Source organism: Magnolia sinica, chromosome 15 (genome assembly GCF_029962835.1).
Source record: "Magnolia sinica isolate HGM2019 chromosome 15, MsV1, whole genome shotgun sequence".
In the NCBI taxonomy this organism is placed as follows: Eukaryota; Viridiplantae; Streptophyta; class Magnoliopsida; order Magnoliales; family Magnoliaceae; genus Magnolia; species Magnolia sinica.
In genome coordinates, this window is record NC_080587.1 from 29,110,313 (window position 1) to 29,182,401 (window position 72,089).

Here is a 72,089-nt window from a genome sequence, read left to right on the forward strand (position 1 = left end):
AGCAAGTTGTGTAGGTCCCACCATGATGTGTGGGCTATATCCACACCGTCCACCCATTTTTCGAGATTATTTTAGAGCATGGGCCAAAAAATCAAGTAAATATAAAGCTCAAGTGGACCCCACCATAGAAAGCAACAGGGATTAAATACTTGCCTTTGAAAACTTCCTTGGGGCCACATAAGTTTTGTATCTACCTCATTTTTAGGCCCATGCCATAAAATGAGGTTGTAAAACAAATGAACGGTTTAGATATACCACATGTGTGTTATTCTCATTAATTTCAAATGATGGTGGGTATACCCATTCAATGTACAACCATATTACCAACAAAGCATGGAATTAATCTTATCCCATGACAACAAGGGACAATCCCTGCCATGGGTAATAATTATGTTTTTTGAATCCCATCCCACCTAATCCCTTCTAATCCCATCGCCCAAACACGCCTTAAGGGCCCATGGGTTGAGGCCCATTGAGATGTATAAGGGCCCATGGATTAAGGCCGATTGTGATGTATTAGGGCCCATGGGTTAAGGCCCATTGTGATGTATTAGGGCCCATGGGTTGAGGCCCATTATGATGTATTTGGGGCCCATGGGTTAAGGCCCATTATGATGTATTAGGGCCCATGGGTTGAGACCCATTGTGATGTATTTGGGGCCCATGGGTTGAGGCCCATTGTGATGTATTCAAGGCCCGTTATTAAGGCCCACCTTGATGTGTATGAGGCCCACCGTGATGTGTATGAGGCCCATTGTTGAAGCCCACCTTGACTTATATGAGGACCTTATAGTGAGGCCCATTTGATGTATCTAAGGCCCATGGGTCGAGGCCCAATGGGATGTACATAAGGTCCATTGTACGTTTGATTCCACCATGGTTTGTGTAATGATGTTTATGGCGGGCGGTGCCTTGGGAGCAATGTTGGATTGACGTCCACATTGTAAGAATAAGGTTGGTTAAATGTCCACATTATGACTCTCTCTAGGGCCCATTGATAGGCCCTTACTTATTGCGCATAGGCCTTTAGGCCTATCTTCATTGTGAGATAGTTCATCACCATATAACATGCTTAGTATAACTCCATGATTCATGCTCATACGCATCATATGTATGCCTGATATGAGGAATGTTTGATCATAGCATACGCCATTGGGCAAACCATTTATGGGACTCCTTATGAGACGGAGTGCCCCACATTATCGCGTAGTACGCGCAAGATTGCTTCATGATTGGATAGTGGGACTCATGCATCTCGCATATGTGTAACTTGATCATTGTACGCCCTAGCGACATCAGGGCCGTGGCCTCCACAGACACATTGTGGATGGCTAGATGGGACACCGAAAATATTTGGTTCTAGCACTGTGGACACTTAGGATGTCCTTGGGTGAAAATTTCAGAACCTCCGAGGCCAGGGGAAGCCCCAACGTCTAGACCGAGTGGAACATGAGCACCCGAATACCAAATACCAGTAGGCCGCATCTCACATTGTGCCGTGGTCGGTTGGGAGGGGTGTGGCCTTATCTGCTTGAGTGAGGGGGCTATAAGCTAGGCTGAGTATGACCAGCTCGTAAATGGGTCTGCTATCGATGAGCCGAGTAGGTATTGGCAGACTGCTGGCTAGGCGGATAGTGAGGTCTCTTCCACTCGCAGGGCTGTTCAGCTAAGGAGGAGGCAGTCGATGTGGAGTGTAATAGACCCCGATGATTTCCCCAGAGAGCAACCGTGTTGATATGTGGACTTATTGAGCAGGGATTACATATCCATTTATTCATTTATTCACTATCCACTCGGGCTAGTGGTGCGTAACTATTTGTTATGTGTACCCTCGCATGACCAGGATTTCGATTGGGCGCACGACTAACCTGAGATCAGGAGTTTACCACATTAAGTCTGACTATCCAAATTTAGGTATGAGACTGGTTTGGATAGAAGTCCCTTGTGATGGACCCCATAACCTGCGACACTACGTACTATCATCCCGACTTCACATTCCAGCATGGTCATTTCATTCGCACCGCATATTACATTGCATCTGCAGTACTTAGCATTTTGGGTTATTATGTTTTTGCACTTATATGGCTTAGATGAGGTTAATGGTAATCGTGGCTCGTCAGGATTTGCATATTGCATTGCATCCTCAGCATCTGTTATTGTCTTATTATGTTTTGTATCGCATAGCCTTGGTACGGATGATAACACTCATGGACTTACCAGTATATTTCTAGTTACTCTGATGATTAATGATCTTGTCAGTATTTTCGCTTATTCCGATGATGTATGATTTATGGGCTTTATTGTATACTTGGCACTTACCTTACACACACTTTCACCGCCCTCTAAGCTTTCTATAAGCTTATGCATGATAGATGCGTGCAGGTGGCATTAGGTTGCAGCAGCGTTGAGCTTGGAGCGTGCAGCTGTCTTCTGGAGCTTTGATTTTGATATATGTATTCTCCTTTCAGCATTGTATTCAAATTATTAAATTAGTGGATATGTGATGATGATGTTGCCTTTATGATTTGGTTATGCTTATGGTTATGCTCCATTACAAAAAAAAAAAAAAATCATACTGAAAATCCTCCTTATAGGATCCCAAAATCGGAATCTGGCAAATGGGTGCCGGAAGCCGAGAATGGGGCATTACGGAGGCTGTCGGTGCTGAATTCAGCGATCGAAAATTTTGTGAGCCCGGTTTTCGAGTTTGGGGCGTAACAAGTAATACGAATAATGAGGAAGATTATAGTTTATACATGTTGAAAGAACATGAAAATAAGGGTATCCCTTTACTTCAAACTCGCGACATGTACATGAAAGCTCATTGATCTTGATAGTATCATTGTAGTCTCCCACAATATAGTATTTATCCCGAGAAATTACATGGCAACAAGCATCTCGTGCCTTTGGTATGAGATCCTTTAATTGTTTCTCGGCCCACAATGTCAACGATCCAATGAATAATGATGTTGATTCTCTTCTCTAATAGAACATCTCTTTAATTTTCATTCTAACCGTCTCTATCAGCATAGTAACAGAATATTCTCATGTTTCTTTAAATAGAGCATTAACACACTCAGTTATGTTTGTAGTGACCAAATTGAATCTTTTTCCTGTGAAGTGTGAAGATGCCCACTTTTCTTACCCTATTTCCCTTAACCATGCATGTACCAGGGGGTTGGCAAGTTCGATATCATGCATTAACTTTTCGAACTCAGCCCTCCTACAAGTCTTTACAGCCTACTAGTAGTAGATTTCTAATGACTTGTCTTTGAACGTGTCCACCAAGTTTTGGTATATATGGTAAACGCAGTAGCCATGGATTACTACTTGGAAGACGTGGGGAACTTCTTTCATTAGACATTTATGCCGGTCTGATATGATCACAAGACCAGGTAGATCCCCTAACGAATCGCTGAGGTAGGTAAGGAACCAATTTCAACTACTGTTGTTTTCTGATTCTTCGATACCAAAAGCGACTGGAAAGATATGATTGTCGTCATCCAAAGCCGTAGCAACGAATAGAAGACCCTTGTACTTACCCTTTAGATGTGTCCTGTCAATGGCCAGGACCCTTCGCAGAGATATTTGAAAACTTCTGATGCATTGTCCGAGCGCAACAAAACATCTCTTGAACATCATCATCTATTGATTCACAAGTAGACCAGTCACTGTCCCCGGGTTTGTCATCCTCAAATCATGTAAGTACATCAAGCATTCTTTGTAAGAGTCTTCATAAGACCCCATTACGCGATCGATTGCAATCTCTTTAGTGTGTCATGCCTTCTTATAGTTAATAAGAATATTATACTTCTCTTGCATTGCGAATATAATGTCCTTCGGTCTTAATCCCAGGCGTTGCTCAATGCGATTGACAACCAGTTCACTGGCCAACATACTACTTGCTTGTCGATGATCGCTTTTCATCCATGACATTCCACATGTATGTATGAACCTGTAAGTCTTAATCTTGAATATCCTTGCATCATTCACCCTAGATGCGTGTACCCTCCATTCACACATATCTTCCATACACGCCATGGTAAATTTCTTGGATGTGGAATACAGGACCTTGTATTGAAAGTTGTTGCGAATTACAAATTGGCTCAAAACATACTTACACCGAATCTTGTCCTTAAACGTTTGGCCAACGGCTATATCAATCAGGTCATCAAGTGGATATGAATACAGTGATAGGTCTGCATTGGTGAAACCAGCATCCTCAAATGGCACAATGCGAAGGCTAGTGGTGAAGTCCGATGTTCGAACATGCTCGAGCAATGGAATGTCACTTCCACTTACGTTTCTAGCGTTGGATGTTGAGGGCAAATCTACTCTTGTAAATGAAGGTGATGCCGTATATTCCCTTCTAAGCTTGAAGTCAGCCGACGCGCTCACTTGACTTGTCATGAAGTTTGATGGCTAAGCCGACTCAAGTACTGGAGTGTTGCTTAGAGGAACCTGTGAAGGTGATGTCATATATTCATATTTCAATTCATGTTCCTCACCCAAACTTCCAATAGTTGCGGCGTCATGTTCGAACACACTGCAAGCCACCAGGTCTTCGAGTACTGCCTCATTAATGCGGTGCGTTGTCTCGATGAATAAAGGAATGTAGTGATCCGAATGCTTCAGCTGTGCTGCCAGGAACATTCTCACATCTTCATCGTCTTCAATTACAGCTAGAGGGACTGATTCGTTTGTGCAAGGATACAATACTTTCAACCTTATATCGTAATCCTCAGGTCTACTCTTCGCAACTCTGTGCATTTTCGATACAAGCTATTCATATGTAGTGTCAACTCCCATGGTGGTAGGTTTTGAGTCTCCACCCTTGTACATGTATCGATTATTTTCGCTAATTAACTCCCCACCATATGAGCATATGATGATTACCAAAGCCATTTTCTGAAAACAAACAGAATAATATATCTCGTTTAGTATTCACACATATAAGGTAGATTTGACCAAGTAGTAGGAAATCCATCATTGTACTATCTCAAATATGATCGACTTAGCGATCAGATTTTCAAAGTTCTAAATTGTAGGGATGTATGTCACTTAGTTCGTGATGATTTTCACTCACTTCGCAGTCAATTTCACTCACTTCTAGTGTAGGTTCACTCACTTCGCAATGAATTTCACTCACTTCTCGGTCCTGAAGTGATTGAAAATTACTGCAAAGTGAGTGAACTTAGGGAATTTAATTGACCATGAAGTGAAGGGGAAATGGCGGAATTGACCGTGAGGTGAAGAAAATTGACCATGAAATGCATGGAATTGACCGTGAAGTGAAGGGGGAGTTGACCGTGAAATGCATGGAATTGACCATGAAGTGAAGGGAATTGACCATGAAATGCATGGAATTGACCATGAAGTGAAGGGAATTGACCGTGAAATGCATGGAATTGACCGTGAAGTGAAGGGAATTGACCGTCAAATGGATGGAAATGATCGTGAAGGGAAGGAAATTGACCGTGAAATGAATTGAATTGACCGTGAAGTGAAGGGAAATGACCGTGAAATGCACGGAATTGACCGTGAAGTGAAGGAAATTGACCGTGAAATGCATGGAAATGACCGTGAAGGAAATTGACCATGAAATGCATGGAAATTACTTTGAAGTGAAGGAAATTGACCATGAAGTGAAGGGGATTGACCGTGAAATGCATTGAAATGAGCGTGAAGTGAAGGGAAATGACAGTGGAATAAATGGAATTGACCGTGAAGTGAAGGGAATTGACCGCGAAATGAATTGAATTAACCGTGAAGTGAGGGGGATTCGCATGGAATTAACCGTAAAATGCATGGAATTGACCGTGAAATGAAGTGAATTGACAGTGAAATGCATGAAATTGACCATGAAATGCATGGAATTGACCGTGAAATGATGTCTTATTGAAAATTTGAATTGTAGTGGTAAGAAATTTGCAATTTCAAAGAAAGCAACAAATGTATCCAATATATAACATTCACAGTCGTATCACAGAAAAATGCACTACAAATTCACAGTCATATTACAAAAATACACCACAATTTGACGGTAAATTGCTGAATTTGACAAACTAGTGCATGACGTTGACCGATCAATTCAGTATATTGACTGGGAACTAAGTGAAAGCGACCGCAAAACTTTGTCAAATTGACCACGAATTTCTTGAAGTATATTGGATAGCCACGTAAAATTGACCTAGCAATACATGAAATTGACCACGTGAAACTGACCACAAATTTTTAGGTAAACACTTAAGAATTAACCTAGAATTTAAAATTCAAGGTAATTGACCACGAACTCCAATCACTCCCTAACACTCAATGAAATCCCTGTTCAAGAAAAAGAATAAGAGTGCGTTGATGTGAAACACGTTCTTCGGAGAAAGGTCTTCAAGATTTCACGTTTATCAATGCATCCACGTCCTCTTAGAAAAAGAATGCACTTAGGGTTGAGTAGAATGCAACATGGAAGATGTAATGTGATAGTGTGATGGAGATTATACGGAGATTTAATGAAGAAAATTGGTGAAAATAAGAAATAGGGATAATAGAAATGAGTTCAGACATGTTTTTGGGCGTGAGGGACAAAATGGAGTGAAATTGATAAAGCAGGGGCATTTTAGACCTATGAAAAGTCATCCGTTCTGCTGGGGCTTATTCTAGGGAGGTAAAAATAAGTGGGCTTAAATAGCTTAGTGGGCCATAAATGGGTCGTACTGTAGGAAATTTCTCCTGGCCCAATCACTAACATTTTTATATAAAAGGCATGCACATACGACAGGACAAAATGTATAGATGTCAGGGGAATTAGCAAAACCTAACGAAATAGTGAGAAATCTGTAATTTCTTTGCCCAAAAAAAAATTTGAGGAGATTTTCAAGTTTTGAGGATTTTCTCAGGATCAACGGCATGAGCTACATGGCGCACGGCTTACACCACGCGTTACTTATAAATTTTTAATTAAATTTACACTCAGTTGCACCAGATATCATGAAAGTTCATCATATTTTGCAGAAATTGACTGATTAATAAAGAAATTTAACAAATTTTCATTATATTTAATGCAACTAAACACAACCTGAAATAATAGAAGAAATAAGGCAAAAATTAAGATGTGAAGCAACAAAATTGAGTTAATATTGTTATTTATATTATTTTCCTAAAATCAATAAAAAGATAAACTATTTTTTATTGAAAATAGAAAATGTAAAAAATCACTAAAGATATTAATTAATTTTAAGGTTTCGATGAAAAATAACTTTTAGTATAAACTACATAGTATATTGCTCATGCAAATTAATGAGTAACATAGGCTACATGCTACTTAAAACTATTTTCATGAGCTATGTAGCGCTATAACTAAGCTACATGCTACATAACATAAGTTGATGAAAACACTGTAAGGGATTTTGTCAGAAAAATCCGAGGTAAGTAAAACAATTTTAATAGATGAGGCATCCAAACTCTTGGGTTGAAAGCCTCAAAAACCCAAATTGAAACTATTTGGAACCTCCCTTGGGTGAGCACATTGAAGTGCAATAGACCACCTACGGAGGCCAGGTGGAGTAGTTGTCTGACCATCTAACATACAAACCAGACCTCTATTGATCAAGGCTGGTTAGATGAACAGAGTGGAGTGGCAACAAACCACCTACGTGGGCCAGGTGGGATATTTGGAAGAGTGTTGGCTAACTGGTATAAACTAGCCCTAGCATTCAAGAGAAATAATTGTGCTGATTACTATAGTTATCATCTCTACATTGCATCGTCCATTGATTAAATGTTTTGGACCTTACATACATATTTCTAGTGTTCATTATTTTATATGAATTTCTCAAGCTTCACATGTTTTTCTTTGGAAAACTTGCATAGAGTTTTACTCGTTGGGTTTCGCAGCTCACCCTGTTGAGTTTTAAATTTCAAAAAAAAAAATCTCATTAAAACAACCCCAAGATGGAACTGTGATTTTTTTAAATTAATTTACTGCAAATTTTAATATTATTGTAATGAATTTGAATTTAAAAGGTGTAATTGAATTTTTATTAAACACATTTTAATTTGTCCAATAAATGTTACAAGTGGTTCCTTTATTTAAACTTTTATTGGATGCCAGGTTCTACGCGGGACGAGTTGGTGTGGTGCGTGTAAGGTTGACCTCGTGAGAAGCTTCTCATGAAGTCAAGCCCTGTAGGCCCCACCGATGTGTGATGGAAATCCATCCAATCAATCAAATGCACCCTTCCATGGTGATCCATGGGCCAAAAAATCAGGCTAATCCATAACTTAGGTGGGCCACACCACAACAACAGTTGAGAGTGGATGCCCACTCATCAGTGCATGTCCATCACGCATCAGTGGGCCCAACAGAGCTCTGACCTCATGGTACCATTTACACGCACGCACGCACAAGTACACACGTGATAATATTGTTTAGTGTAATATCGTGAGATATTCAAAATCCCAGCGACATCTAGAGATATACACGGGCCTCGGTCAGCAGATTGGAACAGCTCGAGCTTTCGAGCCGAGTTCCCGTTTAGGTTTTAAGACTTGTAATATATATACAAAATATTTATATTAAGTAAACCCAATCTGAGTTGAATCGATTTGAACCAAGTCAAGTTCGAGTCAAGTTCCAAGCCAAGTCGAATCGAGCTCGGTACAGCTCGGACTCTGCACTCAAAAAATCAACTGGACTCAGCTTGAACCCAGTTTCTAGCCAAGTTGAGTCTAGCTTTTACAAAACGAGTCGAGCGAATTAACCGAGCTAACTTAGTTCGTGTGCAGCTCTAGCAACATCCGTCTCACTGCTTCCAGGTGTTACTTCTTAATGCCCAAAACTAAAAAGAAATCAGATACCAAAACGTACCCAATCTTCAAAATTCTTGCCAACACCTATTCATATTGTTTAATTTAGCTATTGGTAGAAGGAAATCAAACATCAGGAAAAGCCTACCTACCTTAGGTAGAAGAGTATCTACCAAAACCAACTTCATGATTCCCTTTTTTTAACCCTCTAGTTGCTAGAACAGACAGTAAAGATCAACAGCAGCAACAAACATTCAAGTTATTCATTATCTCCAACATCTTCCGGTATAGCTGGCTGCCACAATTTGTACTATTAAAACCGAATCAAAAGATTTTAAAAAAATTAATTAAAATTAAAAAATAAAAGAGCCGCTAGTTCTATCAAACATTTTTATAACTTAAACTTGCAGCAATTCCACAAGTAAATTTCGAACATTCAAAAAGAAAAGAGTTGGAACTACCAACCTAAAACCTAAGATACGCACCCACCTACCACGATGCATTATTTTCACAAAGTTCATGCAAGGAGAAATCATATATGATGAAACCCGACATGAACACTTACACAGCTTCGCCTGTGGAAGGGGGGGGGGGGGGGGGGGGAGACATGATCACTTGCGGCCCAACCTTTGCAAGTGTTGCTGGTGCTTGGCAGCAGCTGCCTTATCTGCAGCTTCACGCTTCATGGCCCGCTTAGCACGCCGCCCCGTCACATCTTTTGATGCCTCCCTATTCCTCTGACTGTGTGAGGAGCCAGCGGTTGGGTCCTGGATATGTTCTCGACTGATGGGCCTTGCCTCCTTCCGCCCTGCCCTAACGTAACCATTATCACCCCACCTCCTGTTACCAATACGGATAGTTGATGAACTGCTAAAGTAAGTTTCATCCAGATCATCGCCATCATCATCATCCTCATACTGAAGATACACATCTTCCTGTTCTTCATATGCTTCTTCCTGAATCTCCAATGTCAATGGCACAAACCAAGCAGCTCTAAGAAGCAGGCAAACGCTCTCCTCCAACATGTAATCATGAATACTGTACAAACAGGAAAGCAATATTTCAGCAGACAGCAGAGGGGAGAGATTATAGTTCACCATGATTTTGATTGCAATGCATACATGCATTTCAATCAGGCTGTCCAAATCATAGGATCCATGGTGAATCTAACCTGCAACACACTAGATAAAAGATCCTAACCCTGTGGTTGGTGAATATCAAATGGACGGTTGGAAGTAAATGATGATCCATCCAAATTAAGCGAGTGAAATCAGATGATTACGATTATTTGGCATTGTGAATTTCAGGCTATGCTGCATTCACAATGGGGCCCACAATTTGGACAGTTAGGATTGGCACACATGCATGTGTACATTGGATGATACACCACAAATTGAAAGAAGTGGGCAAACTATCACCATAGCCTAGCCCAATAGCAGAGGGAACTTTGTGGCTGTAATTTAGTTTCTTAATTAAAAATCAAGGGCAAGAAGTTAATACCAGCCATCTAGAGAGCGATGAACATTCAGAGACTGAAACGGATGCTTACACTGAGGGCAGGAAGGATTTTTACTATATGTGGCCCATATCAGGATGCATGTCACACTACACAGAAACCAATGAATGAAGCAACATTTAGTGTTCCAATGAAATTTCTAGACGTTCTAAAAGCCATCAAAAAATTACAGGCATGTGATTTCATAGATCCTACTTGCATTATTTTAGGTCCGTTCGCAATTATTTATTGTCAAGGTAAAAGTAGGTTCAGCTAATAGTAACCCTTTCAAGAGCATTGGCAATTTGGTTTGTATTGTCAATGCGGATGACATTATATAAATACAAGAATATGACTCAACAAGCAATCCATGAATAGTATGTGAGGAACATAGAGAAACGGCTCTGCACTCTTGATTAAAGATGCATATGAATAATACCCATAAGCATGAATACAAATTAGTAGTGCATACAATATGGACTGGATCCAGTGCCTCTGTAGGCATTGGAGATAGCATGCTTCCAAATCATTGCTGCATACATGGCATGATATGGATTAAAATGAAACCATTCATTTGATAGGTCGAATAAGGACAATAAACCAAAAATCATGCTGTTTGGACAATCCTAACCCTAATTGTTGGCATGTAAATGGACACTGAAAGTCAGCAGTAGCTCAAATTCAGTAAGAAAAGGTTAATTTAATAGATGGTTAGGATAGTTCAGTCAAAAGAAAAATTTTATTAGTGGCCAATCGTGTCAGAGCCCACAGGATGCCCTGTTCTAATCATACACGTTCCAGGGGAATGTTAAAATTACAGTACACTAAAGATCTGCATGCCCCAAACACACATTTACATGTGCGAGACATCTGACAGTTTTGTGTGGGGCCCACCGTGGTGTATGTACGCTGGAAGGCCCCACACCCCAGCAAGTTGCATTTAGAACTAGCTGCGGGTGAGACCTTCCCCGTGTGTTGAGGGTGCCAACTTGGGGTGCCCTGCTTTTATCATCACCTTTTTCAGGCATACTCTGGGTACTCACAAAATTAGTCCTGTTTGAAAGCCGATTGATTTACGTGTGTGTGTGTGTGTCTCACATGTACTCTTCTAAGCGGATGCATAAAATCCACTGGTTCATCACTCAACTATTAACCAATTCATGTCACAAAAGCGAGGTAAAAGAGAAATAACTCCCAAAGAAACAGTACTAAGTGCATTCTATTATCAATCCTAGCTATTTCACAAAGGTAAATTACATAGAGATGTTTAGACAAACCAGTAAGCATGCTCGCAACCTTTTACAAGCGCAGTCTCCTCAAGGGGTATCCTTTCTAAACAGATCGCACAGAACCCATGAGCATCAGCCACTTCACACAAGGTGGTGCCCTCAGACTCCTTCCCATCATCAAAGATCTAAAAGTACACAAAATAACCAAAGATATAAACCAATGCAAAAAGAACTCAACAGATATAAAGCAATGCAAAAAGAACCCAACAGACAATGCACTATATATGCACTTCTATTCAAGCAACCTTCTGTCAATAAAAGAAAATTAAAAAATCCCCATCATTCTCTAAGGGCCAATTTGGATTCATGGTGAAATTTTGTGGAAATGGTGTTTCTAGGAAACAATAAGATAGGAAAAGTCATTTTCATTGATTGTTTTCCAAAAAAAAAAAAAAAATCTTGACAATTTTATCTTTATTACCAAATCTGTTGTTTGGAAAAGAATGAAATTTTTCTTGAAAATTTTACTTGAAGATGAAAGGTGACGTGTGCATTGCCACTTCCAGCACCTCAACATGTGTGCATTGCCACTTCCAACACAATCTGTACTCGCGACTACCACTTCCACAGGCCAAACCCACCACAGTCGTCCCCACCATTATTGCCACTTCCAGCACCTCAACCTGCAACTGTCGTCCCCACCATTACCGCTGGTTCCATCCCCCAAACCATCATCCCATTTGCTGCAATTTCCAGTCGAACCCATCTTTGTTTACAACCAAACCATCGCCTTTGCTGACCTCCACTGCTTACATCTTCTTTGACGTCCTTCTGCTTTGACCAGTATCAATGTGTCCAACAGCAACATCTGCTCCACTACATTCTGCTCAAACAGTCCCTATCATTGAATTGATTTGAACCCAATCTGTACCCGACCCTACCACTTCTAAAGCCCATACTCGCAGCTTCCAACGCCTCAACCCGCGACTATCATTGATGAGGACATCGTGCACACGCACGCCCGCACACCACCACCCCTACGCACGTACATACGCAGAAGGAGGACCCCACCATCGATTTGGCTCGAGGATGACGTCCAGAGAGGGCCTTCTAGCTAGAAGACAAGTTTTGGTTCAGAAAAGTGGCCCGATAGTCAAGAAAAGCCCATCATGGGATCTCATGATCGTGGCCCACTCGTCGGATTGGTTTTATATTTTAGGTTTTGCTTATTGTTATTATTTAGAACATCGTGAACGCTTTAGATTTCCTTGTTTGGTTTTTATTTTAGTTTACTTCATCACCAAGTAATAGGTGTCGCACATGGTGCGAGTTTTTGGGTATAGGGTTCTCCCTATAAATAGGCACCCTTTGTAGTTCTTTTGATTCATTGAAGTTAATAAAAAATTCCTGTTTTATTTTTCTGCTCTCTTCGTGAGTTGTGGAAGAATTCAAAAGTGGGTGCGAAGCCCTCCCTTTTCGAAGGGCTAACTACCGTGGTGTGAAGCCACATCGATCCCAATTCACCCCCATCTTCCATCATCTTTTTTTTTCATCTTCCCCCACCATCCGTACTTCGAATTTGTCATTTTTGTTGCATCAGATTTCTTCATTGAAGCAGGTTTCCAGATTTCGGCCCGCAGGCGAGCTGAAACTTCAGCGGAGCACCACGCACAAACCGTACATCGGATCACGCTGAAATTTGGAGGTTTTGGAATCCATCCCTAGCCGACCAGGGCCAAGGTGGCCTTTTTCTGAATAGTGGGCCCCACACACGTGCGGCAGGGATCACACGCACGTCCGTCTGGGCCATTGTTGTTGTCCACACGTGGGATCATCTTTTGGCTCAGGTTTTTATCTTCTTTTATCCTCTCATAGCCATTTTTTTATGAATCCTAACCCTATATTACATGATCCCTAATTGATTTGCCCCTTTTTATCACCTTAAGGGTTCCTTGAATTGAAATTAGGGAATCCCTTGGATTAGGGACTGATTTTTATGCATGAGTAGTTGATTTTATTTCCCTTTGACATTGTTTGGCTTATAATTTTATTGGTCCAGTCCTAGCCTGTGTCGGCTTGGACCCGCATAAATTCCCCTTTAATTGAATGTTTGGATTTTCATGTGGGATGTGGAATTTGTGTGATTGTTTCTGAATTGGTGTGATCTAAGCCTATAATCTTGCATATCATATTTAAATTCACGTCCTGCGTCAATCATCCCCACCATTATCGCTGAATCCAGCCCCCAACAATGTTTTCCATATCAATGGATGTATCGCATCCTTGGGATACAGAGACATATTGATTATTGCATGCGAAATATCAGATGTATTGCTGTTTTGGGAAAACATGGGGAAACATTGGGAAAATGGTCGAATTTTTCAATGAAACTTTGGGGTTGTTAAAAAAGACATCAGTATACACTTAGAAATCAAAAGAATACAAAAAAAAAAAAAAAAAGTGCTCATAATAAGTTTCCTTTGTATAGGGATTAGGGTCCTAAACAATGCAATGTCTAACAAATGATGCAACTATATTAAAAATCAACTAAAATAATTTATAAATCATATAAGACATGTAAGAAAACAATATCACTTAATTATTTTTAAAAATGCCCGTGGCATACAAGCAATTGAAATTAAATTGTCCATATTGTCTTGTAACCCAAAAATTAGGTTTATTTCCTCATCTAATGATGAGATTGGTGGACATTTCTTAGATAGTTAGAATGCAAAATATCCAATGGTCCTGTTTCAATTTTTATTTTTTTATTTTTTAAAAACGTGTTCACAATCAAAGGTCAAGATCATTCAAGTAATCCGATTTGGGACAGTGACTTGCAATAGTGGTTCCACAATTTAATTGTTTAATTTGAGTTAATAGATGATACATATACCATTTCTAAGTTCCTGTAAGTGTTGTACGTGCATCGTGTGCATCGTATAGGTGTACAATTTGTGCATGCCTTTAAATAGAGAATAGAGAATAGAGATCTCAACAACTCAGGTGGTACCCACCGTGATGTTTATGTGAAATTTGTCTTGACTGCTAGCAGTGTCACCCCATGTTAGGCCTAGGGATAAAAAATCAGCTCCATCTGTGATTTAGGTGGACCACACGAGTGGAAATAGTGTACAGGCAATGCTCACCCTCCAAATGATTTTCCTTAATGTAGCTCATGTGAATCACAGATGGGCTTATTTTTTGGCCCCATTTCTAAATTTAGTTGTGGCATCTAGTGGTTGGAGTGGATTTTATATAATCATAATGGTGGGCCCCGTAAAAATCAAAGGTGGACATCTCTTTACCAACTATTTCCTTTGGTGTGGCCCACCCGAATCGCAGGTCAGCCTAATTTTTTGGCCCTAGACCTAACGTGGAATTACACATAATGGTCAAAGTTTCTCACATACATATCAAGTTGGGGCCCATAAAAAATCAACGGGTTGATAAGATTTTATTTTTTTAATATATTACCCCAAATCAAGATGCTCACCCTTCATATTTTTAGGGCCCACCATGATGTGGTATGTGAAATCCACTCCACCCATTAGATGTGCAATCTCACTTTAGGCCTACGGCAAAAAAAAAAAAAAAAAGGTTGGCCCGCAATTCAGGTGGGCCACACCAAAGGAAACAGAAACAGTTGGTAAAGAAACATCCACTCTTGATTTTTATAGGGCCCATCGTGATGATTATATAAATGAGCAAGAAGAGTAACACGGGTAATTTTTTGTATTCTCCTCTCCCCATTTTTTTCATTCTCTTCTCTCTCAAAAATAGATCTTCTTTTTTCAATAAATCTCGTCCACGCATATGGAGTAACACGGGTAATCATAATGGAGAACTATCTTGAATGATGTGGTTTAGTTGACCATCAAGGGCTGCCAAGTTAGATTGGGCCCATATGTAAAACTACAAGTCTGGATTTGAAGTTTTTGGGCCATCACCTCCGTGGTGGACCCCATGTACGAGATATGAGTAGGCCACTACCTAGAACTTTTAACCTACACCAATGACCGGAGATATATTATTTTATCTAGGCCAAAGTGGACCCCATACAATTGTGGAGTGGAACTAAAAATGGGCCCTGGCATAGGTGTGCAGATATTTCTGCGCAGAAATTTGAAATGGTCATGTTGGGCCTCATGCCAAAAATCATGTGTGTGTCCAGCGGACCGCACCCTTTGAGTTTTGAAGGCCACACATAGGGCTACCAAGGGAACCTAATGGCATGCCAAAAGGTGGCCCCATCTAATCGTGGGACGCGCCCAAAAATGACCCAAGGTCAATCCTGCACAGTTTTTCTGCACGTCTCTCCCAAGCACCCATGTTTGGGCTTTCACAAATACTTGCGTGTGCATGATAAATGAGAACTGAATTTTGGGTTTTGAAGCCTATATATAGAACTATCATATGAATATTTTTCTCCTTCGGAAGTAGGCCTCACATAGTCTTAAATCTGGCTCGAAGATGGCTAAAGAACCAACCTTGCACAAAAAAAAATAAAAAATAATAATAATAATAATAATAATAATAAATAAATAATAAAAATAAATCTGTTTGATAGAAGTTTCACGTGGGGCCACATCCATGGGGTCCCCCACCTTTCCAAATAATCCAATAGAGTATCTAAACCATAAAAACGAATTGTCTAAACCTTGGACATGAACCCTTAGGTGGTGTTGGACCCAAAATCTTAAGTGGGCCTTTTGCTTGCGGGTTGTATCTTTGTATGGTAAGGCCCACCTAGTATATTGTGTAAACTTGTTCTTTTACCTTGTGGAGCCTGTGGTGGAAGACCTTGCTACCCAATTGTTTCTCCTAGGTCATATGCGGCCTTGGGCCAATTCAAATGAAGCAAATCTAAGGCCCAATTGGGCCCAATACCAAGAGAGACATTTGGGACTAGGAAGCCCATCACGGTGAACCCCCTTAGGCTCGTTGGGCATTCCAATTGCCTTGTGGGCAGCATGCCTTGCACACTACTGCTAGTCAGTTGGGCCATACTTAATGGGCCCATTTGGATTGTATAAGTTGTAGTAGGTGAGCCTTCATATCTTACTTGTGAATGAGGTTTGTTGGCCCGACATGACATCGGATCTATGCATTGTTGGCATTTGGGTCTTATGTTTGGGATTGTAATTTTATCTCTTAGTTGATGTTGGAGTTGTGGGGCCCAGTTGTTATTAGATCCACCTTAGAGGTATGTATCCATGTATACTTCCCTTGGTGTGGGACTGTTGTCCACTACTAAACCAAACCTAAACCTAAGTGGGTCATACCATGAGAATGTTGAATCAATGAAAAGCCCATTAACTATACTTGTTATAAAATGTGGGGCACAATCATGTGTTGAACTTACACCTTTAGCTAGTGGGGCCACTTAGTTGTGGAATTAGATTCACACCATTGAAAGCCTATTGGTTGGACGTTTATGCCGTTGAGTTGGCCAATTGGTACACCAAGTGGGACTCACACTTGACCTATACGACCCCATGCCTTGTGTGTAGTCCAAGGTCAATGTAGAACTCACACTAGTTGGGACACACCTAGTGATGGTTGAGATGATGATACATGTGCAATAACATGATAATGATAATGGTGAATTGTTGGTTGAAATGATAGATATGAATTAATGGATGGTGAATTATGGCATATGCGTTGATGATGGATGAGTAATTATTTGTGTTACTTATGACATTTCTTATGTTAATCATGAAGTGAAAATGATCCTCATGGTAATGATGATGATATAATGTGTGTGTGTGTGTGTGTGTGTACACATGATGACAAAACATGCTAGTTGACCACCATGCTTGATATCCAAGTGATAATAATTCAAGTATTGATTGTCGTGATGATAATGTGGATAAGATAACCATGTTTTACTTGATGCATGGATGATGATAAATAAATGATGTTGGAGAACGTAAGGATAACCTCATGCATGACAGACAACTAATGCATAGGGCAGGTATGATGGTGATGGATGATGGCCGTGATATTGATGATGCATGTAAATCCTTATATGTTGTGTACTCCTTGCACATGCTTGCATGATGTAGGTTGTGACGATGAATTTGATGTTGAATGATGCTTATGATAATGATGATGCAAGCGAGAACTTGTGTACCACCATAACCTATGTACCTTATGTATGTGAATGCTATATGTGAGCCATGGTGGCCATTTGTTAAGTATTCACAAGTGGTATAGGGCCTTAGTGTGCTATCGAGCACCCTTAAATGTATGGGCATTTGCGTAACATTGGCTATTCTTGTATTGGGACTAGTGCCTTGGGCTTGTGAAAGCCTACTTGCCCATGGAACTTGGGATGTAAGCTGGTTACAAGTAACCGTTGGATGAGAGGCCAAGTGAGCCCACTTCCATGGTCAATGGAAGGATGCTTTAATTATTGCTAGCTTGGTGGTCTATTTGGCCAATTGGCACTATTGTTAAGTGAAGCCCAAGAGGGCATGAGATGATTATGGCATGTGATGTAACGTATGGTGAATGCATGTGATGTGTTGTGATATGTGGATAATGTGTGATGTGTAGCTCACACACGATGATTATTGCATGTGTCGTACAACCAATATGCGATGGATATGGTATGAAATGTGTAACTTAAACATAACGTGGGTCTTATAAGACTAGATTATGAATTGATGATTGAATCTTAGTTGGGCCCGAGTTAAGGCCCATTGCTTACGGGTACTAAGGCCGTGATCCGGCCCGTATCAAGAAAGGATTTGGGTGTAGATGAACATTCCCATGGACAATGGGCTATGACTTGAAGGTCTATTGTCGAGTATCTATGTGTCGTGCCTTGGCAATTTGATTTATCATACCATTGTTATGTTGGTATCAACATGATAGTTTGATACACATGGTTGATTTGTGAGCATTCATTTTATATGCATGCATGAACACATCATGAAATTGGAGCCCTTATGTTATTCCATATGCCTGGACGAGATCCTGCGGAGTTGAGGGATTTTGGATATTGTTTTGATTTGGGCCCTTGTGCTGGTCCATATGAAGATGAGATGTATCGATGTACTATATTTAGGCCCTCGTGTTGGTCTGTATAGTTATTTGGGGCCCTTGTGTTGGTCCATGTGGTGGTATTTGGGCCCTCGTGTTGGTTTGCGTGGTAGTATTTGGGCCCTCGTGTTGGTTTGCGTGGTAGTATTTGGGCCCTCGTGTTGGTCCATATGGTTATTTGGGGCCCTCTTGTTGGTCCGTGTGGTAGTATTTGGGCCCTCGTGTTGGTCCTTGTGCCTAGATGAAAGTCCAAAGGAGTTAGGGTATGTATATGGCTTTGTGATCATGCACTTGGTTGTATGGGCTTTCATGGTGACATATTTAATGAGCAAATGTTTGTGTGTGAGGCCTTATGATGGCCCAAGTATTAATATTATTGAGAAGGTTTGAGAAGGATGCGCTATGGCCACCTCGAGCTTAGATCCCGATATTGGAGACACCTATCCTCTAATGAACCCATTAAGATAGGCCAATCGGGTCCTCTTCCGTCGTGTGTCGAGTGGGGGTGAGCACCGTAGGATGGGTGCAAGAGTCTTTTCCACTACCAGGACCAGGAAGGGAAGAGGTGTGACGAGCTTACCTACTGTCGTGTGCCGGGTTTGAGGTGAGTGGTATTCTGACTGTTGAGGTCGGGTAGGGCGAAACAAATCAGGGTCCCCCATTGTTAAGCCAATGGCTAGATGGGTAGGGGTTGACATGCCTAATACTTTGCTTTTTGGAAATATTGTCCCACTCTTATGTGAGGATGGTGGATTACCCATGTGGTACGTTGGTGATTTCTGAGAGAGATGTATTATTCGTTGTGGAGATATACTAGCAGATGATGAGGGGATGTTGTCCCACTCTTACGTGAGGATGGTGGATTACCCATGTGTGGTACGTTGGTGATTTCTGAGGGAGATGTATTATGTGTTGTGGAGATATACTAGCAGAAGATGAGAGATATTGTCCCACTCTTATGTGAGCATGGTGGATTACCTATGTGTGGTACGTTGGTAATTTCTGGTGGAGATATATTATGTGTTGTGGAGATGTACTCGCAGAAATGAGGGATGTTCAGCATTTGACTCATTTATTCATTCATCTACTATTCACTCGCGCTAGTGGTGCTTAAATAAATCATTATGTGCACCTTCGCAATGGCTACGGTTTCGGTTAGGTATGGGACTAACTTGAGATTAGGAGTTTACCGCATTGAGTCTAGCTATCTAAATCAGGTATGAGACTGATTTGGATAGAAGTCTTATGTGATAAACCCCACGGCTCATGACACCGCGTACTATCATCCCGACTCCACATGCCAGCTTTGCTATTGCCTTTCCATCGTATGCCCTATAGTAGAATATGGAATTTGATTATATTGCACATGATGATTGGCTATTCTCATGATTCATGGTCGTTTGTTGAGTGGCGTGTCTAACATTGATGTCATGTTCATGATAACCTATGTAGTTATATGACATGCTTAATTGATAACCTACTCGCTTATGATAACATGCTCGGTTGATAACATGCCTATGGTTGTTTTGGATGTCTTTACAGGAGCGCCGTAATAAGCTGTGTTTTACTCCCAGCACGTAATAGACTCACGAGCTGTGGTTTGCTCATACAAATGACTTACACTTTTTTCAGGATGCACGCAAGAGATGTTGGAGTTTGCTATTGTTTCCTTCATTGTTGTTGAGCAGGTGCACCATATTATGTGTGATATGTTGAACAGGTTCGTCTCTTCGATATGCGTTGATACCATGAAAAAAAAAAAAAAATGTGTAACCGCCTAATTAGATTAACCATTCAAAGAAAAAAAAATCTTCGCCATGAGTTGGGTTTGGTGTCGGGAAGTTCGTTAACCATTCATCAAGTCCAATAAGTGGCGAGGAAGTTGCTCCAACCCGAGTTCGGGACTTGGGAAGTAGTAGTGCCCGGGTTCCGAATTTGGGGCGTGACACTTCAACCCATAAATGGCTTTCTAAAGTTTGCAAACCTTCTCACTCTCTCCCTAGGCAACAAACTCAAGAGGTTGCTCCATGTAGACTTCTTTCGATAATTCACCATATAACCATTCTTGACGACCAACTGGTACAAGGACCGAGACCTATTAGCTACAATAGAGATCAAAACTCGCACGGAGTTTAGTTTGGCATGTGGGAGAAACGATCTCTTTATAATCCAGTCCAACAATTTGAGTATATCTTTTACCACAAGTCTTGCTTTCAAATGTTCAATCCATCCATCCAGTTGGAAATAGTGTATACCCAGCGACAACCAGCCATCAATTTGCTTGGAGGTAGAGGGACCAATGTCTCTGTCCCTATTTTATGCATGACAGATATCTCGTCTTTCATTGCTCTACGCCATCCAGGTGCGCTAGCGCATTATGGTGTGAAGAGGAAACCCCCTCACATTGTAAGACGCATAACCTCGTGAGACTTTCCGTACGCTTCAACTTTGGTGCAGACATGTTCTTAGCGGACCAGATCGACGAGTTTTGATCGCAACCCTATTTCAATACCGCAACACCCCAAGACTTGTACCCCAGCGACCGTGCGGGCACTGCGATTCCAACGCGACACGCCCCATTATAATCTTCGGTGGATCGCACAACGCAGGCGGGCCCCACTTGCACAAATCCCGAGGTTGTCCAACCAATCAATCAATCCATCAATCGCTCCTCTCTCTCTCTCTCTCTCTCTCTCTCTCTCTCTCTCTCTCTCTCTCCCCCCCATTAGTCAAACAAGCTCATGACTCCCATCATGCAACCCATCCCTTCCCCATGCTTATCCATCCTTTCCATCTCTCTCCCCATTCTACCCCTCCTAATTCCCTCCATATCCTAAAAATTCTACCACAAATCCTCTCTCATTTCTACCACATTTTGCTAGCAAAAGTAAAGAGAGATTAAGAGAAAGAAAGATATTGGAGAGAATTGGGGAGATTAAGAGAGAAAAAAAAAAAGAAGATTAGGGAGATGGTTTGAGAGTAAAGAAAAAGATTAAAGAGATTAGGAAGAGATCTAGAGATTAAGAGAGAGGAGAAAATAGACATTAGAGGAGATTAGGGGTGGAGAGGAGCTTGATGGACCGTCCGATCGCCGATCCGAGTCGATCCAACCATTCATCCATCATTGTGAGTGCATGGGAGGATCAAGACCCTCCATTTCTTTGTGATTTTTCCATTTTGGTGGGCCCACAAGGGTGGGACCCACCTTGATCATTTATAGATTGTATGCTGGACCCCATAGTGGCGAGGGGGCCACCCCTATAGCCAGATCTCCTCTGGAGCTTTTCTTTCCTTTCCTTTTATTCCTCCTTTTCTTTTAAGTTATAATGTTGTGGGGCCCATAAGTGGGCCACGCTGTTGGAGAGCGTGCCCCGTACGCTATCACAGCTTGGACCACCTTGTGTGGCCCACCATGATGTTTATTTTCCATCTAACCTATAGTTTAAATCAAACAGATTTGGATGGTGGAAAGGCCTCAAAATCATGTTGACCCAAAGCTCCTTGAGCCCAAAATAAAATCGATCCATATCTCCAGTGGGCCACACCGAGTACAACAGAGGGGATGTAAAGCCCAGCGTCGCCAACGCCCCTTGCATGGGAGGTTTGGAGTGGGTTCCCACTCGTGGGACCCACCGTGATTTATTTCTTAAATCCAAACCATCCATTTGTTTTCCCATCTCATTTTGGCTAATGGGCCCCAAAATATGGTTGATCGAACCATCAGATGGACCACACCACATGTGACGATGGGGTTGGGAGCACCCCCTCATGTGCAAAGTGGAGATGGGTGTCCTCCACTCGTGGACCCCACCTTGATGTTTTGTTGAATCCGCGCCGTCCACCTGTTTCTCCATATCATTTTGGGCCATGGGTCGAAAAATGAGGCAAATCCAAGTCTGGAGTGGGTCGCACTGGGGGAAATGAATTTCTATTTTTGAAACCTTCCAAGGCCCACCATGGGATCCATGTTCGTCCAAACCAATCCAAGTGAGGGCCCATTGGACCCCAATCGAACTAGTCAAGGCCGTGGACAGAGTAGATCATCCTCATGGGGCCCACCTTGATAGTGCATCCAAAAAAATAATAATAATAAGCCCATGGGCAGGCGAACGCCCACAGTGAGGCGTGGAGTGGGGCCCACTCGTGGGACCCTCCATGATGTATGTGCCTTATCCACTTTGCTCATCCGTGTTGCCAGATCATTTTAGGCGAGGGGCCCAAAGATCGGGCTAATCTAAATCTCAGGGGGATCACACTGAAGGGAAAAGTAGGCAGCCAAGGAGTGTTGCCCCTTTTTGGCAACACATGGGGCCCACCTGTGGGTCGCACCATGAGGTGTGTATTTCATCCACGCCGTCCATTAGATTCCCCTTCTCATTTTGGCCAAGGAACTTTGCGTTAACATGATTTTGAGGCCTTTCCACCATCCAAATCTGTTTGATCTAAACTATAGGTTAAATGGAAAATAAACATCACGGTGGGCCACAAAAGGTGGTCCACGTTGTGATAGCATACGATGCATAGTCTCCAACAGCATAGCCCACTTGTGGACCCCACAACATTATAACTTTTAAAAAAAGGAAGAAAGGAAAGAAAAGCAAGATAGGAGATCTGGCCATCGGGGTGGCCCCCTGCCACTATAGGGTCCATCATACAACCTATACATGATCAAGGTGGGTCCCACCCTTGTGGGCCCACCAAAATGAAAAAATCACAAAGAAATGGAGGGTCTTGATCCTCCCAGGCACTCACAACGACGGATGAATGGTCGAATTGGCGATCGAACGATCCACCAAGCTCCTCTCCACCCCTAATCTCATCTAATATCTCTTTCATCTTCTATCTTTCTCTTAACCTCTAGATGTCTTCCTAATATCTCTAATCTCTTTCTTTTCTCTTAAACCATCTCCCTAATCTTCCTTTATTTTCTCTCTTAATCTCTCCCTAATTCACTCTAATCTCTTTCTTTCTCTTAATCTCTCTCTACTCTTGCTAGCAAAATGTAGTAGAAATGAGAAAGTGTTGGGGGATTTGTGGTAGAATTTTTAGGATATGGAGGGAATTAGAAGGAGGGATAGAATGGGGAGAGAGAATAAGAGATGGATAGCTAAGCATAGGCAAGGGATGGGTTGCATGATGAGAGGCATGGGCTTGTTTGACTAATGGGGAGAGAGACATGAGTGATTGATGGGTTGATTGATTGATTGGGCAACCTTGGGATTTATGTAAGTGGGGCCCGCGTGCATTGCGCAGCCCACCAAGGATTGTGACAAAACTGCAACTTCTATCTAGGGGTTGGAATGGGGCGTGCCGCGTGGCATTGGAATCGCAGTGCCCGCGCGGTCTCTAGGGTACACGTCTCGGGGTATTGCGGTACTGAAATAGGGTCGCGATCAAAACCCATCAATCTGGTCTACTAAAAACATGTCGGTGCCGAAGTTGAATCGTACGAAAAATCTCACAAGGTTACGGGTCTTACACACATGACAGGGCCATAGCATAAGAGCAGTAAAGAGGGTGTAAACGATGACAAGACACAAAATTAGAAATAGAATGCAAAGTGCAAGGGCAGATACCTTTCCAAAAAGCAATAGGTAGATCAAGTTCATGGGCTGATTGCGTGTGCTCGGCGACCTCATTTGAGGGTGACAATGGTAGACTTGGGTTAGGTGTCTCGTTACTGGTACAAGGTGTTTAGATGACGTAGGAGGACCCAAAAACTGGTTGAGGACTCGAAGTGGTTCACAAGTATAAGGTCCCCATCAGTAGAGGGGATTGAAAAATAAGGAGTATCCTCGAAGAAGGTTACATCTGCACTAAATGTGAACTCGATGAGTCACTGGATTAAAGCACTTGTAATGTAACCTTTTTGTGTACGTGAGTAACGAAGGAAGACATACTTAACAGCATGTGTGTCCAGTTTATCTTATGGCAGACCCAACTTCTAAACAAAAGCAGTACAGCTGAACACACGAGCTGGCAATGGAAATGGTTGAGCACTCGAAAACAACAAAGAAAAATGAGTTTGGCAATTAAAAATAGTTGATGGTTGTCGGTTCTTAAGATGACAAGCTGTAAGAACCGCACGACACCAGAAACATTTGGGAACATTTATGTGGGTAACAGAAATCGTGTCACCTCTAATAGATGATTGTTTTTACCTTTTTGCCACCCCATTTTGTTGGGGTGTGTCTAGATACAATGTCTGATGAGTGACCCCAGTAGAAGAAAGATATTCTTGGAGAGTGTTGGACATATTTTAGAGCATTGTCATATCTAAAAGCATTGAATTTCCTATTGAAATTGTGTCCTAATCTTAACATAGAAAATTTTAAACATATTGGATACCTTTTGATCTATCATGCATCATGTGTACCTATGTCACATAAGAAAAATCATCAATAGAAGTAACAAAGTATCTAAAATTATTCAAACTAGGGATCCGAATGGGACCCCACACATAAATGTACTAATCCAAAAAAGGTTGAATAACAATTATCAGGTCTAGGTAAGTAAACGGATCTAGTGTGTTTAACCAACTGACAGGCCTCACAATTTATTGAAGACTCAAACAACATTGTAATGGAGTGGTGGTGCCTTTATCATTAAGAGCAGCTTCAATTCTACCAGGTTCAAAGTAGTACAGGCCACATAACTCGTGCCCCCCACAAATCATCACCTTTGTCTTATGGTCCTGAAAAACACACTAAGATGGATAAAAGGTTGTGGAGCAATTCAGATTCTTTGTAATTTGACTGACAGAGAGGAGTAAAAGGAAATTTTGGAATGGTAGAGCAATGTTCGCATTAGGTGAAGCAGTCCATTTGTCAAGAAGAGCTGTGAATATAGGTAAACAATGAACTGATGTATCTATTGATGAAAGAAGAGAGATGTTACCTGTCATGTGATCAGTGGCAGTAGAGTCAATCACTCAGGGTGATGATCCAGAAGATGCGACCAGTGCATTACCTGAATTGGTAAGAGAGGTTGAGGTGGTGGAATGAGATTCTACAACTATGCCTCTGTTAAGCCATTTTTTCCAAGTACACACGAAAGATCACCACTGATTCACTTGCGCTGGAAGGATTGCCACAAGTAGGAGGAAGATCACCAGCATAGATCTCAGGTCAGCTTGATAGGCTTGTGGGATTCCATTTTTCTGAAGCAAATCCCAACACTTGTCTGTATGATTAGTCTTTTTGCAGTAAACACAAAAATGTTGTTGTCAATTTGATTATCTGGTAGTTTGGAATAAGCACGTCCACGACCTTTTCCTCCTATGAGACATCCACACCAAGGTGGGTGTCCACCTCACATACTACTGCCCACATCTGAAAAAAGTGTAGCATTCTCATTCGAATGAGACAGAGTGGATGAGGACAATGGGGCTGACAAATGTAGTACTCTGGCAAACACATTTGACAATGACAAGACCCGTTCACTTCCAAGGAGTTGGGCTTTGACTGGTTCCAAGTATGGTCACACTGTGACAAGGAACACAGCAACCCAAATCTCCTCTCTAGCACTGTTATTGGGTAATATCCCGAGTAAATGGATGGAGAAGCTTCCATTCGTCAAACACGCCACAAAAGCTAGCACAATGCTCATGAAGATTCTTGCCTTGCCTCATCATTTGAAATTCCTTAACGACATCATACAGTCGTTGAATATTTTCTCATTAAAATATAGTTACTAGAGGGTGTCCCATATCTCTTTGGCACATTTACCATACATCACGTTATGATATATGTTCCCTTCCATAATATGAAAGAGCCAACTCATAACTTGACAATCATCTTCTTTCCACTAATAGTATGTATCAGATTCTTCCCTTGCCCCACAATCAGCCAAGTGCCTCAATTTTCTTTTTGATTGCACGAGAACTTTGATAGATCAGGCCCAGGGCAATTAATTTTAAACCCCTCTTAATCTTATTGATGCAATTTGTTGATTGCCAGTTTTAATTTCTGGTTTCGATTCCATCACAAAGAAAGAAAATTCAACATACAGTAGGGAGAAGATCAAACCGAAGTAGGGCCGTAGAGCAAAGAAGGCTGACCAACGAAAGGGACGGGCTAGCAGCATGCAGCGTCATTGAATGGCGGACGTGAGCTGGCCAGTCCTGACTCCTGTGTGCAGCACGCACTGGCCAAACCTGCGTGCGGGCATGCGTACGTGGACACAGCAAGAGGAGAAGAAGCAGCAAGCAACAACGATTTGAACATAATCTGGTTTCTACTGCCAGATTTCAGCACATCATGATGGACCCCGCTGATCCAATTGGTCACAATCTGGTTTCGACAGCCAGATTTCAACTTAACTCATCAAAGAAACAATGAAAAAAACACGAAGGGTTTACAACTTCATGTGTCAACCATGGAGAACCCAACTGGTTCTTTAATTCTTCAGAAACAACATGTGTTTACCCAATCAAAACAGTGCAGTGGATCCTTCTTCAAATAAATGTACAGGGTCCGAATGTTCTAGCGCTGAAGCTGCCCTAGGCAGAACAGTCCTTCAACGATTAGGATTGCCACTCTGATACCATGTCAAATAACCTAGAGAGGATTCCACGTGGGATGTTATGCGTCCAGAGATGGGAAGAAGAAGAACAGAATGTGAGAAATGAGAAAGAAAGATGGAGAGAATGTGAGAGAAGAGGCGTGATTAGGGTTTCACACCTCTTCCTTAACCCTTTAATTGATCATTAATCAACCGATTATAGCAAGTCCAATACAATCAGCCCACTGGACCCATATAATGTGTAGCCCAACTATAATAGCCCATACATGGGATTTTACAATAACTGAACTCAAAGCTCATCTTTAGACGAAAGAGTAGAGTGAACATCAGCATAGGGAAAGCGAGTCTCTTCAAACACAATGTGACATTAGATGAACACTCATATAATTTGTGGATGGAACAACAATGATGATGCAAACCCGAAAGGAAAAGAAAATAAATCAATAAGAAAAGAAAGAGATTGTAGGAAAAGACTCAAAAATCCTCTAGCCGAATGCTAGAGATCACAAATGCAAGACTGTAAGCAAGCTCAGCAGTCCTCTAGTCTAGAACTAGAGACCACTCTCCTCCCTTCAAAAGCCACGATAGAAAAAATAAGTAAATTTTAATCAGCTTGTCTTATTCCATGGGCCATAAGCCCCATTTATAATCAAACCTTACAATCTATAATAAAAGCTATAGGATCTAAAAATCTATGAAAATAAGAAAGCACCTAAATAATAAAGCATTCTAATTAAGAAAATGCCTAAAATAAGAAGATACTTAGATAAGAAATATCTAAAATTATTTCTTTGCCTAATATAAAGATATGGAGAGAGAGAGAGAGAGAGAGAGAGAGAGAGAGAGAGAGAGAGAACTTCCTACTCTAGAGATTTGAAAGAAAAGGAAAGTAGAGAAGAGCTAAAAAAGGAAAGTGGCCATTTTCTTGTGCACACATGCAGAGCATGCTTGAGTGAGATGCGGACCTTTTCTTCAAATCTTGATCAATCGGCACGTGTGGCCATTTGGTTGCATCAATTCCACCTGGCTTCGAAAACAACTCGTACTCAAGGTTGAATTGGTAGTCATAATCTCCTGTGAAGATCCTCATTTGTAGCGCGTCTTCTTCGGCTTCGTTGGTAGTTGATGGTGGAGACATACACGCCTAACGGGTAGCTAGTGCATTATATGGTGTTGAAACACGAACCATATTTTCTTTTGTTTCTTGTTGGTCCTCCATGTTCTAGACGTCGATTGTGACCCGTCCGTCATAGTCTGCTTTCGATTTGCATACCTTGATTGATGTTGAGATGATACTATTGTGTTGACCTCTATGGATTTTGTCACTATGATTGTAGCACTATCTATGTCTTTGACCATCAGATCGTCCATATATGCCAAACCTTCAATCTCCTCAATTGGATCATCTATCAGCTGATATTTTGGTTTTACTTGAATTTCCTCCGATCTGACCATTGATCCGTCAACCAATCCAAAGGAGGATTCCTTTTGGGTTGTCACACTATCTATAACCACGTTATTCCTTGGAAGACTAGATAAAACATGTTGAAGCCCATAAATCCTTTCCTATTCAATCAAGGGCTCAAAGCAAACTCTCACGAACTCCTTGAGTTCCTTGAATTCACTTGCAATATCTTCCTTGGATGCTTTAAGCTCCTTCTTGATCTCCTGCAAGTTCTCCTTCCACATCTTTTGAATATTCGTAGGCGTCACTAATATTTTCGTGCGATAGGATGCTTTTGGATAACCAGCATGTGGGGAGGGGTGTTGAAAGGAATCACCATAAGGCACATATGAAAATGGGTATGACTCAAGATGATATGAATGGTGATCTTGATCATCAAAGTAACTTAGATAAGAATAGCGCGATGGATATGGAAAGGCATTGGAGTCCGAATAGGGATAATTGCACAACACATGAGAACATCTTCCTATCCATGACATCTTTTTTTTTTCCAGTTTCCCAATAGTAGAACTTGCTCTGATACCAATTTGATACAAACCCGAAAGGAAAATAAAATAAATCAATAAGAAAAGAAAGAGATTATGGGGAAAAACCCAACAATCCTCTAGCTGAATGCTAGAGATCACAAATGCAAGACTGTGAGCAAGCTCAACAATCCTCTAGTCTAGAACTAGAGACCACTCTCCCTCCCTTCAATAACCACCATAGAGAAAATAAGAAAATTTCATAAAGAGAATATTAATTAGCTTGTCTTATTCCATGGGCCATACACCCCATTTATAATCAAACCTTACAATCTGTAATAAAAGCTATAGAATTTAAACATCTATAAAAATAAGAAAGCACCTAAATAACAAAGCATTCTAATTAAGAAAATGCCTAAAATAAGAAAATACTTAGATAAAAAATATCTAAAATTATTTCCCTACGTAATATAAAGAAATGAAAAGAGAGAGAGAGAGAGAGAGAGAGAGAGTGAGAGAGAGAGAGAGAGAATTTCCTACTCTAGAGATTTGAAAGAAAAGGAAAGTAGAGATGAGCTAAAAAAAAGGAAAGTAGAGATGAGCTAAAAAAAGGAAAGTGGCCATTTTCTTGTGCACACGTGTGGAGCGTGCTCGCATGATATGCAGGCCTTTTCTTCAAATCTTGATCAATCGGCATGTATGGCCATTTGGTTGCATCAGATAACCTTTGTGATAATCACTAAACTTGAAAAAACAAAATGAAGAGAGTTAGGACTTAATTTAGTCCTCAGAAAGAAGTAAATATTAGCTAAGTAGAGGCACTTAAATATCCAAATGGAATAACAAGGAAGTCTAGAAAAGGAACTAAAAGATGATCATTATAATCGTAAGAAGACAACTAACGAGGAAAGTGGAAATAGAGAAGGCTTCAAACCAAGGGAAAGACTAAAGAGAAGACTTTACTGTGAAAAACAATTGTCAACCCTATCTTGATAATATGTCAATGTTTGCGCTCAACACTTCCAAAAATTTTTAATATGAGGTAGTCGGCAATCCTATCTTGAGCATGAGGATAAGAGACAAGAGGAAGAATCCTTTGAGCAACAAAAATGAGGTAAATTGTAAAAGATAAGTCATTAGCACGGTCATATTGAAATATTTTAATGCGATAATTAAGTTGATTTTCAGCTGACCCAATTAGTTGGGATAAGGCTTAGATGATTGATGATGGTGTGTTAAGTTAATTTTCAAAGCTGCGATGGAAGTTTATAAAACAATAAAGAAAGTTTGATTCATGCTTCAAAGGATACCATTAAGGGGGCGTTTGGATCGTAAGTTGCTTAAGATATGCTACTTATTCCACAAGTAGCTTATCTTAGTTTCTGCTTATTAAGAAGATAAGTATGTTTGGTAAACAACATACTTATCAGCTTCTCCTCTCTTTTGTCTCTCTTATGCCTCTCTTCAGCAACTTAAGAAAAGTAGAAACGCTTAAAAAATTAGCTGAAGTGATTAGTACTAAAAAAGTTACTTATAACTAATCATAAACCAAACTTACTTATTTGAAATAAGTTTACTTATCTACTGCTGTAACTAGAAAAAGTAACTTATTTGGTGGTATCCAAACGGGCCCTAAGTATATGCACTAAAACCTAAAAATCAGCCGCACAATAAAAGTTAATAAAAGCAAGGATAACACCAATATATCCACTAAAATCATCGAAGAACATGATATAGAAGCGAAAAACAAAAGTAAAGGAAACAAGCGCAGTACGCCAGGATGACAGCATAGTTTCAAGAAAAGAATATTCTCTTTTATTATTGACTATTTATGACTTTGCCCATGTGACAACTCGTGCAAAGGAAAGAAGATTAGGAATTGGGACAAAGGCTGTTAACATTTTTAGACTATAGAGAATTAAGAGTGCCAGCAACAGGATGACCAAATGATGTATAAGGAGGATGTAGCAGTTAACAAGGAAGACAATGCAGAAAAAGAAGAAGAAGAAGAAGAAGCAAAAGCAGACAAGCAAAACACTTACAGGCTGCCAGGTCTAATTCCCTAAGCGGTTAGTTAACCAGACATCAAATCCTTCATGCTAGAACCATCAGGAGCAAATTCAAAGTAACGATGCAAATCTTTGGTGAGTTGTGAACAGACATGAGATCCTTCAGAAAATGAGAAACATAACAAAGCATTGGGTGTAGTTATCCTAAAACATGAAGGGAATTGGAAATGTATCCAATATGAGACATAGGAAGATGAGTACCACAACCTACAATTATAAAGAGTGAAATGGTGCGAAGGCTAAGCTAAGAAAGCATACCAACAATATCAAGGTACCACTCCGGATTAGACATAGAAGAAAGAAAGATATTCTGGGAAGCAAAAAGATATTCTGGGAAGCAACAAGTGCATGTAAAAGCTTGTTGCACTGAGAAGATAAATCATAGAAGGGATAATGAGCTTATGAAGAATAGTAGGGAGAAGCAAAGATACAAAATTGTAATGGCGAGTGACCAAGATACTAACAAATCTGAGACACAATTTGAAGCTGAGATGTGGGTGCACTAATAGTGTTGTCTAAGCTAGAAATAGGTCAGTTGGTAACTACCAGCTTCGCCATTGCAACCACTAGATGAATCACCATACCATCAATATCATAAAAGAAAGCAGAATCAACACCTTTGCCCTTCTACTGTGCACGGAGATTTGAGAGAATATGAACACCAAAGCAACCATCACTATTACAGCAACCATCGTGGCCATATTGAGCAATAAAAGTTGAAGGTGGAGTGGGCTCCAATGTGGAATGTTGCTAGGTAAGGGTAGGTAATTGTGGACACAAAGAAAGTTGTTCAACGACTCACATTCAAGTTCAAGACCATCAGCCGTTACGGCCTGTATCATAATGGTAACAGCAGTGGCCATTATGGCCACCTTTACCAATGTGGAATACCTTGCTCCTAATTCTTCTTACTTGGGCATCAATTTTCAAAGAACATGACATCCAGGGACTTGATTTCTGCTACAGTCTACAGCTCATGTTGCCCATAATAGAAAACATATTGTAAAGAGTTCCCAAGATAGTGATAATCAATGAACTCAACAATCCCAGAATCAAGTCGACCTTTGTCATCCGAAGCAAAAAGCACATGATCTAGAGATTGGAAGGAAATATAAGTTGGGCTTGAACCTGAGACCTCAATGTCAAAATGCACCCTATCTACCTTTCTTCCACCTTTCTCCAAATATGAGTGCCCATGATGGTGGCTAGAAGTAAACTCAACAATCCCAAAATCAAATTGACCTCTATCATTTGAAGTGAAAAACAAATTATCAAAAGATTGGCAGGAAATATAGATAAGTTGGGCTTGAACCCGAGACCCCAATGTTGCAACACACCCTGTCTACCATTTGCTCCCACTTTTTCTCAAGTAACAAAAATAATAAAAACGTAGAGAAGCTTGTTGCCCCAGAAGGAAGCTAAGCAATTTGCACACGTCATCATGGATCTAATGAAATCAAATACATTCATAGTACTATCAAGTCTCAACCATGCCTCTATTGAAAATCCCTCTTTTCTAATTCACAAAGAGACAACAAGATTTTTAGGACAAACAACATTATCATGAAGAGGAATTATATAGTCTTTGTTCTGGGAAACTGTACAGCATCCTAAAGCCGTGAACCCAGATTGACGGTCCCCATGATTCAGTGACCCAGGCCACTGGCCTAATCGGCCCTGTTGTGGCGCACCATGCATCAATGATCAAACTAATGGAATCATAAAACAATTGCTTAATCTCTCGATTGGAGAACCACAAATAGATGGCTTCGACAAGATACGACAGTGGTCCACATTCAACAGAAAAGAAAGGACAAAGATTGGATATCTATAATATTCCAATCTGGGACAATTCCAAGGAATCGTCCATCCATGGTGAAGCCGATCAGAAAAACGGTTCCGCCATCATATCGTAGTCCCAATCTCTGAACCAATACCCACTTCTATGAACTCAAGATCCTCACACAATTCATCGGCAACACTAAAGATGTCCAATCCACAACCATCAATAGTCAATGCCTTATTCTGGCCATTGCGGTAACCACATTTATAAGCCTTCCAATCTGCAATGCCTTTGCAGTGGAGCCATAAGATCAACGGTCTGGATCACCACACCTCAACCCACACAGACTCTAGCACATCACAAAACCCTATAACTCATATGAAGAAGAAAGGGGATCGAGATAGAAAGGGTACCAGTTGTTTTTCAATGTTCATACAGCAACCGTTCATTGGCCCTTCTTCCGCCATTGATAGAGAAGGACAGGTTTGAGCAGAGCAGGAAAAGGCTGAGAAAGAGAGAAGAAAGAAGAATAAAGGAAGTATTCTTCCGCTCGCGCGGAAGGCGATTTGATGCAGGCAAGAAGGACGAGAGAGTTATTGTCCATGTGTTTGGGGACCCGAATCGTGGACGCCGGACGCGGTTTGGCTGATGACCCAACCCAGCCAACTCGCTGGTGTCAAAGATCTGTGGGGTCCACCATGATGTATGTGTTTTATCCATTCCGTCCATACAATTTTACAAATCATTTTATGGCGTGAGCCCAAAATTTTGACAGATCAAAATCTGATGTGGACCACACCATACGAAAACAGTGTTGATTGAACGTTCACCATTAAAAACTTCCCAAGGCCGGCTGTAATGTTTATTTGCCATCCAACCTGTTGATAAGGTCACGCAGACCTGGATGAAGATAAAACACAAATATCAGCTTGATCCAAAAGTTTCGTGGCGGCAAAGAAGTTTTCAACGGTAAAGTTTCAATAACAACTGTTTCCTGTAGTATGGTCCACCTGAGGTTTGAATATGCCTCATTTTTTGTCTGAGGCCATAAAATGAGCCGAAAAAAACGGATGGACGGTGTGGATAAAACACATACATTATCTTAGGCCCAGAGAGCTTTAAGACCACCTAGCTGATGTCAGAGTCATCAGCCAAACCGCTTTGATCCCACCTGTTCTACGTTTCTCGTGAAATTCCAGATGTTGTTTACGTAAAATCAGGGAGCGGATTGCGACCCCGAGCACAGAGTTATTCATATGTATGTGCCTCGGGGCTGTGTGGGGCCCACAGAGATGTTTGTAACAAATTCATTCCGTTCATCTGTTTGAATCTATTTTAAAAGACCCGAATAGTACTGGAGCCTAACAATCACGCGGATCCAAAACTCAGGTCCATACCGCATGAAACAGTGGGAACAGAAATATCCAGCGTTGAAACCTTCGTGGAGCTGACCATGATGTTTATATGCCATCCAAACCGTTAATAGGGTTATTACCACTAGATAAACTGTAGGCACAAATATCATCTGATACAAAACTTCTGTTGTCCCTAGACATTCAATCCCCACTGTTTCGTGTGGCCCACCTGAGTTTTGGATCTACCTGATTTTTAGAATTCAGTCCTATTGTGACCTTTTAAAACAGATAGACGGAGTGGATTTTTCAGGAACATCTATGTGGGCCCCACACAGTCCTGGGCACAGAGATATCCACCCCTAATTCGCTCCCGTAAAATCCACTCCGTCCATAATCACTCCAATTTTAATAGCATATGCAGATCTGACCGAGAGAGCTGCTACTATGTAGATGTGGGTACTGAACGACTCGATCTTGCTAACTCGACTCCTCTGACCCGAGCCAAATGGGTGAGTCGGTCCGAACCCTGACTGTGGTACTCACAGTGATGTATGTTTCTTAAATCCACTGTCCAACCATTTTGACAGCTCATTTTAGGGCGTGTTACTAAAAATGAAGCTGAATCAAATCTTAGATGGACCACACCATAGGAAACAGTTGTGATTGAATCCCCATTATCAAAAACTTCATGAATTCCACCGGAATGTTTATTTGCCATCCAACCTTTTGATAAGGTCTCAAAGACCTAGAGGAAGAGATCACACAAATATCATCTTGATCCAAAGCTTTTGTGGCCCACAAGAAGTTTTTAATAGCCAATTACCACATTTTCCTGTGCTATGGTCCATGTGAGATTTGGATCTGCTTCATTTTTTGGTTCATGCCCTGAAATGAGCTTTCAATGCAGATGGACCGCATGGATGTAGTCATATACATCAAGGTGGGCCCCACAGTCAGGGGTCCCACCCACCTAGGTGGATACTGGGATCACCGAAGGCGCACCCCCATGGGCTACACTTCATCATGGCGTGTTACACCGGATTAACGTGTTTGGTGAAAGATACACGCCATAGTGGCCCACAGAGAAATCTATTGTTCCCATCTCATCCCCCGGTCACTGCGCTCTGGCCCACCCAACTCGCTGCTTTCCTTATTGACTTGGTGGAAATCAGATATACAACGGATGAAATTATTGGATTAATTGGCGTATTCGACTTCTGGTCCGCATAGATACAGCGAAATTTTGGGTGAAATTCAAAATCCAATACATCTGTGTCCCCACATTGATGCATGTCTTTATCTACGTCGTGCATTCATATGTGCTCTTATACCTGACGCCCCGGATTGCATACGAATACTACTGACCTGCATCAACGTCAAATCTAATCTGTTTACTACACTTCTAACACTGGATAAAGCAGGATTTTGGGTGGAATTAGAAATCCAATACATCTGTCCCTTAATCGATGCATGTGTCTTATTTATGCTGTCCATGTGCCTTTTGCAAGTGACACTCAAGTTGCATATCAGTACAGCTGAACGGGTTCAATGTGAAATCTGGTCTGCAAAACGTCCACCAAACGTTGATGTTGGTTTCATGTAAAGCAATGTTCTTCAGAATTCGATCCCACACGTGGAATCATATGGCTAAAACAGCATGGTATTTCATAATCATTGTGTAATAATAGTGTTAATTTTATTTAATGCAATTTAATACTACCTAATCTTGCGTTCCAATAAGCCCCAAATGTTTTCCGCAGTGTGTAAAATAGGCGTTGTTGATTATTCCAAACGGTGTTGGAGAGGATATTGTACAGAAGCGAACAAACCCAAGTTCGATCCCTCTTTTATATATATAAACCATGGTGTGGGTCCCACGTTCCAATAAGCCCCAAATGTTTTCGGCAATGTGTAAAATAGGTGTTGTTGATTAATCCAAACGGTGTTGAAGAGGATATTGTACAGAAGCAAAGAGGTTTATCTCTGGCTCATGATCAAGCGGGTAGACGACCAAACCCAAGTTCGTGTATACACACACACACACCATGGTGTACGCATGTGAGTAAAAGGTATTTGAATCTCTCCCAACATTGGAAAAATGTCTCGTCCTTTTGAGAGATAGTTATGATGGTGTACCTTAAGGTATTGATTTTATAAATCAGGAAGAACTTTTTAATGAACTCCCGCGTCATCTTATCTCATGTGTCTATTAAGCGCAGTCTTAGCGAATGAAACTATTGAGGTCAAAATCTGGACCACCCTCCACTCAATGCTTGCAAACTCGAAACGGACCCTGGTCCTGCACAGAAAGGTGAGCAAAGGAGACTCTGGCTTAAACAGGGGACCCTCCGATGCCTAAGTCAGGCTAGGGAATCTAGGTCTAAGTTGTGTAATGTAGAGAGAGGGTGCGAGATCTTGCGTACTTGTTGCAATTGAGTCCCCTGGTATTTATACCTGTGGGTCGGGTGGATCGTGTCCGTCAATCTCAACATGATCTACTCAATCAAGCGGATATTGCAATCGTGGAGATACTCCACAATCTTTGTATCGTATAGCGCATCGTGTCTTAATGAAGCGTATCTCCAGGCGAGATCTTCGGCCACGTCCACATTAGGACTAGTTTCCCAGTTCGGACCCCGTCCTATCTGAGTCTGAGGCTAAGTACTTGTGGTCGAAATTCATAGTCGAGTCGTCAGTATCGGAGTATGTTAGGCGTGCTTTTTCAGGGCTTAGCCCTCGGCCTCTAGGTCGAAGATGAGTCGATCGATCCAGGACCATAGCTTTTTGAATGAAGACGAGGACGAGGACGGGAGCTCGGCTTGACCAACCTTCTTTGGATGAGGATGAGGATGAGGACGAGGACGGGGGCTCGACTCATCCAGCATTCTTTGGCTGAAGATGAGGATGAGGACGAGGACGAGCCCTCGGCTTGGCCAACCTTCTTCGGATGAAGATGAGGATGAGGACGAGGACAAGGACGAGAGCTTGTCTTGCCCGACCTAGGGTTGTAGTCCAGAAGTCCGTTCGCGCTCGACATGATGTTCTCCTTCCGAGGCTTTATTAATTGGGTCGGATGGCTCGGGGCCGACCCTGTTTGACCCTGTTCAGATTTTTCCATAACAGAAGCCCCCTACTCTCTTAGTCCGAGCTCGGACTTAGAGAGTAAATGCGTGGGGAAACAGGACGACGCCTCCACGTCTCTGCTCATGATGACAGTTGAGATGATTAGAACATAATCACTGCGATGATTGCACTTCAGGTTACGTGTGCAGTACGACGGGCATAACTCTTCGGATTACGGCCTCTGAATGAAGGACACGTGGCGACAGTTATGATTCGTAATCGGCGGAGTAGAGGAAATGATGCCACGAGGTCATAGGGAGGCGAGAGGCCGCCTGCGCCATAAATAGCTTTTAATGCCGATGAGACTCGGACCTAGGAATGCAAACTTGAGCTTATCAATTCCCTCCACGTGTCCCTTGTTGACAGTGCTGAGCCGCCTCGGCTTTGGGGACAGCTGTCCGCAATGATGACGTTGAGCGATGGGAGGGTTATGTAAACCTCTCTCGCTCCCATTCACATTCTCATTCTCCTGCATTCTAGCTCTCTCGCTTCTTATTCCCTTTCTCTTTTCGAATCCACCGGAAAGTGGTTTTTCCTTGTTGGATAAAAGGTTTTCGATAGCCGGAGAAGAGATTTCGCTCAGAGGAAGCTGTCGGAGTAGAGAGATTTTCCGCCGGAGCGAATCGCCTTCAGCGTAGTGAGTCTTCCACCATTTAGACTTTTTCTTTTATAATGTCAAGCAACTCTAATGAAGTTGAGGAGGTCCGAAGAGCGAATGCCGACTCCGAACCGGGGGCCACCGACTCAGGGCCCGAGAACTCTGAAGGTCCCTTTGAGGCCATACCGCTTAACCTCTCGACCTAGAGAACTGCGGGTCTGAGGACTGAAAGCCGAGGCAAGAGGCCGAATAGGGCACTTAGAGACCCTGTGGGACGGTCGAAGGTAAGCCAATCGGGAGGCATACCAAAGCCACTAGTCCCCGGGGGCTCGGTTCTGGTCGAGTCCGAGATGGCTCAGATTCGCGAAGACTACCAGATCTCGGACTCAGTGCACATCCGAGCTCCTTCTCCCACTGATCAAGCTGGTCTTCCTACTAAGGGGGAGATTTCTATATTCACTGGTGCCCTTCAGTGCAGGCTCCAACTTCCCATCCACCCGGTTGTGCGCGAGCTAATTGCACAACTGAAAGTGGCCTCGGGCCAGCTAGTTCCGAATGTCTGGCGAATCCTAGTCTCCTCATTCCTCATTTGGAACTGCGTGAAGAATCAGAGGCTGACGCCAGACGAGTTCTTGTACTTGTACATGGCTAAGTACGACAGGAACGAGTCATCCTGGTATTACTTCTCTACTAGCCCCCCATGTATCCCAAGTTTGGTAACCTAACTCCCTACTTCCAACAAAGATTGGAAGGGGAAGTGGTTTTGGGCCTCAGGAGAGTGGGAGGCACCGGTCTCTGAGCTAGGAAGATTGTGTGCCCAAGTCCCTACCAAGTTCACCAACCTAGGTTGGGCACCTTTCATTTTGTCGTACTTTGTATATCTAACTTGTCTTTTTGTGTTCTAACTGGTGCTTTGCTTCTGCCTGTAGTCCAACTGAAAGGTGCTCCTGATCCAATTCTCTCCAGCAGAACCAAGTAGCCAAAGCCAGAGTGCTTGCCGAAGAGCAACGCGCTTGGTTCGAACTCATCAATGGGGAGAACTTAGTGTCGTCTGGTTTCTTCAAACTCCAGCCTACTCCCTTTGCTCTGGGTAAGCGGGGTAAGGGTCCTAAGAGACTGTCCACTGTTCTTCTGTAGATTTCGCTTAGGCTGATTTTGTTTCTTTTCAGGTAGGAATGGAAGCAGACGGCTCGAAAAGGAGGATGTCGGTGGTGTCGTGCCCTTCGATGAGCGTGGTCCTTGCTAATGAGCCGAGGACCAAGGTGACGCCGAAGAAGAGGAAGATTTTCGAAGTCGAGCCTGCCCCGGCTAAAGTTGCGCCCGCCTCAGCTGAAGTCGTGCCCGTCCCAGCTCCGACCCCTGCCCCTGAAGCGCAAGCCCCTGAGGCCGTTGTCGGAGTCGAGCCTATCACCATCTCAACTCCAATTCCAGAGGGGCAAGTGTAACACCCCGAACATTTCAATACCCGAGTATTGAAAGTTCTCGAGCGTTACCTAGAAATTAACTTATATGTACATGTGTACAATACTAATCCAACTATCATATCCTTACATCCTTATCCTGATACAAACCTAATCATTAGGAATGATCTTCATTCATAAATCAAGTCATCCAACCATTGATCATGTGGTCTGATATACGCACTTTCCCTTGACTAAATTGGTGAATAACTCTTTATCCATTATGAGTTAGATGTAAGTCCTTTTATAAGAATTGTTTAGAAATGGGCATATGACCATGTAGAACTATTAGATTTTACAAAACTCTTAGATCAACAATAATTACGAAAATATCATTAACCTAGACCCCTGAATTCTAGATCGCATAGTTTCCATGATCCATTTCATGTGAAATTTTATACCAGTCCTAATTATCATAAATTAACCATACACGTCAAATTTCAGCCCTTAGATCGTAGTAAATCAGCTACTTGACCTCTACATTCGTCCGTACACTTATCAGATCAAGATTCTGATCCATTCATCTCGTTCACCCCATATGAATATGCTTAACCCACCATTAGAATTATAATCTGAGGAACTCACACATGTGAACAAGTCAGTCGAATCTAACGGTATACATGTCCTACCCTAATCACTCCAAAAACCTATTTTATGTCATCCGTTTATGAAACTAACCGTACATCAACCCACATACATGGTCAGAGTGCTATCCATCAAGTTCCTTTATTTTTTAAAAGTCACCTGATCATCCATCATGTTTGGATCCACCAAACAGGCCACATGAACATCATGGTAAACCGATCATCATGAAAATCTTAGGGTTTAGGTCCAAACTACCCGGTAACTTTGCAATCAGAGATGTACAAATGTTATTTTGAATTGCGGAGTATATAAGCCACTAAAGGAGCATCTTGGACATTCTGGGGAGATCGGGGCTCAAACTGGATTGATGGAAAGAGCACGAAAAATGATAAATGCCCAACAAATTTTAAGAAATTCAAGTGGTGCACTTCGACGTAATGGACGTCGAAAGCTAGTTGAAGAATGGATGACAAGATTGTAAATATTCAATACTATTACATACCACCATTGATGTTAAATCATACTGTGTGACCCACCCGATCAACGGATCTGTTTTATTTTCAAACCCTTATCCTAACAGAGCGTGTTCGACACAATGAATAAAGCGGATGGTGTCACTACAAATAGTACAATGAACTCAAAAAAAAACAAAAAATAAAAGACAAAAAAATTGATTTACGTGAAATTACAAATCTTTACGGAGATGTGCATTGGTTTTAACAGTGTGAGTAGTTCACACACTTCTTAGAGGTGTGGCCCACCTAGGACTTAGATATACTTCTTACTTTGACCCAAGGGTGAACACATTATGGTAAAGGTGGTGAAGGAAGTAGATTTTTCGGAAGTCAACCATAAATGGACCCCACCTATTTTGAACAACATCATGGAGGAACATTCATTCGCACACTGTTACAACGGACGAAGAAACCGAATTTGATGACAACTTTCTCCTTCCGCGTCCCTACACCATGTGGGCCACCTAGAACTTAGATCAGGCCCATACTTGAGGCCATAACTGATTAAGACCCTTCGAAAACAATGAATGGAATGGATCTCCAAAAGATTATCAGAAAGGGGCCCCACCAGCTCCAGTAGAGAAGTCGGAGTTGGACTCCCTCCACAAAACGGTTTCCAGCGGGGAAACTAGCCTCACCACAAGGTCATCTTTCACGACACGAAGGCCAGACCTGGGGCCAATCTAGGTCGTCCAAACCATTGGATGTGAGGATCCGATCCCCCTCAAGAAGTCCAAAAGAAAAGGAATATGGTCAGTCTCCTTGCTGCGTGATCAGAACTGCAGCTCTAATTCTCGGTTACGTGCAGCTCTATTTCTCGATTACGTAGAATAGTTGTTGTGTAAGGTTGGAGTCCATTTTTTCTTCCTTGCTTCGTAAACAAGGAGTATGCACGAAACCTTCTGGATTCAGATAGGCTATAAAGGGAGCCCTCCACCCCACAAGAAAAGAAAGAAAAGAAGAAAAAAAAAAGGAGAGAGAGAGATAAACGGGAGAGGGAGAGATCAGTTACCTCTCCGTCCGCAAAGGAGAGAGAGACCGGTCGGATCGTCGGCAGCAAGGAAAGAAAAGAAAAGAAAAGAGAAAGAAAAGAAAAGAAAAGAAGAAAGAAAGAAAGAAGGAACAGGAAAGAAAAGAAGAGGGAAGAAAGAAATAAAGGAAGAAGAAGAAGAAGAAAAGGAAGAAGGGAGTTTTTCGGGTCAACTCAGTCCAACAACGAGTTGGGCTTGAGTTGGAGTGATTTTAACAAACCACTTTAGCAGGTATGACTTACACTCCAATTAAATTGAAATTCTTAGTTAGATTGGAAATTAGTTTAAATCTAGCCTAAAATCTACTAAACCATAGCTTAATATTAATCTAACCATCTCGAATTCATGAATTAGGATAAAGGAAAACAGGTTTAACCTTATGATCTCACTAGGCTGATGACCTTACTAACAGATGATTAAAATACTAAAGGTGAGGGTTTTATCCTTTAAGCTTACACTAATTTAAGTTATTATATTTATCCTGCCTTTCTATGCTTTTAAAGATGCGAATTATCCTGCCTTTTCATACCTTTAATGATGTGAATTATCTTGTCTTCCTATACTTTTAATGATGTGAATCCTCCTGCCTCTCATGTTTATTTTTTCTGAGAATTATCCTATCAATTAATTTGGTTAATATCATTACATCTATTGGCCCTTTTGGGATTATGACATGATGTCAAATACAAGTGATTCCTCTAAATTTATGTGAGGCCATGGATACAAGCCTTGCCCCTGCCTCGTCTCTTTATTTGAGTTGGCTTTGCCACTCGTCTCTTTAGTTGAGTTGGTCATTGTCACTCTCCTTATTATAGAGTTGACCATTGTCACTCTTCTCTTATTATGATTGGCTATCGCCACTTGTGTTGAGTTACCCTTGTCGCTCTTCTCTTTATTATTTTGGCCTCGTGTCATTTATCTTTACGGCTTGGGCATTGGTCTTGTTATTCCAGGACCTCCATAATTCAGTTTTTATCCTTCATGATTCAGATTCAGTTATATGTTTTAAGATTCAATTTATCTCTGTAAGCGCAAGTGATGTGTAAGATGTATCACAACTGGTGATTCAAATATTCTATCATGGACATAATGCGCTCTGGGTAGAGACCCTCTTGGGGCACATAAGTCCTTGAGCCATCGGGTAGTGGTACACAAATCGATGTGTATAAGTCGCAACAGCATCACATCACTCCGAGATTGGATGTCGCAAATAGTCGCTCCATGAACAAATCGTGTCACGTAAATCACCTAGCCCATGTGTTGTGTGCTCTGAGGAGTTCTCGTAAATCCACGGTAGCGTTGGCCATGCCATCGAATATTCGTATAGTGAGAGTGTGAGTCGAGCTGGGTATCTATAAATCGTATTCCATATTGTGATGATCACTACGTATGATGAGCCCCACATACTTTTCTAAGCATGCATCTCATGTAGGTTGTTTGTGCATGCTGATACCCTCGTGTTAGTGGAGCACGGGACATATCAGACCCTTACTTTACTTTTATGAGTACTCTTGAATTATTGTTAATCTTAAAGGATAACCATCACTGTGAGTAGGGCATTGACCCTCTCCCAACCGTACAGATGATGCAAGTGACGTACAAATTGAAGACTTAGAGGACTACTTCCCTATAGAAGATTATCTTGAAAGACTAAGAAGAAAGTTTTACTATTTAGTTTTATTCTTCCGCTATGAACTCTGATGTTGTAATAAACCTCCCATTATGAGGCCTTGATTACTCCTTTTACTCGGATGATATATAATCAATACAGTTCATTTTATTATTGTGAATGTTACCTTCATGAATGTATCTGGATGTAAACAAAAGGAAAAAAAAGGGTACGATTTCAGAGCATCCAGTTGTACATTATTAACACTCGATTTCCTTGGGCATGAGTACATACTCTGGCCGTGAAAATTCGGGCTGTTACAGCAAGCCTCTGAGGTTCCACCCTTAATCCCTACTGGTCCCCCTGGGATAGGGGGAGAAGTTATCGGGGAGACTCCTGATGTTGATATTCCCGCCCGTTTCGCAGCCTGCCTCACTGCTGCCGAGGTTGACTTCTTGGTCGACAAAACCGATGCCCTTGTCAGATACACTACCATGCCTGAGGCTGTGACTCAAGCCTCCGAGGCCAGCTGAGTCGGACGAGCTGCCGAGCCCACTCCTCTAAAGATCTTCCCTCCTGGTTACCATATGGCTTTGCTGAACGATTAGGCGGCCAAGCATGTATCAGAGTCGAGCATAGCCAACACCCTCTCCCGCAACTACACCAAGTTCATGAATGACTACGCAGCGGTCTGCTACCAATCGCTGCTGATGATGGTGGAAGTTAAGAAGAGGTTGAAGGAGATGAATCGACTCGAGGTGGAGAAGGCTGAGCTCGAGGCAGAGAAGGCTGAGCTTGGAAGGCTTCTGGAGGCTTCAGCTACCGAATGGGAGGAGCTGAAAAGGACTGCGGGTGAGGGCCGAGTGAGGGAGCTGGTGCTCCAGGGTGAGTTCAATTAACTCCAAGCTCGTTTGGATGTGGCCGACCCCGAAGTCATGCACCCGTGGGAGGTCGTTGAGTGCCTGAAGGCCTCCATTGAACGCATGGAGGGGAGAGCGTGCAACTCGTGGATGACATCAGGAGAGCGAAGCATGAGGCTGCTAAGGTGTTGACCGAGCAGATGGTTGTTCTCGAGGCCTGGGTTGCTGTGAAGCTAGAGAAGCAGTGAAAGGAGCTCGAGGTACTGGCGGCGTCATAGGCTATTGCGACCGTGGTGGAGTACAAGGAGTCGTCGGAGAGAGATGGAGAGATGGACAAGCTATACCTCTACGGCTACAACACTGGCTTCGATGCCTGCCTTGGCGAGGTCCGAGAGCTCCATCCCGGCATTGACCTTGACACCCTTGGTGCGGACGAGGTAGAGGATGCTGAATTAGTTGCGACCAAGGAGCCTAAGAATGCCCCTGCTGTTACCGAAGCCAACCCTGACGCTCAGCCCCCTAGCTCAGCTGCTAGTCCCTCTGCTCGGAGGGAGTGAAATACTTTCCTCTTTTTTTTACATGGGATGTTAATTTTTGGATGGATGATGATTTTTAATTTTTGATCATTTGACCCTTGGTCGAGAGCATAATCTTATGCGTTGAATGCTGCATGATGATTTGTTGATGTTGAGAGCCGACCCCTTGAGGTGTCAACTCTCCTTGAATGGCATGCGATACTTAGTCGTTTTGTAGATTTTTAACATATGATGAGTCGACCCCTTCTTTAAGGGATCGGTTCACCTACGAGTTTCGTCTCTGCATATGAGAGGTGATCCTTTTGTAGTTTTTCGTGGATTAATGAGTTGACTCCTTCTTTAAGGGATCGGTCCGCTGAGTTCACCTTTACTTATGAGAGGTGACTCTTTGGTTGTAGATAGACTGAACAGGCAGACCATGTAGAAGAAAAGATGCTTTTATTCAGAGCCTTAATAGGTTAGTAGCTCCTAGCCATACATTCATTGAGGGCTTTGAATGGCCAGTGGTTTTTCATGGATAATAGATCTTCAAGTGCTCGGCATTTCAGGAGTGAGGGAGCTGACGCCCTTTGAAATCTTCTAGGTGGTAGGAGCCTGGCTTCATTGATCTGACCACGCGATAAGGTCCTTCCCAATTTGGTTCGAGCATCCCAGCCCCCGATTCTGTTGTATTCTGGAAGACGTAGCAGAGAACTAGGTCCCTTGGCCGAAATTGCCTCGTCTTGACCCTGAAATTGTAGAATCGTGCCACTTGCTGATGTCGAGCTACAACTCGGAGTCTAGTGACGTCTTTGGCCTCTTCGAGCAAGTTAAGGCTTGCTACAATTTGCTCACCATTCTAGCCTTCTTGGTAGTTTCAAATCCGAGTTGTGGGGAGGCCGATCTCGATTGGGACGATTGCCTCCAAGCCATAAGATAGTGAAAATGAGGTCTCCCCGGTAGACGACTGAGCTGTAGTCCTGTAGGCCCAAAGGACAAATGGAAGCTCCTTGGCCCAGTTACCTTTGGCTTTTTCTAATTTCGTTTTGAGGTGGTGCTTGATAACTTTATTCACGGCTTCTACCTATCCATTGGACTGCGGGTGACGTGGTGAGGAGTATGCATTTGAAATGTCGAGACCCCTACATATGCCTCAAAATTTGTCATTATCGAACTACTTCCTGTTGTCAGAGACAATGGTGTGTGGGATTCCGAACCGACAGATAATATTTTTCCAGACGAATTCGGTCACCTTCTGCTATGTAATCTTCACCACAGGCTCGGCCTCGGCCCACTTGGTGAAGTAGTTGACCACCACGATAGCGAATTTGACCTGTCCCTTTCAAGTGGGCAGAGGCCCGATGATGTCGACCCCCACTGAGCAAACGGCCATGGCCCGCTCATAGGGGTCATCTCCTCTGCAGGCTGCCTCAGCATGGTAGCGAACCTCTGACATTTGTCACACCTTCGGACATAGTTCTTGGAGTCTTCTCGAAGGGTCGACCAAAAGTACCCCTGACGGAGTATCTTCAGAGCTAAAGTACGGCCGCCGAAGTGATTTCTGCAGATTCCCTCATGAGTCTCTCGGATCACGTAGTCTGCTTTGTCGGGTCAGAGGCACCTGAGGTAGGGCTGTGAATGCCCCTTCTTGTATAGGATCCCGTCTAAAACTATGTATCGTGTAGCTCTAACCTTCAGACGTCGGGCCTCTAGTCTGTCTTTGAGTACCTCACCAGTTGTGAGGTAGTTGTAAATCGGGTCCATCCAACTCGGAGTGGTCTCCACTAGATTGATCGTTTCTTGATTAGCCCGGTCAATGCTTGGACTATCTAGAAATTCCACAGGAATGATCCTGAGAATCTTTCCTTCCGCGGCCGAGGCTAGCTTTGCGAGGGCGTCGGCCCAGGAGTTCTCCGTCCTCGGAATCTGATTGATGATGCAGCTCCAGAACTTTTCTATCAGCTTTCGGGCCTTGACAAAATAAGCCACCATTTTAGTCACTTTGGCCTCGTACTCAGTGGAGATGTGGTTCACAACAAGTTGAGAATTGCATCGTACCTCGAGAGACTGAACCCCCAGACTAGCTGCCAATTTAAGTCCGGCCAGCAAGGCCTCGTACTCTACTTCATTGTTAGGGGCTTTGAAGCCGAGCCTGATAACGTATTGGATGGAGGTTGAATCAAGCATGACTAGGACAATCCCTGCTCTGGCGCGCTTGGAATTGGACGACCCATCCACATAAAGGATCCATCTATGCTCTCCGTTTGACTCCGTTCCTGGATATGCGGGAGAGCTGGCGGGGCCGCAGGAACTGTTTCCGCTCCTGCGTCTGTCGCCTCTACATTCGGAGCAGTGAACTCCGCTATAAAATCGGCCACAACTTGGCCCTTGATTTCAGTTCTCGGAAGATATTGGATGTCGAACTCCCCGAGTTATATCGCCCACTTGGTCAGTCGACCTAACACCTCGGGCTTTTGAAGGACTTACCTGAGGGGGGAGTCAGTCAGGACAACAATAGTATGCGCTTGGAAGTACGAACGCAGCCTCCATGCAAAGAAGACTAAGCTGAATGCTAATTTCTTCATACTCAGGTACCTGGTCTCGGCGGGTACCATTGCTTTGCTCACATAGTAAACGGGGTGCTGCCTACCCCCCACCTCTCTAATGAGTGCAGAACTGATGGCTGAAGCTGAGACAGCCAGGTATAGGAATAGGGGCTCACCCTCTTATAGCTTGGATAACAAGGGTGGTGAGCCCAGGTACTGTTTCAGCTGCTAGAATGCCTATCCACACTCCCGGGTCTACTTGGTCTTCTTATAACCCTTCAACTGTTGGAAGAAGGGGAGGCACTTATCCATGGCTCGGGATATGAATCGATCGAGTGTCGCCACCCGACCGGTGAGCCATTGGATTTCCTTTATGGTCCAAGGTGAGCTCATGTCAAGCAGCACCTTGATCTTCTCAGGATTTGCCTCAATACCCCTCTAGCTGACTTGAAACCCGAGGAATTTACCGGAGCTGACTCCAAAGGCGCACTTGGTGGGGTTCAACTTCATATGATACTCCCGAAGAATCGAGAAAGTTTCACCGAGGTCCGCAATGTGGTCAGACTCCTTGACACTCTTCACCAGCATGTCGTCAACATAAACCTCCATGGTCCGACCGATTTTCTTGACAAACATCTGGTTCACAAGCCTCTGATATATTGCCCCGGCGTTCTTTAGGCCAAAGGGCATGACCCGGTAATAGTAGAGACCTTTATCTATGACGAAGGTTGTCTTCTGCCTGTTTGGAGGATGCATTGCGATCTGATTGTATCCGGAGAAAGCGTCAAGGAAGGATAGTAGTTCGTGTCTGGCTGTGTTGTCCACTAGCTGATCGATCCGAGGCAAGGGAAAACTGTCCTTGGGGCAGGCCTTGTTTAAGTCTGAGTAGTCTACACAGACCTGCCACTTCCCGTTGGCATTCTTCACAAGGACAACGTTTGTGATTAGTCTAGATAATGCACTTCCTCGATGAATCCGACGCTGAGGAGCTTTGATACTTCATCTGCTATGACTGAGTACCTTTTAGGGTCGAACACCTTCCTCCTGCTTCAAAGGTCTATGATCTGGGTCCGTGTTTAGCTAGTGGACTATAACATCAGGAGAGATGCCCAGCATGTCTTCGTGTGACCATACGAAGACGTCCTTGTACTGCTGTAAGAAAGCCAGCATCTGAGACTGCTGCTCAGAATTCAGCGACGATTCGAGTAGAACCGTTCTGCTCGGGTTGGCTTTTTTGAGTGGGACGGTCACTAAGTCCTCTGTGGGGGAATCTTTTCTAAGAGCTTTGGAGTCGAGGACGTTGACAGTGAGGGCCTGCTTTACCAAACCTTTTCTCACCGCCACAAAGTAACATCTCTGGGCTTTGCGGTGATCTCCTCGAAGGTATCTGACTCCTCCCTTAGTGAGGAACTTCATCATGAGGTGATAAGTGGACACGCTGCCCTCATTGCATTAAGGGAAGGTTAGCCCAATATAACATTGTGCACCGACGACACGTTCACAAGGAGAAAGTCAACCAGAAGTGTGACTTGATGCTACCCTTCCCCTGCTGTTACGGGGAGGGAGATGGCTCCCTCGAAGATCACCTTATCTCCGGCAAAGCCGTGCAGGGGGGTCTTCACAGGTCGGAGGCGTGACCTGTCGATCCCCATTCTCTCAAACGCCTCGGAGTAGATGATGTCGGTCGAGCTGCCAATGTAGACCAATATGCGGTAAACTTTGTGGTTAGCTATAGTCATTGCCACCACCAGGGCATCGTTGTGTGGATGCTAAATTCCACGCGTGTCACCCTCGGTAAAGGTCAAACTGCACGGGCTCACTCAGAGTTCTTTCATTAACCTTTCAGCCAAGTGGATGTAATGGTCGGGGTTCGAGCTCCGAGAGTAGGCTTTATGAGCCCTATTTGAGTCACCTCCACCAGATGAACCGCCATAGATGGTGCGGATCTCGGCAGGCTCTTCCATAGTTTTGCTTGGCTGCTCTTCTCTCTGAGCCGACTTCTCTTCCTTGGTGTATCGTCGCAAATGACCCTTATAGTGAGGGTCTCAATCTCGTCCTTGAGATCTACACAATCGCTCGTATTGTGACCATGGTCACGATGGAAACGACAGTAGTTGTGCTTGTCTCGATGTCCTGCATCATCCTTCATACAAACTAGCCACTGCAGGAGTTTCTGATCCCTGATGTCCATCTGTTCAGGAGATGTATTGAGTGGGGTGGAGCGGAACTTGCTCTCAGGCCTCCTGCTTGATCGGCGATCGCGAGAGGCTCGATCGTCTAGCTTCTTGCTGGATGATTGTGGCTCTTCGTTCCTCAATCTCTTCTCCTTGGACGATTGCTTGGCAACTTAGACATTCTTGCGCAAGTTGGAGAACTCCTCAGCATTGGTGTATTTTTGAGCTCGGCTAAAGTAGTCGATGGATTCTTCCCAATTGAGAAGATGAACTTCCCCTCCCTGAGTCTACTGAATATGGCAGAAGTGTCATCTTGTCGTCGTAATCGTCCACCAATAGCGTCTCTTCATTGAAGCGGGCGATGAAGTCCTTTAATGACTCCTTGTTCCCCTGTTTGAGGGTGAACATATGAGTAGTCGACTTCCGACTCTTCTTACCAGAGATGAACTGGGTAAGGAATAATCTACTGAGCTCCGCAAAGGAGCTGATCAACTTTGGCTTAAACCACCGGTACCAACTTCAAGCAGACCCGGAGAGGGTTATCGAGAAAGCCCTGCACATCATTGCGTCCGTGGCCAACTGGATCTGTATCCACGAATGGTAGGATTCCACATGTTCTGACGGGTCTCCAGACCCAGAGTATTGGATGACTGGAGGCATCCTGAACTGTAACATTTCGAAAAAATCCGTACAAAGACCCGATTACCACCTCAGGTAGAAATCACTAAGGAGCAAATCCATTAGAAATTAGTCAAGGATTAGCTAAGTGCTAAACTAGATTATCTGTAGAATTAGCACTAATCACTTTAAATACGATTTGCAAGACCCAAAATGAGTAGAACCGTTAACGCTATATTACCTAGAAACTTAGGATCCATCTCAAAACCCAGTTGCTCTCGGGTGCATCAAGAGACTCCATTTCGGACCTGGACCGCACGTCGAAAGTCTGATTACTGTGAAACTATATGGTTATGACCACCTTACTGGGCTTGGCTACCATCTTGGAAATTAAGTCCAGATAGTATTCCGAAATGCACATCTTGAACCCGGAGCGAAGTGTGTGAGAAACGTGAATATCTTTAGGAAATGAACTAAACCTTAAGTGAATTGAGTCGTTCACTTGTAGGTCAAATCTAAGGATTCAGACTGTCAGAATCTGACCTAATTACACCCTCGGATCAGGAGAAATTTTCAACACATGTCAGTGTATTTGTGGCCCTGATCGAATACCGGTGACCGTTGAACTGAAACTGGTCCCCCGTAGTCGATCCACTGATCCGATTGGGCTGAGATCTTAGCCTGACCTAGATCCAATGTCAGGAAGCTTAAGTCCGACTGCATGTGGAAAAGGGGCCTCCAGAACAGCTCCGTTGGACCGAAACTGTTGCCCTTTGGCTATAACCTAAGTATACCTTGGCCCTGGGGCCATTTCCATCAGTCCTGGGCTTATATAAAGGCCTAAAACCCTCTCTCACCCTTCACATACGAATTTCTAACCTTAGGTGAGAGAAGAGAAAAAGAAAGAGAAGGAAAGAGAGAAAGTGTGAGGGAAAGCTAGGGTTTGCTGCAGAGATTCTTCCCTGCTGCTCTACGTATCGTATCATCGCTACCGTATCGCTATACCAGCAATTCTGGTTCCATTTTCAGGTAAGAAATCCTAACCCTAACCTATTTTAGGGTTTCAAATAGAGTACAGGATGAAATAGCTAATCTATTTCATACTGTAGGTTGCAGTTGTGCCGTAGATGACGAGTTAGAGAACCAACTGAGTTCGTTACGTGTCTACCGGCATAAGGTGCGGACTATAAACATTTAAGTTATAGTTTTCAAGGCTTTCAATGTCAATCAATGATTTATGACTGACTTGAGTGCTATCACATTTGCGTAGTTAGGATGTTTCAACATATTACATATATATGTAGGTTAGGCTATTTCGAATGCGTTCTAAGTGTTTGTTAAAATGTTTGAATGAATATGAAATTATGATTTATGCTTGCTATGATTATTGATTGCTAATACATGATCATTGTGCGTGTGAAAACTCCTATGTAGGAGGGTTTGCTATAATATGTATTTTATTGATTTATTACATGTATGCAATATGTGTAGACTAAGTGTTTGATAAAATGCCTGAATGAGAAAATGTTAGTTTAAATGTATGTAAAGAGGGTGTTGAGATAGGATTCTCAATCCCCTTATCTTTATGGATCCTACCTTACTACTATGTGATTGATGGATGAACTACCTATGTATTGTAACATGTGTAGTATGTGTTATGTTGAAATGCTCAGATAAGATTTATATTCAGATTTGGTTATCACATGTTGGCTTTAGTTGTTACACATGAATGTTAATGTTTAAAGTGTGATTGGGGCTACAATGTAGCCTAGGCAATCGGTAATGGTTTACGATCGGTGGCCGAATTGATTTAGCCACGACGGATACGTTAAACGAATCTGAGTCGTACGTCATTTGACGGCAGTGGTTAGGCCACGTGGAATGCTTGTGCATTTCATGTCAATTAATTCGACGTACGCTCGTACTAGTCGAGCTAGTCAATTAACTCGATTGGCCCGATGTATGTTCACCATGTATGAACGCTACTGTTTGAATCTAAGGTACCAACTTACTAGTACCAAACCCGTTTAACCTTAGTACCTCGATCCGCTAAGACTCATGAGCCGGACATGGTGGTGTATGGGACACCATGGTCGAGCTGTTGGCTTACGCCAGGGTGACAAGCCTCCCCGTAGTGACCAGTGAGCAACCCAAACTCATGAGCCGAATATGGTGGTGTATGGGACATTGTATTTGAACTGTCGGCCTATGATCAGGTGACGAGCCTGTAGTGACCTCGAGCATATACTAGAAACTATCTTGAGGTGACAAGCCTTTCCGTAGTAAACTAGAGTATAAACTAGGCCTATGCTGACGGTGACGAGCCTCTCCGTAGCAACCTGGAAGCCATCTATCATATGTGACTACTAGGATTGACGACCCTAGATGGATCAATGTTTGGGTTATGATATAAAGGGAGGTGCCTTAACTTCCCAATCCTGCTGTATGAATATGTCTAATTAAGAACTTGGCTAACACGACCATGCATCGCATTGCACAGTGCTTTGGTGAGGAAGTGCACAGAGGAAGGGGTGCATGCCACGAATGTAAGAGGAAGATCGTAGAGGGAGTGCAGGCGAGGGCATGCATCATTAATACATATCATTTTTGCATTAACCATGGTACTTAGGGATGCTTGATTGTATTGCTTTATCATTACGGCTTGATTGAATTGATAACATCTTAACCTTTGCCTTATAGCTACACTGAGTTGATCACTCACTCTCACGTTCGGGACAGTGTTTTAAACACCAACCAGACTCTGTCTTAACTGCAGGTGATGGCAATATTTATGAGGCAGAGCCAGACTATTGCGATGATGAGGAGGAGTTCTCCTATTTGTAACTCTCTGGTGGGTCTATGTAGACCTGAAGTTGCGCTGCCGGGGCTACAGGGTTTTGGATAGAGAACATTATGCTTTTTGATTTTGTACATTTTTGAATTAAACTTGTAATTATTTAACCTAGTGACATTCATACTCTGAGGGCTTGCTATTACTTTTGTACAGTTTATATACATATCATAGTCTTCCGCTAGCGTACTTTAATTGCCTCTGGAGTATGATATGCTATTTTGGTATAGTCTCATTCATGTTTAAAGCACTAATACGGACAACATTTAATCATCATTATCTATGTTGCATAAGTGATGCATTGGAACTCGGGAGTTGAGTCTATGATTGACCTCCGATTTTCAGGGCGTTACATGAACCTCTGCGACATCACCTCATCCATGATTTCTGAGGTGAAGGGATGCTCGGTATCTTCTATCATTGCCTGGACTGCAGTCAAGATGGACGCAGACTGCTGGTTCTTCTACAAAGGCTTGATCTGGTCGTGAAGTTCCTTTAGCTGAGCCTCCCAAGGATTCTGATTCTCAACTACTGCCTCTTTGAGGGCCTCTGTCACCTCGGGCGCTCTACCCTATGTTCTCCTCTTGAGCCGATGACAGAGGTCAGTGGGGGCCAAAGCTAAAGTTGTAGACACATAGGATGGCTCCGCATCCCGAGCAGGTTCTGGGACTTGGGCAGACCAGTTCTGGGACGCTTCATTCTGCGTAGGGTTGGGAGCTCGTGCGGACTGTGCCTAGGACCCCCTGTCCCGAGAACTAACTTGCTGCGGTCGTTCCTCGGGTGTTGGGGTGGCGTTCACTATGTTAAGAGGTGGCTGCTGATTTTGTTGCGCTTTCATTTGGCTAATTTCGTCCATCAGCATCTGGACTTCGTTTTTTAATGCCTTATACTTTCCTTCTCGGCTTCGAGTCTGTTGGAATGGCCCTATCAGAGCCGATTCGGTATGTAATAGTGAAGAAGACTGATGTTGTCCACTAGGCTCAGGATCCACAGTTGTAACATTCTTCTTTTCTTTCGCCATTTCTGATAAAATCTTCTAGTTTTTTGTTCGTTTCCCACAGACAGTGCCAAAAAATGTTGAGGTCAAAATCTGGACCACCCTCCACTCAATGCTTGTGAACTCAAAACGGACCCTGGTCCTACACAGAAAGGTGAACAAAGGAGACCCTGGCTTAAACAGGGGACCCTCCGATGCCTAAATCAGGCTAGGGAATCTGGGTCTAAGTTGTGTAATGTAGAGAGAGGGTGCGAGATCTTGCGTACTTGTTGCAATGGGGTCCCCTAGTATTTATACCTATGGGTCGGGTAGATCGTGTCCGTCAATCTCGACATTATCTACTCAATCAAGCGAATATTGCAATCGTGGAGATACTCCACAATCTTTGGATCGTGTAGCGCATCGTGTCTTAATGGAGCCTATCTCTAGGCGTGATCTTCGGCCACGTCCACATTAGGACTGGTTTCCTAGTTCGGACCTCATCCTATCTAAGTCTGAGGCTAAGTACTTGTGGTCAAAATTCATAGTCGAGTCATTGATGTCGGAGTCTGTTAGGAGTGCTTATTTAGGGCTTAGCCCTCGGCCTCTAGGTCGAGGATGAGTCGGTCGATCCTGGTCCATAGCTTTTTGAATGAAGACGAGGACGAGGACGGGAGCTCGGCTTGACCAACCTTCTTGGGATGAGGATGAGGATGAGGACGAGGATGAGAGCTTGACTTGGCCAGCATTCTTCGGATGAAGATGAGAATGAGGACGAGGACGAGCCCTCGGCTCGACCAACCTTCTTCGGATGAAGATGAGGATGAGGATGAGGATGAGAGCTCATCTTGCTCGACCTAGGGTCGTAGTCCAGAAGTCCGTTCGTGCCCGATATGATGTTCTCCCTTCGAGGCCCTATTAATTGGCTTGGATGGCTCGGGGTCGACCCTGTTTGACCCTGTCCACATTTCCCCATAACAGAAACCATGACTTGATTCTCTCCTTTAGAAAAATGAGAAACAGCTTGAGTCTAATAATGTCTTGAGAGACGTTGTTGTAATGCAAAGTCGCTACAATCTCATTAAATTCCTTGATATGTAGATACGGGCTTTCTGAATCAAGCTTGTAAAATTTGGGAAGAAGTTGAATCACTTCCGGTTTGAAATCCAGATTACATACATTGATTAAAAAAATCATACAAGATGGTGTGGTTGTTCTTGCCGGTTATAGGTAATCTCTTAAAGTTTTGACCAGGAAAATATAGTGTGCTTCGTTCTCATCATGCACCGTTCTAACCGGTGTCATGTTCCACACAAGTATCTCATTGAAATTTTTTCCAGTTTAATCTATATTCTCCTCAAAGTATGGTTCATGATTAGGCATGTTTGGAGCATTTGCAACCATGATTTGAAATGATTCAGGCATACTCAGATATTTTTTAACCTACTGGTGAATAGAAAGCCCATCAAGTAGATCTCATTCACTTAGAAGTTGTTGTGTATGGTCCCTTACCTTCTTGGGCATGAACTAGACACATGAAACTAAGTTCTAAACCTAAACCTCGAAAATAAATTTCTATAGGAAAATTCAAAAATCTTATAGTAATTAGAATGAACTAAAAATCAATAAGAATAAGATGAGGGAATAGAGTTATGAATTTACGTGAATTAGGATTAATGATGCTACAAAAACAAAAATCAAAACAATGTTAGTAAAAAAAATCTGTAGAAACACGTAAGTAAAATTAAACTTTATAGAATCAAAACCTAAAAGCAAAAAACCATATATTAGAATTATAAATCAAAACCCTGACCTAAACCTAAGTATTCTTAGCGCAAAATCCCTGGCAACGACACTAAAAATTTAATTGAACCCAAGGGTTGATAATCCCAAGTATATGACAGTGATAGTGTAATAACTTGGTAAGATCAAAGTTGATCCTCAGAGAATTTGGTGAGAATATACTAAGGATTTAGTCTAAGAAAAAATGGTTGGTTTGGATTTTTAATCCAGTGGAATAGAAGAGTTGTAAAAAGAATTATAAAAAATGACTAAGGATCCATGAATCCCCAGTCAATAGACTTTGAATTCAATTCGTCTACTCGAGTTGATAAATCATCTAGAACTGGATTTTAATTAATTCTAATCGGAAGATAGTATAGTAATATCAAAAAAAAAAAAAACATTCAACATAGATTATAATCATGATATGCTTAATCTATCATGAAGATCTATGTAATCACATCATAGGGAATTGAAAGTATCTAATGTACCTGGGGGCCACAAAAGATCAAACAAATTTACAGATTGATTCCTTCCCCACTTTAGGAATTCAATCACATCCAATCATAATTTGATTAAAAAAATTATCTTTCTTTGAAGAAATGAATTAATTATCAAATATCCATTAAAAGGTTAATTCATTAGCCTTAGCTTAGAGATTAGCCAAGCATGACTAACATCTTAAACAAAATAGAAAGAAAAACTAAAAGAACATATTAGAACCGAAGGATTGTGAAGGAATGATGATTCTAAAGAAGCTCCACAACTCCTAGGTCCTTCTCCCAAGATCTAATTTGTACATAGAATATCTTAGAACACCCCTTTAAATAGAAAAAGTTCACACCGACTTGGAACCGACTTCAAATTTATGTACTTTTGTTACACTTCAATTGTACAAAGAGTCAAATTTGGTCGCACCAAAGTCTCACTATTTCCAACCGAAGATACCCTCAGTTGTAGACGAATTTCATAAAAATATGTCTGAAGTCCCTGTCCTCCTTAGGTCGCTGTAACACCCTGAAAATCGGGGGTCAAGTAGAAGTCCAACTCCCGAGTTTCAACACATCACTTATGCAACATATTTAATGATGATTAAATGTTGTCTGTATTAGTGCATAAAACATGAATAAGATTAAGCCAAATCAACAATACATAATCCAGGGATAGTTGTAATACGCAAGCGGAAGACTTACTCAAATATGTATAGCGTTATAACTCAGTATAGGTCCCCAAAGTATTATGCATTGCCAGGTCAATAATTACATGTATAGTTTCAAATTACAAAAATGTCAAAAGTAATAGTCCACTACAAGTATGACCCTGAAGCCCCACCGATCAGAATTGTCTATACGAACCCGCCTGAAAACTGCATATATGAGAAGGCATCCTCATCGTCGACAAAGTCCGCCTCCGCCTCATCAATCAGGTCTCCATCTGTAGCTAAGACAGAGTCTGGTTGGTGTGTACAACACTGTCCCGTAACGTAGGAGTGAGTGATCAACTCAGTGGAACAATAAAGCACAGGTTAACATGTTCTCAATTCAGTCAAGCAGTAATGATAAAACAATACAATCAAACATTCCTAAGTACTCTGATTAATATAAGAATGGTATGAATAAATGATGCATACCTTCGCCTGCACTCCCTCTACGATTTTCATCTAACGGTCGAGCATGTCAGTCACTTCCTCAGTGCTCTGCCCAACGCCAAACGGCACATGCAGTGCGGTGCATGAACGTGATTACTAAGTTCTTATTAGTCCTTTTCATACAGTAGGATTGGGAAGCTAAGGTACCTCCCTTATATCAATTTTCCAAATGATGATCCATTCTAGGGTCGTCAATCCTAGTAAATCTCATACGATGTTACGATTCTAGGTCGCTACAAAGGGCTCGTCACCTTATCAGTGCAGGCTTAGTGTACTCTTGTTACTACGTAAGGGCTCGTCGCCTCTATGCAGTCTTAGTGTACACTTGAGGTCACTACAAAGGGCTCGTCACCTTATCAGTGTAGGCCGACAGCTCGAATACAGTGTTTCGTACCACCGTATTCGGCTCACGAGTCTGGGTTGCTCACTAGTCACTACGGGGAGGTTTATCACCCCAGCGTAGGCCGACAACTCGACCACGGTGTCCCATACCACCATGCCCGACTCATGAGTCTCAGCGGATCGAGGTACCAAGGTTTAAAGGGGTTTTCACTGGTGAGTTTGGTACCTTAGATTCAAGCAGTAGCGTCCATACGTGATGAACATACATCAGGTCAATCGAGTTACTTGACGAGCTCGACTAGTACGAGCGCATGTTGAGTTGACCGACATGAAGTGCATAAGTACTCCGTGTGGCCTAACCACTGCCGACATCCCAAGTACGGCTCAGATTCATCGATCACGTCCTATGTGGTGAAACAACCTCAGCCACCTATTCAGTGCCTATTACCAATTGCTTGGACTATTCCGTAGTCCCAAACACATTCAATTATAACAGATAATCATACAAGCTAATCAAAATAGTAATGGATCAACAATTCCAATCATACTAGCATATGAGCATTTGATGGATTTCAACTTAAACATGAATTCACACATATGTAGTCCCTAAGTAAAATAGACAAAGAATGTAAGTTACATGGAGGAAATCATACACATCATTAAGATAGTTGAGAATCTCTTCTCAACGCCCATATAACGTACAATTTATTACACACTTGTTCATTTAGACATTTCTACAAACACTTAGACTACATATTCCAACATACATGACGTATATTGGTGATAGCACGTATTAGGGCAAATCCTTTCACTAAGGATTTATCACATATACTTCAACCATATGTCTACAACAGTTAATCATGGTAAATCCATATCCAGAATCCATACACTTACAAACATTTCAACAAACACAAAAATACACAATATTCAACATAGTTCATATATATGTGTAAATGCGGGAACAACGTGTCTAAGCCAGTGATAGCAATTCAAGTCAGTCATAAATCATTAACTGACATTAAAAGCCTTGAAAACTATAACCTAAACATTTATAGTCCGCACCTTTCGCCAGTAGACTCATGGCGAACTCAGTTTTAAAAGTTAAGTCTTGTCTACGGCACCACAATAACCTATAACAGGGAATAGGCTAGCTAATTCATCTATTACGCTAGTCGGAAATCCTAAGACAAATTAGGGTTAGATTTTCTTACCTAAATATGGAGTCGGAATCACCTGTATAGCGATACAGGAGTGGCGGTTGAGTGCGTGGAGTAGCGGGATCGAATCCCAAGAAGTATCTCCAACTCTCACTCTCACTTTCTCTCTTTTCCTTTCTCTTTTCTCTTCTCTCTCTCCTAGGGTTTCTCAAATTCGTATGGAATATGGGAGAGAGTGTTTAAGGTCCTTATATAGGCCCAAGTTTGATGGAAATGGCCCCAGGGCCAAGGTATACTTAGGTTATATCCAAATACGGACTGTTCCGGTCCAACAAAGCACTTCTGATGGCCCCTTTTCCACGTGCAGTCGGACTTAAGCTCCCTGACCATGGATCTAGGTTAGGCTGAGTTTTCATTCCGATCAGATTTACAGATCAGCCGTGGAGGACCAGTTTCAGTTTAACGGTCACTGGCACTCGATCAGGATCACAAGTACACCGACATGTGTGGGACATTTCTCCTAATCCGAGGGTGTATTTGGGTCAGATTCTGATGGTCTGAATCCTTGTATTTGGCCCGCAAGCGACACGACTCAGATTACTTAAATTTAGATTTTATTTCTAAATATTTTCACGTTTCTCAACTCTTTGTTCCAGGCTCAAGTTGTGCATTTCTAGACACAATTAAGACTTGATTTTCGAGAGAGTTGTCAAGTCTAGTAATGCGGTCATATCTATATAGTTTCGGGATAATCGGACTTTCGACGTGTGGTCCAGGTCCGATATGGAGTTTCGGTGTGCTCCCGAGAGCAACCGGGTTTAGGGATAGATTCTAGATTTCAGGGTAACGTAGCTTTAATGATACTGCACGGTTTGGGTCTTGCAGATCATATTTAAAGTGATTAGTACTAATTTTACAAGTACTCTAATTTAACACTTGCTAATATTAACCTAATTTCTAAAGGTTTCGGTCCTAGGTGATTTCTGCCTGAGGTGGTACTCGGGTCCTTGTACGGATTTTTCCGAGACGTTACAATCTACCCCCCTTAAAGAAAAATTTTGTCCTCGAAATTAGTACCTTTTCGTACTCCTCGAGAGTCTGAGGGTAGTTCTTTCAAACCTCGGCTTCTTTCTCCCAAGTAGCCTCTTCCTCTGTGTGATGCGTCCACAGCACTTTCACAAGTGGAATAACTTTGCTGCGCAACACCTGCTCCTTCCTGTCTAGGATACGCGTCGGTCGCAGTATATATATAGTGTCATCGCTCAACTGCACCTGCTCCCATCTGATAATGTGGGAAGGATCGAGAATGTATTTCTTCAGTATAGAAACATGAAATACGTTATGCACGCCCGCAAGTGGTGTGGGCAAAGCAAGGCGGTACGCCACCGCCCCCACTCGATCAAGTATGTGGAATGGGCCAATGAATCGAGGCGTAAGCTTCCCCTTCTTGCCAAACCGAAGAACTCCCTTTATAAGGAAAACTCTGAGGAACACATGGTCCCCGACCTCGAACTCTAGCGGTCGCCACCTAGTATCGGCATAGCTCTTCTGTCTGCTCTGCGCTGTCAGAAGTCGGCGCCTTATAATGTCGACTTTCTCCGAAGTCGCCTGAACTAACTCCGGGCCAATCAAGCTCTTCTCGCCAACCTCTGATCAGCAATGCGATGCTCTACACGGATGCCCATACAGTGCCTCATAGGGAGCCATGTCAATGCTCACTTGGAAGCTATTGTTATAGGTGAACTCTGCATAAGGAAGACAGTCATCCCAACTGTCCTTAAAATCTAGCACACAGGCCCGTAACATATCTTTCAGAATCTGATTCACCCTTTCCGTCTGCCCGTCAGTCTGTGGGTGGAACGCGGTACTGAACTTCAACTTCACACCCATCGCTTCCTGGATGCGAGTCCAGAAAATGGATGTAAATTGCGTGTCTCGGTACGACACGATCTCCAAGGGAACTCCTTGCAGACGAACAATCTCCTTGATGTACAACCTAGCCAACTCGTTTGTAGAGTTTGAAACTCTGATAGGGAGGAAATGAGCCGATTTCGTCAACCGGTTCACGATCACCCAAATGGAATTATGCCCCTTCCTCATCTTCGGTAGCCCTGAGATGAAATCCATAGAGATGAAATCCCACTTCCATTCTGCTATGGGCATGGGCTGAAGTAGTCCAGGAGGTCGGCGATGCTCTGCCTTGACTTGCTAGCACGTGAGACAATGGGATACATAATTTGCTATGTGAGCCTTCATATTATCCTACCAGTTCGACCTCTTCATGTCACGATACATCTTCGTACTGCCTGGATGCATAGCCATCCTTGAATCGTGAGTGGCCTTAAGAACTTCCTTCCTTAAGTCAGGGAGGTTCGGGACGCATAGGCGGTCACGGTAACGTAAGCCCCCATCCGTGCCAACTCTCCATTCGGACTCCTCATCTGCACTAACCTGCTCTCTCATCTTCGCCAACAGCTTATCGTCTGCTTGAGCTGTGATAATCCTGTCATCAATGAGGGGCTGTACTCGAATATGTGCGATGCCCTCATACGGCTCCTCCACCATGAGTTTCTGCTCAAAGTCTTGCACAAACTCTATCATGTCCCACTCTGCTATCATCAACGGAGCTGCAAACGCTAATGCCTTCTAACGGCTCAGTGCGTCTGCCACAAGGTTGGCCTTGCCAGGATGGTAATAGACTTCAAACTTGAAGTCCTTTAAGGTTTCCATCATTACCGCTGCCTCATATTCAGGTCCCGCTGAGTGAATATGTATCTGATGCTCTTGTGATCGCAAAAGAGCTTGAACTCCTCTCCATAGAGGTAATGCCTCCAGATCTTCAAGGCAAAGATGACGGCAGCTAACTCCAGGTCGTGCGTAGGGTAGTTTTCCTCATGTTTCCTCAACTGTCGCGACAGGTAAGCAATAACCCTGTCCTTCTGCATCAAAACACCGCCCAAATCGACGTGAGACGCGTCCGTGTATATCGTATACTTGACCCCTTGCTCTGGTAATACTAGCACAGGGGCAGACATCAACTTGTCCTTCAACTCCTGAAAAGCTGCTTCTGCTTTTCCATTCCAAGCAAACTTCAGATCTTTCCATGTCAACTGAGACAAAGGTCTAGTTATCTTCGAGAAATCACGAATGAATCGTCGATAATAACCTGCTAGACCAAGGAAACTCCTCACTCAGTAACTGAACCGGGCTGCTTCTAGTCCTGAACTGCGGCTACCTTGGCAAGGTCCATAGTTATCCCTTCTCTGGACACCACGTGTCTTAGAAACTTGACTTCCTCTTTCCAGAAATCGCACTTCTTGTACTGGGCGAACAACTGGTTCTTCCTCAGAGTATCCAAGACTGCTCGCAGGTGTTCCTCGTGTTCTTCCCGACTCTTAGAGTATATCAGGATATCATCAATAAACACGATGACGAAACAGAATAAAAATGGCCAAAATACCCTATTCATCGGGTCCATGAACACGGCTGGTGCGTTCGTAAGGCCGAACGACATTATGAGAAACTCATAGTGTCCAAAATTGGTCCTGAAGGCCGTCTTCTGCACGTCCTCATCCCTGACGCACAACTGATGATACCCCGACTGCAAGTCAATCTTCGAGAAATACCTTGCCCCCTTCAACTGATCAAACAGGTCATCTATCCTGGGCAAAGGGTACTTGTTCTTTACCGTCACTTGATTCAATCTTCGATAATCAATACATAATCGCAGAGATCCATCCTTCTTTACAAACAACATGGGCGCTCCCCATGGAGACACGCTGGGTCGTATAAAGCCTGTATCCAACAGATCATCGATCTGTTTCCTCAGCTCCTCCATCTCGCACGGAGCTATGCGATAGGTCGGAAGGGATACAGGTGTCGTACCAGGCACTAGGTCGATGGTAAAATCAATTTCGTGTTGAGGGGGTAGTCCAGGTATCTTCTTGAACACATCTGAGAACTCTTGGGCCACAGGAGTGTCCTCAAGCGCTGGACCATGAGTGTCCTCCAGCATGGAAGCATAACAATCAATGCGATAGGGCCAACTGACCTGCACCGGGAAAGTAAAGGTCATGCCCTCTGGTCCATAAGCTGTCACCACTCTACAATCGTAGTCGATCTCTGCCTTCATCTCTGTGAGCCAATCCATACCGAGAATGACATCGTAATGATGTAATGGGGTGACAATCAAGTCGAGGAGCGCTGTCCCGCTCCCTACATCTATCGAACATCCCTTACAGATCTTGGTAGCATCCGAGAAAGTCCTTGTGGCGGTAAGGATTCTCACCCCAACCATAGGACTAGTTTTCAACCCTAGCCACTTGATTACTGCGCATGATATGATAGAGACAGTGGACCCGGTGTCCACTAATAAAAAGACTGGAGTACCTTGGATGTGTCGTAACATCAAAAGCCATAGGTGGCATAGGTGCTGCCTCTAATGCTTCAGCTGTAAGTGAGTGCACTCGAGCCTGCTGAAAATGGTTAGGCTGAGTACCATAGGCTATTAAGGTGGCCTAGATCGAGGTATAGGTGGCCGGAATGATGAATGAGCTGGTGCCAAGAGTAGAGGTGGTGCCGATATAACCTAGGAAAACGGGCGGTTGACCCTCTGGGGAGGTGAGAAGCCACTATCCCTCATCTTGGTGAAACAGTTCACCTCTGTGTGGCCTGGCCTCTTACAGTAGACACACCACCCGTTAGGTCGCCTCATAGGGGTAGGTGAAGCCGTCAGCCTCAGCGGTGAATATGCCCGTGGCCTCTTCCCGAGGAATGGTCTGATCTGAATCTCTAGTCGCGGCCTAGGAGCCATCGGTGCTCGCATACGGGACTGCCTGTCCCTGTCCTGCTCAGCTCTCATGGACATGCTCACCAGCTCAGAATAGCTCGGTATGCTAGAGCAGCACATCTTCGAGCGAATATCTGATCGCAGGCCCTCAGAAAAACGCCGCATACGCATCGGCTCATCTGCCAAAATCAATAGGGCGTACCTTCCCAACTCTAGAAACATATTCTCGTACTCTGCCACTAACATCTCTCCCTGTCGAAAGTGAAGGAACTCACTCTCCTTCTCGTGGCGATAGGTGATGGGATAGTATTTCTCATGGAAGCAGGTCTTAAAATCTGCCCATGTCCATACGTGTCCGACCGCAACAGTACGGAGGACACTATCCCACCATAAGCTGGCCTCCTTCTCGAACATGAAGGTGACCAACTCCACCTGCTCGGGCTCTGTGCAATGCAGCGGCTTTAACATCTTAGAGATGCGGTTAAGCCAATACTCGGCCTCCTCGGGTCTGCGAGTATCCGCAAAGGTAGGGGGCCATAAGCGTTGAAATCACTCAAAGTGGCCGCTGGCACCTGCATTCCTAGCAAGAGGTGTAAATGGAGCAGGCGAAGCCACACCCACGCTCCGGGCGAAAATTCCCGCCATGGTGGCCAAAAACTACTGTTGCTACTGTGCCTGCTGCTGCTGCATCAACAACATCATCTGCTCCAACCTACCAGTAGGGGGAGCCAATTGAGGTACAGATGGCGTCGAGGAGGACGCATGGTTCTATTCTGGAACTGGTGGCACAACAGGTGTAGGCCCATTGGTGGGGCCAGTGGCCGGCTAAGAGTCCGGCATGGTGTCACAGGGAGACGGGCCCGAACTAGGGTCCGTATGGCTATCGCTTTGGGGAGGTGCCCCATTAAACAAATCGCCAAGAGTGAGTCGTGCCGTACTCCGTATGGCCTTAAGTGTCATTCTTTATATACAACATAGGTTGCAACCCAGGTCAGATTCAGCATGCCCACAACCTTAACCACACAGCATTTACACACAGTTTAAAGAAACTTCATGCATTTCATTTACCAAAATTGTCATAATACATGAAATACATATTACATGAATCATGACAGGAAATGCATATAAGCTATTACAAAGCAAGACTACAAACGTAGAGCAACTACCAAACACAAACACACTTCCTACCTACTATACTACTAGGTCTATCAACCTTAAAACGTAAACATTTTAAGATAGCAACAAAACAAACTACTGGGCAACGGCATGGATGACTAGACATCCGAGTCTGGTGACGGAGGAGGGGCGCCCTTAACCTTCAGGCAACACGGGATAGTTTTCAAGGTGCGGGTCACCTTCTTAAACTTGTGCTTCACAAGGGCTCGAACATCGATAATCTCCTATCGCAAGGTAGCCTGGCCCTCCTCAAGTCGAGCTAAGCGGGCTTCCCTAGCAGCCCGATTAGAGTCATGCCCCGTTGCCATAGGAGGGGAGCTCTCATCCGTGTCCTGAGCCTCCACTTCTTTCTCCTGCTCTTCTTCAATCTCCTCTCTGCTTTCCTCCTATCTTTCATACTTGTCACTAGCCGTCTTATCCTCACTTTCATCGAGGCGGGCTTGTCGCTGCTGTGGCCCAATTTTTATCTGGTTGAGAGTAGTCTCGTTGATGTAATAGGTTAGCACTGGCACTTCCGCCCCAAGTCTATAGCCAAACTCACGTACAATCTTGCATATGAGTCGGCCGAATGGGAGCGAATCAGACTCTCTAGTGGAGCGTGCGGTAAGAACTATCTACCGCAGAACGTGCGTAGGCACGCACAACTTCTCTCCCTGCCCCACTTGGTAAAGGAAATCTACCATCAGACAGGTGCACTCGCTGCGGTTGCTCTACCTAGGGTACACATTGTATGTGAAGATGTGGTGGAGCAAGCGAAAGTCATCCGTCATATTAGTTGCTAGGAGACCGTTGTTCGGATTCCAACGAGCCAGTTATCCACAAAGGAATTACGTGCGGCGATCCCTTTCACATACACTCTTCAAATTCTTCTCGCTTGCATGCACTTCGCCAAGCGGCATCTTCATAAGCTGAGCTATCAACCTAGCATCAATTGTGGCCTCCCGATCTCTACCAACAGGGATCTTGAACTGTAAGGGCTCCAACGTAGGCTCTCGAATGTGGGCGTAAAAGGCTTGGACTATGCCCACATTTGTGCGGTACTCACCCTCGAACACAGGACCCCACCCGGCTTCGACCAGGCGGTCCATCACCAGATATTGCCCGAAGAGCTTCTCATCCACATGAGCTTCAAAGAGGACCCTGCGACCCTGAAATCTCCCATGGGACATATCCGTCAGGAGAATCCTTTCTAGGGGAGCCTAGGGATCAAGCTCTCGCTTGGTCCGTATCTCCCAATCAACACTAGCACTTGTAGCGGCGCCTCTAGGCCTCCTTGAATGAGTAGGGCGACTAGGCCCGACCTCATCCGTAGGCGTCCTCTTCTTCCCCATGAGAGAAAGAAGCATAAAAATCGAGAAGATGGCCGTCACAAGCTCAAACAAGGCCATGAAAAAGAGAAGATAGGTGGAAAAAGGAGGGGTTGTTGAACTTGAAGGTATGTGGGACTCAAATGAGGGATTTTTGCACTCAAATCTAAGGAAAAGAGAGATAGGAGAGGGTTTTGATGAAAAATGGTGGGAGGGTGTATGTGTTGAAGGAAAATGATGAAATGAGAGGATGGAGGAGAGATTTGAGAGAGAAACAAAGGGTTTTGAAGAAAAAAGAAGCTTGGAGGGGTAGATTATGAAGGAGAGGTGTGTTTGGAGGGTTTAAAATTGACCCAACACACATCAGTGGGCCACACAACACCCCAGGGGCGTCAGCCCGAAACGGCCCGCTAACCGGCGAGGCCCTCGCCGACCTTTGGACTGTCCGGTGATGGCTTGCCGATGGGGTGAGGTCCTCCTGCCTCTTGGACTTTAAAAATATGTGGGGCCCACCCTGGGTCCCCTTGGAAGTGTTTCGTTTGGCCCCCGACTCCGTTTTGAGTCGTTTCGGGTCATTTCGTGTAATTTCTGGTGTAATTACGTATTTTCTCGATTGTTGAAGGCTACGATTGGGTAAATTATGGTCTAAACCTATTAATTGATGGTCTAGAAGTGGTCCGGGGTCATCTCAAGCGATCACGGATGTGTACGAACCTGATCTCAGTGATCGTTTTCGGTAACTTTCGCCAATTGGTGAAACTGGACAACCTAAGCTTATTTCTACAGTTTTCTCACACCCACCTAGGTCTAAATGCGTCAGCGTACATCGTGTGACTATAACCTAGGCCCGGTTTAATCCAAATCATGCTCTGATACCAACTTGTAACGCCCTGAAAATCGAGGGTCGAGTAGAAGTCCAACTCCCGAGTTCCAACGCATCACTTATGCAACATATTTAATGATGATTAAATGTTGTCTGTATTAGTGCAAAAAACATGAGTAAGATTAAGCCAAATCAGCAATACATAATTCAGGGACAGTTGTAATACGCAAGTGGAAGACTTACTCAAATATGTATAGCGTTATAACTCAGTATAGGTCCCCAAAGTATGTATGCATTGCCAGGTCAATAATTATATGTATAGTTTCAAATTACAAAAATGTCAAGTATGACCCTAAAGCCCCGCCGATTAGAACTGTCTATACGAACCCGCTTGAAAACTGCATATATGAGAAGGCATCCTTATCGTCAACAAAGTCCGCCTCCGCCTCATCAGTCCGGTCTCCATCTGTAGCTAAGACAGAGTCTGGTTGGTGTGTACAAGACCGTCCCGTAATGTGAGAGTGAGTGATCAACTCAGTGGAACAATAAAGCACAGGTTAACATGTTCTCAATTCAGTCAAGCAGTAATGATAAAATAATATAATCAAACATTCCTAAGTACTCTGATTAATGCAAGAATGGTATAAATAAATGATGTATGCCCTTGCCTACACTCCCTCTGCGATCTTCATTTAAAGGTCGCGCATGTCAGTCACTTCCTCAGTGCTCTGCCCAATGCCAAACGGCACATGCAGTGCGGTGCATGAATGTGATTACCAAGTTCTTATTAGTCCTTTTCATACAGCAGGATTGGGAAGCTAAGGTACCTCCCTTATATCAATTTTCCAAACGATGATCCATTCTAGGGGTCGTTAATCCTAGTAAATCTCATACGATATTACGATTCTAGGTCACTGCAAAGGGCTCGTCACCTTATCAGTGCAGGCCTAGTGTACTCCTATTACTACATAAGGGCTCGTCGCCTCTACGCAGTCTTAGCGTACACTCAAGGTCACTACAAAGGGCTCGTCACCTTATCAGTGTAGGCCAACAGCTCGAATACAGTGTCCCATACCACCGTATTCAGCTCACAAGTCTGGGTTGCTCACTGGTCACTACGGGGAGTCTCACCCCAGCGTAGGCTGACAGCTCGACCACGGTGTCCCATACCACCATGCCTGGCTCATGAGTCTTAGTAGATCAAGGTACCAAGGTTTACAGGGGTTTTCACTGGTGAGTTTGGTACCTTAGATTCAAGCAGTAGCGTCCATACATGGTGAACATACATCGAGTCAATCGGGTTACTTGATGAGCTTGACTAGTACGAGCGCATGTTGAGTTGACCGACATAAAGTGTGTAAGCACTCCGTGTGGCCTAACCACTGCCAACATCCCAAGTACAGCTCGGATTCATCGATCATGTCTTATGTGGCGAAACAACCTCAGCCACCTATTCAGTGCCTGTTACCGATTGCCTGGACTATTTCATAGTCCCAAACACATTCAATTATAACAGATATTCATACAAGCTAATCAGAATAGTAATGGATCAACAATTCCAATCATACTAGCATATGAGCATTTGATGGATTTCAACTTAAACATGAATTCACACATATGTAGTACCTAAGTAAAACAGACAAAGAATGTAAGTTACATGGAGGAAATCATACACATCATTAAGATAGTTGAGAATCTCTTCTCAACGCTCATATAACGTACAATTTATTATACACTTGTTCATTCAGACATTTCTACAAACACTTAGACTATATATTCCAACATACATGACATATGTTGGTGATAGCATATATTAGGGCAAATCCTTTCACTAAGGAATTATCACATATACTTCAACCATATGTCTACAACAGTTAATCATGGCAAATCCATATCCAAAATCTATACACATACAAACATTTCAACAAACACAAGAATACATAATATTCAACATAGTTCATATATATGTGTAAAGTGCGGGAACAACATGTCTAAGCATGTGATAGCAATACAAGTCAGTCATAAATCATTAACTGACATTGAAAGCCTTGAAAACCATGACCTAAACATTTATAGTCCGCACCTTTCGCCAGTAGACTCGTAGCGAACTCAGTTTTAAAAGTTAAGTCTTGTCTACGGCACCACAATACTTATAACAGGGAATAGGTTAACTAATTTATCTATTATGCTAGTCGAAAACCCGAAGACAAATTAGCCTTAGGTTTTCTTACCTAAATATGGAGTCGGAATCGCCTATCTAGCGATATAGGAGTGGCGGTTAAGTGCGTGGAGTAGCGGGATCGAATCCCAGAAAGTATCTCCAACTCTCACTCACACTTTCTCTCTTTTCCTTTCTCTTTTCTCTTCTCTCTCTCCTAGGGTTTCTCAAATTCGTATGGAATATGGGAGAGTTTGTTTAAGGTCCTTATATAGGCCCAAGTTTGAGGGAAATGGCCCCAGGGCCAAGGTATACTTAGGTTATATCCAAATACGGACTGTTCTGGTCCAACGGAGCACTTCTGGTGGCCCCTTTTCCACGTGCGGTCGAACTTAAGCTCCCTGACCATGGATCTAGGTCAAACTGAGTTTTCATTTCGATCGGATTTACAGATCAGCCGTGGCAGATTAGTTTCAGTTTAACGGTCACCGGCACTCGATCTGGACCACAAGTATACCGACATGTGTGGGACATTTCTCCTTATCTGAGGGTGTATTTGGGTCAGATTCTGATGGACTGAATCCTTATATTTGGCCCGCAAGCAACACAACTCAGATTACTTAAATTCAAATTTTATTTCTAAATATTTTCACGTTTCTCACACACTTTGTTCCGAGCTCAAGTTGTGTATTTCTAGACACAATTAAGACTTGATTTTTGAGGGGGTTATCAAGTCTAGTAATGCGGTCATATCTGTATAGTTTCGGGATAATCAGACTTTCGACGTGCGGTTTAGTTCCGATATGGAGTTTCGGTGTGCTCCCGAGAGCAACCGGGTTTAGGGATGGATTCTAAATTTCAGAGTAACGTAGCGTCAATGATACTGCACGGTTTGGGTCTTACAGATCATATTTAAAGTGATTAGTGCTAATTTTACAAGTACTCTAATTTAGCACTTGCTAATATTAACCTAATTTCTAAAGGTTTCGGTCCTGGGTGATTTCTGCCTGAGATGGTGCTCGGGTCCTTGTACGGATTTTTTTGAGACGTTACAGTCGCACCAAACTCTCCTTCGATGACTTCAAACTTAACTTCGGTAAGACCTAAGTGTGGAGCTGAATTATCTCTAAAAATCACAGTTTATCGCTGGACTGTTTTGTGCACATTTGGTTAGACTGAACCAACCTTTGGTGGGACCGAAGAGTCTGTTATTTCTGTTATTAAATTGTATGATTTTTCAGTCCTTCTTCTTTTGTACTTGGTTTTTTTGGATCTTTAGCATGTGAATTCTTCATTAATGCATTTCAAACATTCAAGTCTTCTTTTGATTAATCTTTTAAGTTTTAATCCTCCCTCTTAAGCATAATTTTGTCTTTGTTTCTCGGATTACCTCGAATGTATAAAATAGATATTAGTTAATCAATTAAGTACTTTGAATGTATAGAAACTAATGCAATTGAGAGGATAAATATGCAATATTTAAATGTTATCACAGAAAAAGTGGTATCAGAGCATATGCTTTACATTGGGGTTTTAGACTGAATTTGAGACATAGGATTGAAGGGTTCGAATGTCAAGTTCGAGATGGAGAAGTTTATAGGTAAATTAACTTTGAATTATGAAGGTTAAAGATGAAAGTCCTCCTAATTCAACAAGGGGTATCATAGGCACTCCTTAGCAAAGCGAAATATCCCAAAATGATGAAAGAAGAAGATTGGGATGATCTTGATCAGAGGGCAATTAGCACAATTCAATTGTGTTTGGCCGATGGAGTCCTGTATAATGTATTAATGAGACGGCTACCACATGACTATGGGCAATGGTCAGAGAGCCTCTACATGACGAAGTCGCTCTCCAATCGCCTATATCTGAAGAGACAATTGTACAATATGTAGATGGTGAAAGAGTCGGATTTATTTAAACAAATCAGTGCCTTCAACAAACTATTTTGTAAATTGACAAGTGTGGAGGTGAAAATTGACGAAGAAGACAAGGCCCTAATCTTGTTAACATCCCGGGATTAGGCCATGCGGAATGCTTATGCATTTCATGTCGATTAAGTCGACGTATGCTCGTACTAGTCGAGCTTGTCAAGTAACCCGATTGGCCAGATGTATGTTCATCATGTATGGACGCTACTGTTTGAATCTAAGGTACCAACTTACTAGTGTTAAACCCATTTAACCTTGGTACCTCGATTCGCTAAGACTCATGAGCCAAACATGGTAGTGTATGGGACACCGTGGTCGAGCTGTCAGCCTACGCTGGGGTGACGAGCCTCCTCGCAGTGACCAGTGAGCAACCCAACTCATGAGTTGAATATGGTGGTTTATGGGACACTGTATTCAAGCTGTCGGCCTATGATCAGGTGACGAGCCCGTAGTGACCTCGAGCATACACTAGAAACTACATTGAGGTGACGAGCCTTTCCGTAGTAAACTAGAGTATAAACTATGCCTACACTGACAGTGACGAGCCTCTCCGTAACGATCTGGAAACCATCTATCGTATGCGACTACTAGGATTGACAATCCTAGATGGATCAATGTTTGGGTTGTGATATAAAGGGAGGTGCCTTTACTTCCCAATCCTACTGTATGAATATGTCTAATTAAGAACTTGGCTAACACAACCATACATCGCATTGCACGGTGCTTTGGCGAGGAAGTGCACAGAGGAAGGGGTGCATGCCACGACCATAAGAGGAAGATCGCAGAGGGAGTGCAGGCGAGGGCATGCATCATTAATACATATCATTTTTTATTAACTAGAGTACTTAGGGATGCTTGATTGTATTGCTTTATCATTACTGTTTGATTGAATTAATAAAATGTTAACCTTTGTCTTATAGCTCCACTGAGTTGATCACTCACTCCCACGTTCTGGGATAGTGTCTTAAACATCAACTAGACTCTGTCTTAGCTGTAGGTGATGGCAATGCTTATAAGGCAGAGCCAGACTATTGCGATGACGAGGAGGAGTTCTCCTATATGCAACTCTCTGGCGGGTCTATGTAGAACTGGAGTTACGCTGGCGGGGCTACAAGTTTTGGATAGAGAACATTACACTGCCTGATTTTGTACATTTTTGAATTAAACTTGTAATTATTTAACCTAGTGACATTCATACTCTGAGGGCTTGCTACTACTTTTGTACAGTTTATATACATATCATAGTCTTCCACTAGCATACTTTAATTGCCTCTGGAGTA

General features: G+C 43.0%; 1 protein-coding gene across 1 annotated transcript; it reads right to left on the bottom strand.

Annotated features, from left to right (window-relative positions):
• Positions 1–9,041: 9,041 nt before the first annotated feature.
• On the bottom strand, positions 9,042–33,468 carry LOC131226634 (uncharacterized). Its single transcript, XM_058222222.1, has 4 exons — positions 33,294–33,468; positions 11,575–11,711; positions 10,303–10,407; positions 9,042–9,840 (listed from the first exon to the last, which is right to left on the bottom strand). Exons 1-4 carry the CDS (start codon positions 33,345–33,347, stop codon positions 9,414–9,416), a joined length of 723 nt encoding a protein of 240 aa, XP_058078205.1. The 5' UTR covers positions 33,348–33,468; the 3' UTR covers positions 9,042–9,413.
• Positions 33,469–72,089: the final 38,621 nt, after the last annotated feature.

Coding starts and splice junctions, on each gene's coding strand:
- LOC131226634 (XM_058222222.1), bottom strand. CDS start 33,347: ATGGCGGAAGAAGGGCCAATGAACGGTTGCTGTATGAACATTGAAAAA. Junction 11,712..33,293: donor TGAACATTGAAAAACAACTG/GTACCCTTTCTA, acceptor GTGTACTTTTAG/ATCTTTGATGATGGGAAGGA. Junction 9,841..10,302: donor CATCGCTCTCTAGATGGCTG/GTATTAACTTCT, acceptor CTGTTTGTACAG/TATTCATGATTACATGTTGG.